At 63.8% G+C, this 68,021-nt stretch overlaps 6 protein-coding genes across 6 annotated transcripts in view; all 6 read right to left on the minus strand.

Moving 5' to 3' along the window:
- Window positions 1–2,778: 2,778 nt before the first annotated feature.
- Window positions 2,779–6,465, minus strand: LOC123935930 (testis-specific Y-encoded protein 1-like). Its single transcript, XM_045996779.1, has 6 exons — window positions 6,352–6,465; window positions 5,006–5,821; window positions 3,575–3,652; window positions 3,302–3,413; window positions 2,955–3,100; window positions 2,779–2,850 (listed from the first exon to the last, which is right to left on the minus strand). Exons 1-6 carry the CDS (start codon window positions 6,463–6,465, stop codon window positions 2,779–2,781), a joined length of 1,338 nt encoding a protein of 445 aa, XP_045852735.1.
- An 8,897-nt stretch (window positions 6,466–15,362) lies between these two features.
- LOC123935931 (testis-specific Y-encoded protein 1-like) lies at window positions 15,363–19,049 on the minus strand. Its single transcript, XM_045996780.1, has 6 exons — window positions 18,936–19,049; window positions 17,590–18,405; window positions 16,159–16,236; window positions 15,886–15,997; window positions 15,539–15,684; window positions 15,363–15,434 (listed from the first exon to the last, which is right to left on the minus strand). Exons 1-6 carry the CDS (start codon window positions 19,047–19,049, stop codon window positions 15,363–15,365), a joined length of 1,338 nt encoding a protein of 445 aa, XP_045852736.1.
- Window positions 19,050–27,971: 8,922 nt separating this feature from the next.
- Window positions 27,972–31,659, minus strand: LOC123935932 (testis-specific Y-encoded protein 1-like). Its single transcript, XM_045996781.1, has 6 exons — window positions 31,546–31,659; window positions 30,200–31,015; window positions 28,768–28,845; window positions 28,495–28,606; window positions 28,148–28,293; window positions 27,972–28,043 (listed from the first exon to the last, which is right to left on the minus strand). The coding sequence occupies exons 1-6, from the start codon at window positions 31,657–31,659 to the stop codon at window positions 27,972–27,974; spliced, it is 1,338 nt and encodes a 445-aa protein (XP_045852737.1).
- An 8,910-nt stretch (window positions 31,660–40,569) lies between these two features.
- On the minus strand, window positions 40,570–44,256 carry LOC123935934 (testis-specific Y-encoded protein 1-like). The gene is made up of 6 exons (XM_045996782.1): window positions 44,143–44,256; window positions 42,798–43,613; window positions 41,366–41,443; window positions 41,093–41,204; window positions 40,746–40,891; window positions 40,570–40,641 (listed from the first exon to the last, which is right to left on the minus strand). Exons 1-6 carry the CDS (start codon window positions 44,254–44,256, stop codon window positions 40,570–40,572), a joined length of 1,338 nt encoding a protein of 445 aa, XP_045852738.1.
- Window positions 44,257–53,165: 8,909 nt separating this feature from the next.
- On the minus strand, window positions 53,166–55,943 carry LOC123935935 (testis-specific Y-encoded protein 1-like). Its single transcript, XM_045996783.1, has 5 exons — window positions 55,392–55,943; window positions 53,962–54,039; window positions 53,689–53,800; window positions 53,342–53,487; window positions 53,166–53,237 (listed from the first exon to the last, which is right to left on the minus strand). Exons 1-5 carry the CDS (start codon window positions 55,941–55,943, stop codon window positions 53,166–53,168), a joined length of 960 nt encoding a protein of 319 aa, XP_045852739.1.
- Window positions 55,944–65,762: 9,819 nt separating this feature from the next.
- LOC123935936 (testis-specific Y-encoded protein 1-like) overlaps window positions 65,763–68,021 on the minus strand; it is a 3,686-nt gene continuing 1,427 nt past the window's right edge. Inside the window, exons 2-6 of the mRNA XM_045996784.1 lie at window positions 67,989–68,021; window positions 66,559–66,636; window positions 66,286–66,397; window positions 65,939–66,084; window positions 65,763–65,834 (exon numbers count right to left, since the gene is read on the minus strand). The exon at window positions 67,989–68,021 is cut by the window's right edge and continues 843 nt beyond it. Of these exons, the coding sequence (XP_045852740.1) occupies window positions 65,763–65,834; window positions 65,939–66,084; window positions 66,286–66,397; window positions 66,559–66,636; window positions 67,989–68,021 (441 nt within the window). The remainder of the gene's footprint in view (window positions 65,835–65,938; window positions 66,085–66,285; window positions 66,398–66,558; window positions 66,637–67,988) is intronic.

Consider the following 68,021-nt stretch of genomic DNA (forward strand, 5'->3'; position numbering starts at 1 on the left):
CCGGCACAGGCAAACACAGGTGGCCTCACCATCAACACCGTACACGTGTGTGCCCCCAAACACTAACACACATACCCGAGACCACATCCACGGCCTCGAGCCCACAGGCATACACAACGGACCGTGACCCATCTGAGCACGCACACACTCACACACACACGCACACAAGCCCTGCACGGGCACCCCTGCACACATCCTAGCTCTGTCACAGAGTCATGCACCCTCAGCCCCGCAACTGGACACGGAAGTGCACATGGAAACATGCACCCACAACACTCACGGCAGCGCTCCAGCACAACGGTGCACAAAGAAGGCCCCGGAGACACACAGACAGACAGACAGACACACACACACGCACGCACACGCACACACACACAGAGTCTCCAACACAGAGGCATGCAGGGGTGGCGACACCTACAGCACAGATACACACAGAACACCACAGTAAGCCCTGGGCCGGCAAGCCCACCACACCCAACAGCAATCTGTGGGCACACAAGGATATGCACACTACACCCTCACATGCAAGGTCTCTGGCCCACAGCCATACAGGTGTAGCCCTGCAGGGTCACACACCCAGCGGTGCCTGAAAATGCGTGCACACAACATACCCACGACTCACCTCACGCTGGCCTGCGGAATTCTGCGTGCACGCGTGCGCACGTGCCTGGGTGCTTCGAAGCACAGGCATACGCAACAAACACACGGTCTCTGCTCCCGGGCATGACAGCCGGCCACACCAAGACACAGTCCTGCTCATGTAAACACACACCCAAGAAACAGACACCTACACACACGGCGTCCAGCACACACACGTGCACGCTCCCCACAAACCCTCACATGCGTGCACTGAAGCCTACACACCCACGAGGCACGCACACGTGGCCACACTCAGAGGCACAAGTGTGCCCATGCCGACATGCACACGCAGCACACGAGAACACAGACGACCCCGATGTGCATGCAGCCACACGAGGCCTTGCCGCACACTCTCCCATGGGTGTGCAAACACACAGACACAAAAGCACACACTGTCTCCGGAATGCAGGCATACACACTTGCCACACACGCGCACACGAAACGCACACACGCAGCACCGAAGCACACATGCTGTCCTGCACACAGGGGAGCCAAAGAGGACGCACAAGTCCACACACGCAAGTGCGGGATCATACACACACACGGCCCGCCGCTCCGAGGAATGCTCAGGCGGCCACACGTGCTTGCACACGCACACACACACACACACACACACACACGCACGCGGACCCGCCCACCGCTGCTCCCTCACACACAGCACACCCACGATGTCACACAGCCCATGGCATGGAGCGCCCCTGCGTTCCCTCACACATCCGTGGAAAGTCCCCCGCGGTGGGTGGTGGTACCTGCCGGGGTGGGGGGGGGTGAGGTCCCCAGGGATCGCGAGTGACCACCTCCTGCTTGGTCCTCCCGGGACCCTTGGTTTTGGCGCGGGACGTGACGTGACCAGAAGCATGCATGACGTCGCATCTCAGCAATGCAGGGCACACTTCCAGGAGCAGAGCAACTTGGGAAAGCTCTCCAAGCGATGGGAATAGGATGGCACTTAGAGCGTTGGGGCCACGAGGGCCCCTCTTGGGAGGACCTTGCCCCTCCTGTGTGCCCTGCTCTGAAGAACAAGACTTCACCGAGAGAGCTCTGCCTCTTCCCATCCTCTGCCAGGTCCCGCCTAGGGAGGGGGGGTTTCTCTCCGCACGCCAAGCCCTGCCGGGCCCTGCCCCCATGCTCTACATCACCCCCACCCATGGGATCCAACAGGATCAGGGCTGGAGGATCCCAAGAGGCTGATTTCCTCGTGGCCACCTCCTGTGCCCCCGATACCAACCGACACATGGGCACAAAGTGCTCTGGAACTTGTTTATGGCCCTTCCCCCTGTCCCTGCAGCTATGGGCAGGATGCTCTCTAGAGCTGCCCTGCTGAACCTTTTCCCGGTCTCTATCGCGTGCAGGCAGAGCACCCCGTAGGCGCCATGTCTCTCAACGGGGGAGGCCTCATCAAATACTTCTGGGTGGTCAAACGGGGATGCTCTGTGGTGTCCACGTCCACCCATCTGCCATGCTCCGACACATAGACACACGCATCTCTCTCACACTAACACACACGGAGAAACAGGAGAAACCACACAAAAGTCTTAGCCCTTTGTGAAAATGGATGATGCCACTGATTGCCAAGGTGACGTTGAGAGCAGGCCTTGTCCTTGGGAGACGCCTGTTCCTCCTCCGCGAGGGCGCCACGACCTTCCTGCAGACGGCCTAGGACCTTTTCCGAGGACGTCCGTATGGCTGTGGGAGGACAGGCGGTGCTCAGGAACGTGGAGGGCAGTCAGGGAACCGTGGCCCAAGAGTGGGATGGGACAAGGAGCCCGACTCCCAAAAACAGGCAGGCCATCCCCAACGGAATGCGTGGCAGCAGGACCGAGCGAGGGGCCGCCAGCCGTGGGAGACAGTTCAGGAAAGTGGGGTGGAGAAGCCCTGCTTCGCCCGATGGACCAGGGATTTCCCGGCGGACGGCCTAGGGGGCGTGAAGCTGCCGGACTAGACACATCCTCCGCCCCGTGTGGGTGCTCTGAGTTCCCGCGGGCTCACTTCCCACCCTGCCACCTGCTCCGTGGGCCCAGGCTCCTCCGAGCCTCCAGTTTCTCCGCCACTCAACTGACTGTCCCCGGCACCCTCCACACACAGTTCAGGACCCAGCCCTCCGGGCTCCTCACCGACAGGCCCTCTGCTCCGCTCCGCTCATCCCCACAGGCTGCCTTCTTGCCTCGGGTAGTACTGCAAGGGATTGGGCCACAGGTCCTCGACGATGACCTGGTAGGGGACAAAAGGCCAGTTGAGCACGGGGCCCCCGGCCCGTTCCCCAGCAGCCGGGACTCCAGCATCACCGTTGCTGACCCAGGCTGCAGGGGCCTCACCTCGGCGATCCTGTCGGACCCCGGGCAGCGGGGGTCACACAACCAGTTGAAGAAGTTCAGGCTGCTGGTGTCTCGCCTGCGGCTGGCAGCTCCACGTTCATAATCCCAGAACCACTGGACTGGAGTGCACCGAGTGGCCCTATATCCTGCAGGGCGAGGAAACTTAAGGGAGGCTCTCCATGGCCTAGGACCCACGCCCGCTCTCGCCTCTCAACCTACAAGCTCTCCCGCTCCGGTGCCAAACCCCTCGCCCGCCGCATGTCCCCCGTCCTCCTCCCTTCCCGCTCCCGGGCCCGCGTGCCCGGCGGCCCTCCGCCAGCTCCCCCGAAGCTCAAGCCCACTCCTACCGGCAATGCTAAGGTGATACTCCTTAACGATCACATCGTTCCGGAAGTAGGGGTTGCTCCCAAAGTAAAACATCAACCTGCAGCGGTACTTGGGACGACCCAGTTCCTCCACCTGCCCCGGCAGAGACAGAGGAGGGGGAGGGGGAGGGGGACGTGTCCCCTGGCTGGCCTGAGTGACTGACTGACCGCGGCTCCGAGCAACTCGGCCGCACCCCCTCGGGCTCACACCCCACTCCCAAGGCACGGCCGCCGGCCTCAGTCTCCGGGGCGAACCTCTAAATCGGTCAAGTAGCTGAGCATGTCTGGGTCCTGGTCACCTTTCACGGCTGATATCTGGGGGTGATTCAGGATCTGCCTTGGGTCAAGGAGCCTCCAGGTCCAGTGGTCCGGAAAGAGAAGCAGGGGCGACCCGGCCCTTCCCGACGCAGAGCCAGGGACCCGATGCGGCGTGTGCGGAAACAGCAGGCACTGCCTCCCTCCCAACCTCCTCAGCGCGTGCCCCGTCATCACCCGTGCTCTGCGCTGGGGCGTCGCCGGCCTTCGAGGATCAACAGGGCTGAGGCTGACGGGGCCCCGCAGGGCAAGACCAAGAGCCTGCCTGCTCTCCCTTCCTACGTCCCTCTGGCCCGTGCCCGTGGTCGGCTGTGCCAGGAGGCAGTCAGTCACCTCCTTGGCTGTCTGGATGTGCTCGGTCCCCCTCTCACGGCCCTGTTGGCTTGGCTGCTCACCTGAAGCCCGGGGCCCTTGCGGGACCTCCTGTGCCACAAGGGGGCTCTTCCGCTCACTTGCAGCATGGCTGCACACCCAGGGTCCCAAGCAAGAGCCCGGCAGCGTCAGCGAGAGAGGGTCGGAGGACCCGGCGGGAAGGAGGGGAGAGAGGGACACCCAAGTCCCGACGAAGAGACACAGAGGGTGGGCAGGGAGCAGAGAGACAGAGAGACAGGGTGGGGGACATGGAGAGGCTGAGGCAGGAAGGGAGGAACCGTGTCTGTGAGCAGCTGGGCCGGGGGCCTCGGCCTGCCCAGGAGGGCCTGGGGAGGCCGAGTGCGTAGCACCCGCTGCACCGTGTCCCGGGTCCTGGGGTCCGCTGAAGCCTGGCAGCCTGCTGACTGACTCTCAGTGGGTGCAAGCGCACACAACCCTGGGTCTGCCGTCAACTCGGGAACGGGAACAATACGGGTTTCGAAGGACAGGGAATGAAGTGGGCAGCCTCTCCATCTGCCCCAGGTACCCCCCAAACCCTTTCCTTCCGACATCTGCTCTGAGACAAGTGTGACTGGGCTTCGCTAGGAATCGAGAGAGTTGACACGGGTTCCGGGACCGCAGAGGCGTGTTGGGGTGCTGCGGCCCCAAAGCACTGGCCCGCGGCTTCTGCTCAGGGAGGACAGCACAGGTCTCAGCCCTTGCCTTTCCCCCACAACGCCCACACCCCCCCCCCACCCCCGCCCCCACCCACCTGGCCGGGGACCACCCGCTGCTGGACCCTGGCCCGCTATGCTGCGCAGTACAAGGCTGGGGCCACTGCTGGGGGGTGGGCCCACTGCTGGGGGTGTCCCTACGGCTGGAGGTGGGTGGGGCCCATGGTTGCCGGAGCCGGGCCCATCCCCGCAGCTCTCCTGCCCCTGGCTGTGGCCCTGCTCCCTGCCGCCCTGCTCCCACTCTCCTCCACAGCTGCCAAAACCCAGCCAGCAGGAGGAAGGATACGGCGTGTGCCCAGAAGCCAGGGATGGCCTGGATGATGGCCCTTCTTCGCGCCAGGTGACAGCTCCGCTTCTGATGCACCCTGCGCTTCAGCCGCATGTAGGCCCTGGTGGCTTGGGCGTCCACGGAGCGGAGCGCTTCCTGAACCACCTCCAGCGCGGCCAGTGGGGCGCCGGCTGTGTCGGCCCGCGGCACCGGCTCCGCCTGCGGCAGCTCCTTGGGCTCCTCGACCGGCGGTGCTGGCGCCACCTCCTCGTCTTCCACCGCCAGCACCTCGTCTTCCACCGCCACCACCTCCACCACCGCCATGACGTCCTCCACCAGCAGCACCAACTCCTCCCCCGCGCCGGCCTCCTCTGTGCCCTGCTGGGCCTCAGCTTCCCGCACAGCCTCTGCCACCACCCCCGCAGCCTCTGGGGCCAGAAGCGCCCCCGCGTGCCCGCAGGAGCCGGTCTCCCTGAGGGCCGCCGCCTCCTCACCGCCCCCGTCTGGGACCAAGGTGCTCCCGGATTCTGGGGCAGCCCCGCCTTCCGCGGACCTCGACTCACTCTCCATGTGGCCGCGGCCCTGAGCCCAGGCAGCTGCGGAGGGAAGGCAATGGAGGCGGGGCCGGCAGGTGCAGCTCCCGCGCCCGGGAAGGGCGGTGGGCAGCAGCCGCCTATCAGAGTGCGCCGGCCTGAAGCCCGCGTGCGCAAAGCGCCCGGCGTGGCGGTGGGGGGCGGGGGCCGCCGGCGCCGGCGCAGGGGCGGGCGTGGGGGGGCCTGGGCGGCCACGCCTGCGGCCTGGGCTGGATGGAGACTCTGAGCCCCGCGCAGAACGCTGGGAGCTCCGGGTCCAACCAGTGATAGGCCAGGGGGCGTGGCCACCACCAGCCTTTCCCTTGCGCGCGCAAGAGCCAGCCAGGGAGCCCGCCAGTGGCCGTCCTCCACTGTGGCCTGCGCGCCTCGCGACCCCAAACGTTTTCTTCAGAGACACCGCTCAGGCCTTTCCCGCGAGTGCCCTGGCATCACAGACCCACGGTCCCTTTCTCACCCGTCCGCCTGGGACCCCTCGGCTGGCACCAGGAATTGAAACCCAGCGGCTGAATCCAGTGCCTGCGCGCCGCCCGAAAGCCTCCCGCGCACCTCTTAGCGCAAGTGGGGGAAAGCCCTGGGGTCAGCGGCTGGTGCTCCAAGGGCGGCCGCGTCGCTGTCACCTGGATTTCCCCTTGACCTGCCCGGGGGTGGGGGGGTGGGGGGGAAGCCGGGGCGCCCCCAAGGGGCTGGGCGCAGGGACCATCGGCCTCCCGACCCCAACCCCCGCCGCCCCACCCCTGCCCCAGCTGTCCTTAAGAGAAGGAAACTGCACACCGAGTACTTCCCCTGAAATTTCTTCGCAAGGGGGCCCAGGTGCCTGGCCACCAGGGTGCGTACAGAGCTGCTAGGCCGGCCCCAGTGAGCTCCGGGACTGGGCCCCGGCGGCATGCCAAGGGGCCAGACGCTTAGTCCAAAGAGAAACTGCCTCTTTCTCGGACCCAGCCACGGGTAAAACGCGCGCCCCGGCTACTTTGCTCTGCGCGACCCCTTTCCGTTTTCTGTCTGGCTCTCTTTTGCTCCTTGCGTCCTCTTCCGACGCCTGACTTTGATGCGGGGGCTCTCTGAGTCTTCCTTCCCACTCTGCTCCAACTTCTCCCTTAGTGTGTGTCCGTGGCTGAGTGGAGTGCCAGCCGGGGAGGGGATGGCCAAGTGAGCCTTGACGGCACATGTGCCCTTTCTCTGGTACTCACCAGGTCCTTGCCCTCCTGTGGGGTCGCTCCAGGGTGTGTGTGGGGGGGTGGGGAGGGGGTCAGCGGGCGGATAGGACGGGTGCCCCCGGAGGTGTGAGGAAGTCCCCGTGGGGGACGGCAAGGCTGCCAGCGTTGTCGCGGTTGCATCGTGGGAGGGCCTCATTGAAAAGGAATGGTGGGTTTGTCCTGGGGGAGTTTGAGCGGAAAGAAGCAGGAGGAGCTGCCTCGAGGTTACGGGCAGGGTGTTTGGTGGGCCCAAGTGTCTCTCTCGCAAACTCGCCCTGTCAGCGCACAGAGGGGCGCCTGCAGGGAGAAAGAGGCCTGTCCGTCCGAGGGGAGAAGGCAAATTTCCCGAGCCGGCCCCTGAAACAGTGCAGACGTTGGAGTTACTGGTGCAATGAATCCAAACTGACCTAGCACATGCAACCGTACCCAGAACACTCGCGGAGGGCCCTGTGGCAATACTGCACTACAAACAGCACAGCCTTGGAGATGGGGGAAGGCTGGGGTGGTGACAGGGAGAGGGGGGACGTGGGGAGACTAGGAGGAGACGCAGAGAAGCCCAGAAGGAGAAGCAGCAGCGAGGGGGAGCGAGGGGGAACGGGAAGGACGGGGAGAGGGGAGGAGAGGGACCGGGGCGGGAGGGACAGGCGCGGGCAGGGTTGGGGAGGCAGACTCGGGGACGGAGCGAGGAAGGGCGGAGGCCGGGCGGGAGGGACTGGTCGGCCCCCAGCTCAGTTCATACACTGCAAGGCCTCCAGGCCCAAAGGACACATTGCCTACGCGCAAGGGACCACCCCCGTGTGGGGAAGCCAAAGGTGGGCTGAGCACAGCTCCATCCCGTGGTGTCAACGAGGTCCGCAGTCATGTTTCCCGAAAGCATGGATCAGACAGCCGATGAGGAAGTCCGGGAGGAAGAGAGGGTGGAAACAGGCAGGCAGGGCGTACCCAGAACCCAGGCACTGCCATCGTGGACGCCAGGCGGCCCCGGTCAGTAAGGAGGCTGGCTTCACGGCCCTGGAGGAAGATGTGGGCGACAGCAGCACGGGCGGCCTTTTAAAAAGCTGGCCACGTCTACGCTGCGTGCAGGTGACTGGCCTTTGAGTCCCAAAGCCACAGAGCATTTGCAAGTGGGAGGAGTGAGGCAGATGAGTGACCTCATGACCGAGGCCGGGCCACTGAGATCCCTACCCCTCGCTGACCGGCAGTAGGTGCGGGGCTCTTCCCCTGTTCCCAAGGATGCGTCAGCGCATCCCTTACGGCCCTGGCAGCCAAGGACTCCTCGGGGCTCCCCTAGATTACTGAGGCAGCCCCATCCTCCTCTGACTCCAAGTTGAAAACCACGGGGTCCAGTTCACGGGCAGATTGTCTCAGCGATAGAAATGCATCCAAACACAAGTCGGGCCAACAGCCTGGCGCCTGTGGCAGGGCAGAGGCTCACCAGGGCCAAAGGCCATTATGCAGGCCCAGCTGTGCCTCTGTGGGCTCGGGCAGGGATGCGAGATCAGAGACGAGACGGCCCAGGCAGACCCAGACCAAGACACGCCACGCCACGCCACGCTCAGGAAGCACGACAGACACGGGCAAAGAGGGACGCGCACGATCCTCCCTGGGCCGAGACAAGCAGACGCGTACAGGAACAAGACAAGTCCGGAGCCGCCGGGGACAGAAGCACATGCTCCAGAGCCTTAGCGCCCGTGGTCTTGGCCATGCCTCGAAGCGGCACCCCCCCCGCCCCCCCCCAACCCCCCGCCCCAGAGAGTGCCGGGCAGCGGGGCAGAGTTGCCTGTGCGAGAGCAGCAATCTCCCCGGAGGGCTGCCGTTTTCCCATGCAGATTTCGGGGGATTTGTCAGCTCTTTGAAGGACCTTGAGAGTGAGGCCCCTGTGGATTCGCTGTGAAGGTGTTGCCAGCCAGGGATTTGATCGTGCCCTGTCCACCACGTCCGTGGGACTGATGGGCTGGTATCGGGAGACTCTCTGCCTCAGCCTGGGACAGGGCCCGATGATTCATGGTGAGTGGCTTTGATTCAGCTTCTGAGGCAAAAGTCAGCCCTGCAGAGCCTGCGAGACAGGATACCCCGGGGCTCCAGTCTAGGTGGTAAACCGGGAGGCTAGGGCGGTTTTGTCCTTAGCCGTCCTGGCTCTCTGTGTTAGGGGTGGGGACCCTGGCCCTGACTCCCTCACGCTGCATGCACTGCTAACGTGTGGGGCTCCCTGACGTCGGGCAGGATCCGCCCTCCACGGCCTCACCCTTCTCTCCCGGCACGGCCAGGCCGGGAGAGGGGCCAGGCCAGGCTTCCACGTCAGCCCAGTGCCCAGAGCCCAGGTGGCAGATGCTTGGCAGTGGGCGACCCTGTGCCCTCCTCTCGCCTAGGCCTCACCTCCTTGGCAACAGCCTACCCAGCGCCGCAGGCGTAGAGGAATACGCTGCGGTCCCTGAAATGGCCCAGCCTGAGGACCCCTTAAGACCATGCTCTCCACGGGAGCTGTCCCGCTCCCGCGGCTCAGTGAAGTACCAGCACGTATGGCACCTGCAGCTGCCGAGCACAAGCAGGGCCTGGTGGCAGCAATGCGGGAGCGAGCCAAGGATACTCGGGCATTTCCAGACCAAGATGCCCAGAAGATCGGCCTCCCCAACGCCGCTAGAGCGGCGAGCCTGCCCTGCTGGAGTCTCGGGCACCTCCACCCGCCCCGCAAAGGGCAGGGCTGGGCCATACAGATCATCCACTCCACAGCCGGACACGGAACAGGCGTTTCACACTGCACGGTGCAAGCAAGGGACAGGAAGCATCCGTGAAGTTTGGCCGCCAATCCCGCCTTTTGGAAGGAGCCGCTGCCGCAGGAAAGGTTCTCCTACCAAATGTTGGGAGGAGGGGTGGGCCTGCTGAAGGGCAGAAAGGATCCTCTGGAACCTCACCCTCGCGGCTGCTGCCCTTGGAGCCACTCTAGCTGGGGAAACGGAGCGCCTGCCTGCTGCGCAGACGCTCACCTCTCCCCCACTGTCCTGGCCGCAGACTGGAACCTCTGCGGGCGTCCCTAGGCAGAGGCGTCTCAGCCGAGTAGACACCCGCTCGGGGGCGGAGTGACCCAGGGCCTCACGTCACCACCTCCCAGCTGAGGCTCGTAGCAGGTACTCTGCACGCCGTAGGTCTATCCACGGGCCTACGCACAAAAGGCTGAAGCTCCGAAGAGGCACGGCGCCCAACACGGTCAAAGCAGCCTGCGCGCGCTCAGCCCTTCGGCAGGGGTTCATGCTCCCTGGGGTGTTGGTGAGGACGAGGTGTGCCTTTGAGGGCATTTCCCTTTGGGGGGCATAGAGGGCAGAGGGTAGAGCGTCAGCGGGTAGGGGGCCTTGGGCGCTTGCCTGCAGACCGTGGAGAAGGGGGCATGTGAGCCTCAGGGTCCGCGTGGGACGGACCGCACACGGGTGGGTGTCCTGGGTCTGGCTTCAGCAATACCCCGCCCTCTCCTCTGTTGCCCATCTGGGGGATCCCAAGCCAAGGACCTAGGGAAGCAGGGAACTGGGGATCATGGGGCAGCGTGGGTTGCTCCGTATGAGGGTGCCTCTGGACACGTGAGTGTGTGGCGGGTGTGTGCCTGGCAGGGGGAGTGTGTGCCTGTCAGGACGTGAGAGTGACCGAATCACGGTGTGTGTGTGTGTGTGTGTGTGTGTGTGTGTTTGGGCGTGGGGGGGTCGCCTGGTTTTGCGGCCGAGTGTATGTGTCAGTGCATGTGAGTGGCTACAGAGTCCGTGGCAGGGGGTGGGGTGCTTCACCCGATGGTGTGCCTCTGTGTGCGTGTGTATGCGCGCGCTTGTGCTGCGAGCGCACCTTTCCCGGCACTTTATACTCCCTCCAGCCTCCTGGGCCAGAAGGAGAGTGTCGTCGTTCCTACGTTCGCCCCTCCGCCGTCCCCACTCCAACAGTCCCCCCTCGGGGCCCGGTCCCCACTCCGTCACATTGGTTCGGAGGTGCAGAGGGTGACTGTGTCAGCAAGAGCCCGGCCCCTTGCTAGACCAGTAGCGAGCACGGGCTCTGGGGTTCGACGGACTAATGAATCTGCAGTCCCACCGTGCTGTGTGCAGTGGATGTGTCTGAGGACATCCACGGGGAGCACTCCGCAGAACTGTCCCCGCCATCCACCGAACCTGGACACGGGGCGTCTTTGGCCCTGGCTCGTCCTTCCCCCCTCTCCTTGACCTCTGTCATTACCGCAGGGAAGACAGCAGCCCCGTTAGCCGGCCTTTCGCTCATCTCCTCTCCCTGCCCAGCACCACCATCCCCAGGGGAAGGACCTCCGCCCGCTGGGATGCCGTCCCAGAGCTTGTGTGACTCGGCCCTCTGGGCCAGCATACGGGCCCATCCCCTCCTCGGCATGGGGATTCCCAGGCAGAATCGTAAGCACCGACCTCATGAGCCCATGAGCTCAGGCACCCCACCTGCCCCTTGCCGCGAAGAAGAGCACGCACGCACGTACCCACGGTAACGCCCAGGACCACGGGTGACATCGGCCTTCGACATTTCAGTGTTTTTCCCTGGGGGCCTCCATCGGACCCGTGTTTCGCCCCGGCACCAGACTTCAGGTTTTCCCTGCGACGAGGACCCAGGCTGATCACGTCGCTGCCCGTGAAGCTTCTCCTGCCTCTGCTCAACGGCGATGCTCCCGCATATGCATCTCAGCAGCCTGAACCTCCGTGGGTGGGACAGATACGCAGACACAGACACACGGTCACTGGGCACACATCAGGTGGCTACGCATTCCCACACACGCTCTCCGAAACAAAGGCATGGACATGGCCCAAGTGTACACTCGTGCACACACACACGCAGCAGAGGCAAACTCCGGGCACCCAGAGGTGCATGAGTCCACACACAATCACACTCACATGCTATTCTAACCACGGACAGACGCGAGACACCGACGTCCTCCTGCAAATCAGGCACATGCTACACCCACCCACACCTGATCTCTGAATCAAAGGCATGGAGATGGCAAATGGGCACACACGCACGCACGCACACAGAGGCTGACACCCTGGCGTGAATGGGGCCACACAGATCCACACACTATTCTTCTAAACACAGAGGAACTGCAACACACACGTGTCCGTGCCAACACATGCACGTGCCACACCCACGCACACGTCACCTCAGTTCCAATGGCATGGAGATCTCACACACACACGGCGCACACGCGTACATGCAAACACACCCCAGCACGCTCCATTCACACACACAGACACACACAGACACTCGTGCTCATGCAAACCCCCCGAATACACTAAAGACACACGTGTCTCTATTGAACTCCGGCCTGTACACCAGCCCCTGAATGGAGACACACTGGTGCTCTTGTCAACACACTCACACGCGCCACAGCACTCCCACAAGATGTCTGGCACAGGCATACACGTGTGGTCCCACGCCAAATAAAGATCCACACGTGTGACCAGGGTGACTCAGGTGACTCATACTCACACACACGACAGACCATATGCACGGCCTCTGGCCGACCGGCAGACACAACTGACCCCAACACACCTGAGCATGCACACTCACACACACACACACGTGCCCCGAAGGAGAGGGAAGAATGTAAGCAAAAGCCTGGTTCTGCATCCTAGGAAAAACACGCGTACACAGACACACACACACACACACACACACACACCCTCATGCGAACCCACTGTACACACTACATACACACTCGTGCAGTTGGACCTGGGGTATGCACACCGTTCCTTCCATGCAGCCCCATAAGTGCTCGCAAAAACACGCACGGAACACACCCAATTCACACAGGGTCCGGCACAGGCAAACACAGGTGGCCTCACCATCAACACCGTACACGTGTGTGCCCCCAAACACTAACACACATACCCGAGACCACATCCACGGCCTCGAGCCCACAGGCATACACAACGGACCGTGACCCATCTGAGCACGCACACACTCACACACACACGCACACAAGCCCTGCACGGGCACCCCTGCACACATCCTAGCTCTGTCACAGAGTCATGCACCCTCAGCCCCGCAACTGGACACGGAAGTGCACATGGAAACATGCACCCACAACACTCACGGCAGCGCTCCAGCACAACGGTGCACAAAGAAGGCCCCGGAGACACACAGACAGACAGACACACACACACACACGCACGCACACGCACACACACACAGAGTCTCCAACACAGACGCATGCAGGGGTGGCGACACCTACAGCACAGATACACACAGAACACCACAGTAAGCCCTGGGCCGGCAAGCCCACCACACCCAACAGCAATCTGTGGGCACACAAGGATATGCACACTACACCCTCACATGCAAGGTCTCTGGCCCACAGCCATACAGGTGTAGCCCTGCAGGGTCACACACCCAGCGGTGCCTGAAAATGCGTGCACACAACATACCCACGACTCACCTCACGCTGGCCTGCGGAATTCTGCGTGCACGCCTGCGCACGTGCGCACGTGCCTGGGTGCTTCGAAGCACAGGCATACGCAACAAACACACGGTCTCTGCTCCCGGGCATGACAGCCGGCCACACCAAGACACAGTCCTGCTCATGTAAACACACACCCAAGAAACAGACACCTACACACACGGCGTCCAGCACACACACGTGCACGCTCCCCACAAACCCTCACATGCGTGCACTGAAGCCTACACACCCACGAGGCACGCACACGTGGCCACACTCAGAGGCACAAGTGTGCCCATGCCGACATGCACACGCAGCACACGAGAACACAGACGACCCCGATGTGCATGCAGCCACACGAGGCCTTGCCGCACACTCTCCCATGGGTGTGCAAACACACAGACACAAAAGCACACACTGTCTCCGGAATGCAGGCATACACACTTGCCACACACGCGCACACGAAACGCACACACGCAGCACCGAAGCACACATGCTGTCCTGCACACAGGGGAGCCAAAGAGGACGCACAAGTCCACACACGCAAGTGCGGGATCATACACACACACGGCCCGCCGCTCCGAGGAATGCTCAGGCGGCCACACGTGCTTGCACACGCACACACACACACACACACACACACACACGCACGCGGACCCGCCCACCGCTGCTCCCTCACACACAGCACACCCACGATGTCACACAGCCCATGGCATGGAGCGCCCCTGCGTTCCCTCACACATCCGTGGGAAGTCCCCCGCGGTGGGTGGTGGTACCTGCCGGGGTGGGGGGGGGGGTGAGGTCCCCAGGGATCGCGAGTGACCGCCTCCTGCTTGGTCCTCCCGGGACCCTTGGTTTTGGCGCGGGACGTGACGTGACCAGAAGCATGCATGACGTCGCATCTCAGCAATGCAGGGCACACTTCCAGGAGCAGAGCAACTTGGGAAAGCTCTCCAAGCGATGGGAATAGGATGGCACTTAGAGCGTTGGGGCCACGAGGGCCCCTCTTGGGAGGACCTTGCCCCTCCTGTGTGCCCTGCTCTGAAGAACAAGACTTCACCGAGAGAGCTCTGCCTCTTCCCATCCTCTGCCAGGTCCCGCCTAGGGAGGGGGGGTTTCTCTCCGCACGCCAAGCCCTGCCGGGCCCTGCCCCCATGCTCTACATCACCCCCACCCATGGGATCCAACAGGATCGGGGCTGGAGGATCCCAAGAGGCTGATTTCCTCGTGGCCATCTCCTGTGCCCCCGATACCAACCGACACATGGGCACAAAGTGCTCTGGAACTTGTTTATGGCCCTTCCCCCTGTCCCTGCAGCTATGGGCAGGATGCTCTCTAGAGCTGCCCTGCTGAACCTTTTCCCGGTCTCTATCGCGTGCAGGCAGAGCACCCCGTAGGCGCCATGTCTCTCAACGGGGGAGGCCTCATCAAATACTTCTGGGTGGTCAAACGGGGATGCTCTGTGGTGTCCACGTCCACCCATCTGCCATGCTCCGACACATAGACACACGCATCTCTCTCACACTAACACACACGGAGAAACAGGAGAAACCACACAAAAGTCTTAGCCCTTTGTGAAAATGGATGATGCCACTGATTGCCAAGGTGACGTTGAGAGCAGGCCTTGTCCTTGGGAGACGCCTGTTCCTCCTCCGCGAGGGCGCCACGACCTTCCTGCAGACGGCCTAGGACCTTTTCCGAGGACGTCCGTATGGCTGTGGGAGGACAGGCGGTGCTCAGGAACGTGGAGGGCAGTCAGGGAACCGTGGCCCAAGAGTGGGATGGGACAAGGAGCCCGACTCCCAAAAACAGGCAGGCCATCCCCAACGGAATGCGTGGCAGCAGGACCGAGCGAGGGGCCGCCAGCCGTGGGAGACAGTTCAGGAAAGTGGGGTGGAGAAGCCCTGCTTCGCCCGATGGACCAGGGATTTCCCGGCGGACGGCCTAGGGGGCGTGAAGCTGCCGGACTAGACACATCCTCCGCCCCGTGTGGGTGCTCTGAGTTCCCGCGGGCTCACTTCCCACCCTGCCACCTGCTCCGTGGGCCCAGGCTCCTCCGAGCCTCCAGTTTCTCCGCCACTCAACTGACTGTCCCCGGCACCCTCCACACACAGTTCAGGACCCAGCCCTCCGGGCTCCTCACCGACAGGCCCTCCGCTCCGCTCCGCTCATCCCCACAGGCTGCCTTCCTGCCTCGGGTAGTACTGCAAGGGATTGGGCCACAGGTCCTCGACGATGACCTGGTAGGGGACAAAAGGCCAGTTGAGCACGGGGCCCCCGGCCCGTTCCCCAGCAGCCGGGACTCCAGCATCACCGTTGCTGACCCAGGCTGCAGGGGCCTCACCTCGGCGATCCTGTCGGACCCCGGGCAGCGGGGGTCACACAACCAGTTGAAGAAGTTCAGGCTGCTGGTGTCTCGCCTGCGGCTGGCAGCTCCACGTTCATAATCCCAGAACCACTGGACTGGAGTGCACCGAGTGGCCCTATATCCTGCAGGGCGAGGAAACTTAAGGGAGGCTCTCCATGGCCTAGGACCCACGCCCGCTCTCGCCTCTCAACCTACAAGCTCTCCCGCTCCGGTGCCAAACCCCTCGCCCGCCGCGAGTCCCCCGTCCTCCTCCCTTCCCGCTCCCGGGCCCGCGTGCCCGGCGGCCCTCCGCCAGCTCCCCCGAAGCTCAAGCCCACTCCTACCGGCAATGCTAAGGTGATACTCCTTAACGATCACATCGTTCCGGAAGTAGGGGTTGCTCCCAAAGTAAAACATCAACCTGCAGCGGTACTTGGGACGACCCAGTTCCTCCACCTGCCCCGGCAGAGACAGAGGAGGGGGAGGGGGAGGGGGACGTGTCCCCTGGCTGGCCTGAGTGACTGACTGACCGCGGCTCCGAGCAACTCGGCCGCACCCCCTCGGGCTCACACCCCACTCCCAAGGCACGGCCGCCGGCCTCAGTCTCCGGGGCGAACCTCTAAATCGGTCAAGTAGCTGAGCATGTCTGGGTCCTGGTCACCTTTCACGGCTGATATCTGGGGGTGATTCAGGATCTGCCTTGGGTCAAGGAGCCTCCAGGTCCAGTGGTCCGGAAAGAGAAGCAGGGGCGACCCGGCCCTTCCCGACGCAGAGCCAGGGACCCGATGCGGCGTGTGCGGAAACAGCAGGCACTGCCTCCCTCCCAACCTCCTCAGCGCGTGCCCCGTCATCACCCGTGCTCTGCGCTGGGGCGTCGCCGGCCTTCGAGGATCAACAGGGCTGAGGCTGACGGGGCCCCGCAGGGCAAGACCAAGAGCCTGCCTGCTCTCCCTTCCTACGTCCCTCTGGCCCGTGCCCGTGGTCGGCTGTGCCAGGAGGCAGTCAGTCACCTCCTTGGCTGTCTGGATGTGCTCGGTCCCCCTCTCACGGCCCTGTTGGCTTGGCTGCTCACCTGAAGCCCGGGGCCCTTGCGGGACCTCCTGTGCCACAAGGGGGCTCTTCCGCTCACTTGCAGCATGGCTGCACACCCAGGGTCCCAAGCAAGAGCCCGGCAGCGTCAGCGAGAGAGGGTCGGAGGACCCGGCGGGAAGGAGGGGAGAGAGGGACACCCAAGTCCCGACGAAGAGACACAGAGGGTGGGCAGGGAGCAGAGAGACAGAGAGACAGGGTGGGGGACATGGAGAGGCTGAGGCAGGAAGGGAGGAACCGTGTCTGTGAGCAGCTGGGCCGGGGGCCTCGGCCTGCCCAGGAGGGCCTGGGGAGGCCGAGTGCGTAGCACCCGCTGCACCGTGTCCCGGGTCCTGGGGTCCGCTGAAGCCTGGCAGCCTGCTGACTGACTCTCAGTGGGTGCAAGCGCACACAACCCTGGGTCTGCCGTCAACTCGGGAACGGGAACAATACGGGTTTCGAAGGACAGGGAATGAAGTGGGCAGCCTCTCCATCTGCCCCAGGTACCCCCCAAACCCTTTCCTTCCGACATCTGCTCTGAGACAAGTGTGACTGGGCTTCGCTAGGAATCGAGAGAGTTGACACGGGTTCCGGGACCGCAGAGGCGTGTTGGGGTGCTGCGGCCCCAAAGCACTGGCCCGCGGCTTCTGCTCAGGGAGGACAGCACAGGTCTCAGCCCTTGCCTTTCCCCCACAACGCCCACACCCCCCCCCCACCCCCGCCCCCACCCACCTGGCCGGGGACCACCCGCTGCTGGACCCTGGCCCGCTATGCTGCGCAGTACAAGGCTGGGGCCACTGCTGGGGGGTGGGCCCACTGCTGGGGGTGTCCCTACGGCTGGAGGTGGGTGGGGCCCATGGTTGCCGGAGCCGGGCCCATCCCCGCAGCTCTCCTGCCCCTGGCTGTGGCCCTGCTCCCTGCCGCCCTGCTCCCACTCTCCTCCACAGCTGCCAAAACCCAGCCAGCAGGAGGAAGGATACGGCGTGTGCCCAGAAGCCAGGGATGGCCTGGATGATGGCCCTTCTTCGCGCCAGGTGACAGCTCCGCTTCTGATGCACCCTGCGCTTCAGCCGCATGTAGGCCCTGGTGGCTTGGGCGTCCACGGAGCGGAGCGCTTCCTGAACCACCTCCAGCGCGGCCAGTGGGGCGCCGGCTGTGTCGGCCCGCGGCACCGGCTCCGCCTGCGGCAGCTCCTTGGGCTCCTCGACCGGCGGTGCTGGCGCCACCTCCTCGTCTTCCACCGCCAGCACCTCGTCTTCCACCGCCACCACCTCCACCACCGCCATGACGTCCTCCACCAGCAGCACCAACTCCTCCCCCGCGCCGGCCTCCTCTGTGCCCTGCTGGGCCTCAGCTTCCCGCACAGCCTCTGCCACCACCCCCGCAGCCTCTGGGGCCAGAAGCGCCCCCGCGTGCCCGCAGGAGCCGGTCTCCCTGAGGGCCGCCGCCTCCTCACCGCCCCCGTCTGGGACCAAGGTGCTCCCGGATTCTGGGGCAGCCCCGCCTTCCGCGGACCTCGACTCACTCTCCATGTGGCCGCGGCCCTGAGCCCAGGCAGCTGCGGAGGGAAGGCAATGGAGGCGGGGCCGGCAGGTGCAGCTCCCGCGCCCGGGAAGGGCGGTGGGCAGCAGCCGCCTATCAGAGTGCGCCGGCCTGAAGCCCGCGTGCGCAAAGCGCCCGGCGTGGCGGTGGGGGGCGGGGGCCGCCGGCGCCGGCACAGGGGCGGGCGTGGGGGGGCCTGGGCGGCCACGCCTGCGGCCTGGGCTGGATGGAGACTCTGAGCCCCGCGCAGAACGCTGGGAGCTCCGGGTCCAACCAGTGATAGGCCAGGGGGCGTGGCCACCACCAGCCTTTCCCTTGCGCGCGCAAGAGCCAGCCAGGGAGCCCGCCAGTGGCCGTCCTCCACTGTGGCCTGCGCGCCTCGCGACCCCAAACGTTTTCTTCAGAGACACCGCTCAGGCCTTTCCCGCGAGTGCCCTGGCATATCAGACCCACGGTCCCTTTCTCACCCGTCCGCCTGGGACCCCTCGGCTGGCACCAGGAATTGAAACCCAGCGGCTGAATCCAGTGCCTGCGCGCCGCCCGAAAGCCTCCCGCGCACCTCTTAGCGCAAGTGGGGGAAAGCCCTGGGGTCAGCGGCTGGTGCTCCAAGGGCGGCCGCGTCGCTGTCACCTGGATTTCCCCTTGACCTGCCCGGGGGTGGGGGGGTGGGGGGGAAGCCGGGGCGCCCCCAAGGGGCTGGGCGCAGGGACCATCGGCCTCCCGACCCCAACCCCCGCCGCCCCACCCCTGCCCCAGCTGTCCTTAAGAGAAGGAAACTGCACACCGAGTACTTCCCCTGAAATTTCTTCGCAAGGGGGCCCAGGTGCCTGGCCACCAGGGTGCGTACAGAGCTGCTAGGCCGGCCCCAGTGAGCTCCGGGACTGGGCCCCGGCGGCATGCCAAGGGGCCAGACGCTTAGTCCAAAGAGAAACTGCCTCTTTCTCGGACCCAGCCACGGGTAAAACGCGCGCCCCGGCTACTTTGCTCTGCGCGACCCCTTTCCGTTTTCTGTCTGGCTCTCTTTTGCTCCTTGCGTCCTCTTCCGACGCCTGACTTTGATGCGGGGGCTCTCTGAGTCTTCCTTCCCACTCTGCTCCAACTTCTCCCTTAGTGTGTGTCCGTGGCTGAGTGGAGTGCCAGCCGGGGAGGGGATGGCCAAGTGAGCCTTGACGGCACATGTGCCCTTTCTCTGGTACTCACCAGGTCCTTGCCCTCCTGTGGGGTCGCTCCAGGGTGTGTGTGGGGGGGTGGGGAGGGGGTCAGCGGGCGGATAGGACGGGTGCCCCCGGAGGTGTGAGGAAGTCCCCGTGGGGGACGGCAAGGCTGCCAGCGTTGTCGCGGTTGCATCGTGGGAGGGCCTCATTGAAAAGGAATGGTGGGTTTGTCCTGGGGGAGTTTGAGCGGAAAGAAGCAGGAGGAGCTGCCTCGAGGTTACGGGCAGGGTGTTTGGTGGGCCCAAGTGTCTCTCTCGCAAACTCGCCCTGTCAGCGCACAGAGGGGCGCCTGCAGGGAGAAAGAGGCCTGTCCGTCCGAGGGGAGAAGGCAAATTTCCCGAGCCGGCCCCTGAAACAGTGCAGACGTTGGAGTTACTGGTGCAATGAATCCAAACTGACCTAGCACATGCAACCGTACCCAGAACACTCGCGGAGGGCCCTGTGGCAATACTGCACTACAAACAGCACAGCCTTGGAGATGGGGGAAGGCTGGGGTGGTGACAGGGAGAGGGGGGACGTGGGGAGACTAGGAGGAGACGCAGAGAAGCCCAGAAGGAGAAGCAGCAGCGAGGGGGAGCGAGGGGGAACGGGAAGGACGGGGAGAGGGGAGGAGAGGGACCGGGGCGGGAGGGACAGGCGCGGGCAGGGTTGGGGAGGCAGACTCGGGGACGGAGCGAGGAAGGGCGGAGGCCGGGCGGGAGGGACTGGTCGGCCCCCAGCTCAGTTCATACACTGCAAGGCCTCCAGGCCCAAAGGACACATTGCCTACGCGCAAGGGACCACCCCCGTGTGGGGAAGCCAAAGGTGGGCTGAGCACAGCTCCATCCCGTGGTGTCAACGAGGTCCGCAGTCATGTTTCCCGAAAGCATGGATCAGACAGCCGATGAGGAAGTCCGGGAGGAAGAGAGGGTGGAAACAGGCAGGCAGGGCGTACCCAGAACCCAGGCACTGCCATCGTGGACGCCAGGCGGCCCCGGTCAGTAAGGAGGCTGGCTTCACGGCCCTGGAGGAAGATGTGGGCGACAGCAGCACGGGCGGCCTTTTAAAAAGCTGGCCACGTCTACGCTGCGTGCAGGTGACTGGCCTTTGAGTCCCAAAGCCACAGAGCATTTGCAAGTGGGAGGAGTGAGGCAGATGAGTGACCTCATGACCGAGGCCGGGCCACTAAGATCCCTACCCCTCGCTGACCGGCAGTAGGTGCGGGGCTCTTCCCCTGTTCCCAAGGATGCGTCAGCGCATCCCTTACGGCCCTGGCAGCCAAGGACTCCTCGGGGCTCCCCTAGATTACTGAGGCAGCCCCATCCTCCTCTGACTCCAAGTTGAAAACCACGGGGTCCAGTTCACGGGCAGATTGTCTCAGCGATAGAAATGCATCCAAACACAAGTCGGGCCAACAGCCTGGCGCCTGTGGCAGGGCAGAGGCTCACCAGGGCCAAAGGCCATTATGCAGGCCCAGCTGTGCCTCTGTGGGCTCGGGCAGGGATGCGAGATCAGAGACGTGACGGCCCAGGCAGACCCAGACCAAGACACGCCACGCCACGCCACGCTCAGGAAGCACGACAGACACGGGCAAAGAGGGACGCGCACGATCCTCCCTGGGCCGAGACAAGCAGACGCGTACAGGAACAAGACAAGTCCGGAGCCGCCGGGGACAGAAGCACATGCTCCAGAGCCTTAGCGCCCGTGGTCTTGGCCATGCCGCTTCGAGGAAGGAAGCGGCCGGGACACACCCCCACCCGCCGCCCCCCGCTCCCCCCCCCGCCCCCCCGCCCCAGAGAGTGCCGGGCAGCGGGGCAGAGTTGACTGTGCGAGAGCACCAATCTCCCCGGAGGGCTGCCGTGTTCCCATGCAGATTTCGGGGGATTTGTCAGCTCTTTGAAGGACCTTGAGAGTGAGGCCCCTGTGGATTCGCTGTGAAGGTGTTGCCAGCCAGGGATTTGATCGTGCCCTGTCCACCACGTCCGTGGGACTGATGGGCTGGTATCGGGAGACTCTCTGCCTCAGCCTGGGACAGGGCCCGATGATTCATGGTGAGTGGCTTTGATTCAGCTTCTGAGGCAAAAGTCAGCCCTGCAGAGCCTGCGAGACAGGATACCCCGGGGCTCCAGTCTAGGTGGTAAACCGGGAGGCTAGGGCGGTTTTGTCCTTAGCCGTCCTGGCTCTCTGTGTTAGGGGTGGGGACCCTGGCCCTGACTCCCTCACGCTGCATGCACTGCTAACGTGTGGGGCTCTCTGACGTCGGGCAGGATCCGCCCTCCACGGCCTCACCCTTCTCTCCCGGCACGGCCAGGCCGGGAGAGGGGCCAGGCCAGGCTTCCACGTCAGCCCAGTGCCCAGAGCCCAGGTGGCAGATGCTTGGCAGTGGGCGACCCTGTGCCCTCCTCTCGCCTAGGCCTCACCTCCTTGGCAACAGCCTACCCAGCGCCGCAGGCGTAGAGGAATACGCTGCGGTCCCTGAAATGGCCCAGCCTGAGGACCCCTTAAGACCATGCTCTCCACGGGAGCTGTCCCGCTCCCGCGGCTCAGTGAAGTACCAGCACGTATGGCACCTGCAGCTGCCGAGCACAAGCAGGGCCTGGTGGCAGCAATGCGGGAGCGAGCCAAGGATACTCGGGCATTTCCAGACCAAGATGCCCAGAAGATCGGCCTCCCCAACGCCGCTAGAGCGGCGAGCCTGCCCTGCTGGAGTCTCGGGCACCTCCACCCGCCCCGCAAGGGGCAGGGCTGGGCCATACAGATCATCCACTCCACAGCCGGACACGGAACAGGCGTTTCACACTGCACGGTGCAAGCAAGGGACAGGAAGCATCCGTGAAGTTTGGCCGCCAATCCCGCCTTTTGGAAGGAGCCGCTGCCGCAGGAAAGGTTCTCCTACCAAATGTTGGGAGGAGGGGTGGGCCTGCTGAAGGGCAGAAAGGATCCTCTGGAACCTCACCCTCGCGGCTGCTGCCCTTGGAGCCACTCTAGCTGGGGAAACGGAGCGCCTGCCTGCTGCGCAGACGCTCACCTCTCCCCCACTGTCCTGGCCGCAGACTGGAACCTCTGCGGGCGTCCCTAGGCAGAGGCGTCTCAGCCGAGTAGACACCCGCTCGGGGGCGGAGTGACCCAGGGCCTCACGTCACCACCTCCCAGCTGAGGCTCGTAGCAGGTACTCTGCACGCCGTAGGTCTATCCACGGGCCTACGCACAAAAGGCTGAAGCTCCGAAGAGGCACGGCGCCCAACACGGTCAAAGCAGCCTGCGCGCGCTCAGCCCTTCGGCAGGGGTTCATGCTCCCTGGGGTGTTGGTGAGGACGAGGTGTGCCTTTGAGGGCATTTCCCTTTGGGGGGCATAGAGGGCAGAGGGTAGAGCGTCAGCGGGTAGGGGGCCTTGGGCGCTTGCCTGCAGACCGTGGAGAAGGGGGCATGTGAGCCTCAGGGTCCGCGTGGGACGGACCGCACACGGGTGGGTGTCCTGGGTCTGGCTTCAGCAATACCCCGCCCTCTCCTCTGTTGCCCATCTGGGGGATCCCAAGCCAAGGACCTAGGGAAGCAGGGAACTGGGGATCATGGGGCAGCGTGGGTTGCTCCGTATGAGGGTGCCTCTGGACACGTGAGTGTGTGGCGGGTGTGTGCCTGGCAGGGGGAGTGTGTGCCTGTCAGGACGTGAGAGTGACCGAATCACGGTGTGTGTGTGTGTGTGTGTGTGTGTGTGTGTGTTTGGGCGTGGGGGGGTCGCCTGGTTTTGCGGCCGAGTGTATGTGTCAGTGCATGTGAGTGGCTACAGAGTCCGTGGCAGGGGGTGGGGTGCTTCACCCGATGGTGTGCCTCTGTGTGCGTGTGTATGCGCGGGCTTGTGCTGCGAGCGCACCTTTCCCGGCACTTTATACTCCCTCCAGCCTCCTGGGCCAGAAGGAGAGTGTCGTCGTTCCTACGTTCGCCCCTCCGCCGTCCCCACTCCAACAGTCCCCCCTCGGGGCCCGGTCCCCACTCCGTCACATTGGTTCGGAGGTGCAGAGGGTGACTGTGTCAGCAAGAGCCCGGCCCCTTGCTAGACCAGTAGCGAGCACGGGCTCTGGGGTTCGACGGACTAATGAATCTGCAGTCCCACCGTGCTGTGTGCAGTGGATGTGTCTGAGGACATCCACGGGGAGCACTCCGCAGAACTGTCCCCGCCATCCACCGAACCTGGACACGGGGCGTCTTTGGCCCTGGCTCGTCCTTCCCCCCTCTCCTTGACCTCTGTCATTACCGCAGGGAAGACAGCAGCCCCGTTAGCCGGCCTTTCGCTCATCTCCTCTCCCTGCCCAGCACCACCATCCCCAGGGGAAGGACCTCCGCCCGCTGGGATGCCGTCCCAGAGCTTGTGTGACTCGGCCCTCTGGGCCAGCATACGGGCCCATCCCCTCCTCGGCATGGGGATTCCCAGGCAGAATCGTAAGCACCGACCTCATGAGCCCATGAGCTCAGGCACCCCACCTGCCCCTTGCCGCGAAGAAGAGCTCGCACGCACGTACCCACGGTAACGCCCAGGACCACGGGTGACATCGGCCTTCGACATTTCAGTGTTTTTCCCTGGGGGCCTCCATCGGACCCGTGTTTCGCCCCGGCACCAGACTTCAGGTTTTCCCTGCGACGAGGACCCAGGCTGATCACGTCGCTGCCCGTGAAGCTTCTCCTGCCTCTGCTCAACGGCGATGCTCCCGCATATGCATCTCAGCAGCCTGAACCTCCGTGGGTGGGACAGATACGCAGACACAGACACACGGTCACTGGGCACACATCAGGTGGCTACGCATTCCCACACACGCTCTCCGAAACAAAGGCATGGACATGGCCCAAGTGTACACTCGTGCACACACACACGCAGCAGAGGCAAACTCCGGGCACCCAGAGGTGCATGAGTCCACACACAATCACACTCACATGCTATTCTAACCACGGACAGACGCGAGACACCGACGTCCTCCTGCAAATCAGGCACATGCTACACCCACCCACACCTGATCTCTGAATCAAAGGCATGGAGATGGCAAATGGGCACACACGCACGCACGCACACAGAGGCTGACACCCTGGCGTGAATGGGGCCACACAGATCCACACACTATTCTTCTAAACACAGAGGAACTGCAACACACACGTGTCCGTGCCAACACATGCACGTGCCACACCCACGCCCACGTCACCTCAGTTCCAATGGCATGGAGATCTCACACACACACGGCGCACACGCGTACATGCAAACACACCCCAGCACGCTCCATTCACACACACAGACACACACAGACACTCGTGCTCATGCAAACCCCCCGAATACACTAAAGACACACGTGTCTCTATTGAACTCCGGCCTGTACACCAGCCCCTGAATGGAGACACACTGGTGCTCTTGTCAACACACTCACACGCGCCACAGCACTCCCACAAGATGTCTGGCACAGGCATACACGTGTGGTCCCACGCCAAATAAAGATCCACACGTGTGACCAGGGTGACTCAGGTGACTCATACTCACACACACGACAGACCATATGCACGGCCTCTGGCCGACCGGCAGACACAACTGACCCCAACACACCTGAGCATGCACACTCACACACACACACACGTGCCCCGAAGGAGAGGGAAGAATGTAAGCAAAAGCCTGGTTCTGCATCCTAGGAAAAACACGCGTACACAGACACACACACACACACACACACACACACACACACCCTCATGCGAACCCACTGTACACACTACATACACACTCGTGCAGTTGGACCTGGGGTATGCACACCGTTCCTTCCATGCAGCCCCATAAGTGCTCGCAAAAACACGCACGGAACACACCCAATTCACACAGGGTCCGGCACAGGCAAACACAGGTGGCCTCACCATCAACACCGTACACGTGTGTGCCCCCAAACACTAACACACATACCCGAGACCACATCCACGGCCTCGAGCCCACAGGCATACACAACGGACCGTGACCCATCTGAGCACGCACACACTCACACACACACGCACACAAGCCCTGCACGGGCACCCCTGCACACATCCTAGCTCTGTCACAGAGTCATGCACCCTCAGCCCCGCAACTGGACACGGAAGTGCACATGGAAACATGCACCCACAACACTCACGGCAGCGCTCCAGCACAACGGTGCACAAAGAAGGCCCCGGAGACACACAGACAGACAGACAGACACACACACACGCACGCACACGCACACACACACAGAGTCTCCAACACAGAGGCATGCAGGGGTGGCGACACCTACAGCACAGATACACACAGAACACCACAGTAAGCCCTGGGCCGGCAAGCCCACCACACCCAACAGCAATCTGTGGGCACACAAGGATATGCACACTACACCCTCACATGCAAGGTCTCTGGCCCACAGCCATACAGGTGTAGCCCTGCAGGGTCACACACCCAGCGGTGCCTGAAAATGCGTGCACACAACATACCCACGACTCACCTCACGCTGGCCTGCGGAATTCTGCGTGCACGCGTGCGCACGTGCCTGGGTGCTTCGAAGCACAGGCATACGCAACAAACACACGGTCTCTGCTCCCGGGCATGACAGCCGGCCACACCAAGACACAGTCCTGCTCATGTAAACACACACCCAAGAAACAGACACCTACACACACGGCGTCCAGCACACACACGTGCACGCTCCCCACAAACCCTCACATGCGTGCACTGAAGCCTACACACCCACGAGGCACGCACACGTGGCCACACTCAGAGGCACAAGTGTGCCCATGCCGACATGCACACGCAGCACACGAGAACACAGACGACCCCGATGTGCATGCAGCCACACGAGGCCTTGCCGCACACTCTCCCATGGGTGTGCAAACACACAGACACAAAAGCACACACTGTCTCCGGAATGCAGGCATACACACTTGCCACACACGCGCACACGAAACGCACACACGCAGCACCGAAGCACACATGCTGTCCTGCACACAGGGGAGCCAAAGAGGACGCACAAGTCCACACACGCAAGTGCGGGATCATACACACACACGGCCCGCCGCTCCGAGGAATGCTCAGGCGGCCACACGTGCTTGCACACGCACACACACACACACACACACACACGCACGCGGACCCGCCCACCGCTGCTCCCTCACACACAGCACACCCACGATGTCACACAGCCCATGGCATGGAGCGCCCCTGCGTTCCCTCACACATCCGTGGAAAGTCCCCCGCGGTGGGTGGTGGTACCTGCCGGGGTGGGGGGGGGTGAGGTCCCCAGGGATCGCGAGTGACCGCCTCCTGCTTGGTCCTCCCGGGACCCTTGGTTTTGGCGCGGGACGTGACGTGACCAGAAGCATGCATGACGTCGCATCTCAGCAATGCAGGGCACACTTCCAGGAGCAGAGCAACTTGGGAAAGCTCTCCAAGCGATGGGAATAGGATGGCACTTAGAGCGTTGGGGCCACGAGGGCCCCTCTTGGGAGGACCTTGCCCCTCCTGTGTGCCCTGCTCTGAAGAACAAGACTTCACCGAGAGAGCTCTGCCTCTTCCCATCCTCTGCCAGGTCCCGCCTAGGGAGGGGGGGTTTCTCTCCGCACGCCAAGCCCTGCCGGGCCCTGCCCCCATGCTCTACATCACCCCCACCCATGGGATCCAACAGGATCGGGGCTGGAGGATCCCAAGAGGCTGATTTCCTCGTGGCCACCTCCTGTGCCCCCGATACCAACCGACACATGGGCACAAAGTGCTCTGGAACTTGTTTATGGCCCTTCCCCCTGTCCCTGCAGCTATGGGCAGGATGCTCTCTAGAGCTGCCCTGCTGAACCTTTTCCCGGTCTCTATCGCGTGCAGGCAGAGCACCCCGTAGGCGCCATGTCTCTCAACGGGGGAGGCCTCATCAAATACTTCTGGGTGGTCAAACGGGGATGCTCTGTGGTGTCCACGTCCACCCATCTGCCATGCTCCGACACATAGACACACGCATCTCTCTCACACTAACACACACGGAGAAACAGGAGAAACCACACAAAAGTCTTAGCCCTTTGTGAAAATGGATGATGCCACTGATTGCCAAGGTGACGTTGAGAGCAGGCCTTGTCCTTGGGAGACGCCTGTTCCTCCTCCGCGAGGGCGCCACGACCTTCCTGCAGACGGCCTAGGACCTTTTCCGAGGACGTCCGTATGGCTGTGGGAGGACAGGCGGTGCTCAGGAACGTGGAGGGCAGTCAGGGAACCGTGGCCCAAGAGTGGGATGGGACAAGGAGCCCGACTCCCAAAAACAGGCAGGCCATCCCCAACGGAATGCGTGGCAGCAGGACCGAGCGAGGGGCCGCCAGCCGTGGGAGACAGTTCAGGAAAGTGGGGTGGAGAAGCCCTGCTTCGCCCGATGGACCAGGGATTTCCCGGCGGACGGCCTAGGGGGCGTGAAGCTGCCGGACTAGACACATCCTCCGCCCCGTGTGGGTGCTCTGAGTTCCCGCGGGCTCACTTCCCACCCTGCCACCTGCTCCGTGGGCCCAGGCTCCTCCGAGCCTCCAGTTTCTCCGCCACTCAACTGACTGTCCCCGGCACCCTCCACACACAGTTCAGGACCCAGCCCTCCGGGCTCCTCACCGACAGGCCCTCCGCTCCGCTCCGCTCATCCCCACAGGCTGCCTTCCTGCCTCGGGTAGTACTGCAAGGGATTGGGCCACAGGTCCTCGACGATGACCTGGTAGGGGACAAAAGGCCAGTTGAGCACGGGGCCCCCGGCCCGTTCCCCAGCAGCCGGGACTCCAGCATCACCGTTGCTGACCCAGGCTGCAGGGGCCTCACCTCGGCGATCCTGTCGGACCCCGGGCAGCGGGGGTCACACAACCAGTTGAAGAAGTTCAGGCTGCTGGTGTCTCGCCTGCGGCTGGCAGCTCCACGTTCATAATCCCAGAACCACTGGACTGGAGTGCACCGAGTGGCCCTATATCCTGCAGGGCGAGGAAACTTAAGGGAGGCTCTCCATGGCCTAGGACCCACGCCCGCTCTCGCCTCTCAACCTACAAGCTCTCCCGCTCCGGTGCCAAACCCCTCGCCCGCCGCGAGTCCCCCGTCCTCCTCCCTTCCCGCTCCCGGGCCCGCGTGCCCGGCGGCCCTCCGCCAGCTCCCCCGAAGCTCAAGCCCACTCCTACCGGCAATGCTAAGGTGATACTCCTTAACGATCACATCGTTCCGGAAGTAGGGGTTGCTCCCAAAGTAAAACATCAACCTGCAGCGGTACTTGGGACGACCCAGTTCCTCCACCTGCCCCGGCAGAGACAGAGGAGGGGGAGGGGGAGGGGGACGTGTCCCCTGGCTGGCCTGAGTGACTGACTGACCGCGGCTCCGAGCAACTCGGCCGCACCCCCTCGGGCTCACACCCCACTCCCAAGGCACGGCCGCCGGCCTCAGTCTCCGGGGCGAACCTCTAAATCGGTCAAGTAGCTGAGCATGTCTGGGTCCTGGTCACCTTTCACGGCTGATATCTGGGGGTGATTCAGGATCTGCCTTGGGTCAAGGAGCCTCCAGGTCCAGTGGTCCGGAAAGAGAAGCAGGGGCGACCCGGCCCTTCCCGACGCAGAGCCAGGGACCCGATGCGGCGTGTGCGGAAACAGCAGGCACTGCCTCCCTCCCAACCTCCTCAGCGCGTGCCCCGTCATCACCCGTGCTCTGCGCTGGGGCGTCGCCGGCCTTCGAGGATCAACAGGGCTGAGGCTGACGGGGCCCCGCAGGGCAAGACCAAGAGCCTGCCTGCTCTCCCTTCCTACGTCCCTCTGGCCCGTGCCCGTGGTCGGCTGTGCCAGGAGGCAGTCAGTCACCTCCTTGGCTGTCTGGATGTGCTCGGTCCCCCCTCTCACGGCCCTGTTGGCTTGGCTGCTCACCTGAAGCCCGGGGCCCTTGCGGGACCTCCTGTGCCACAAGGGGGCTCTTCCGCTCACTTGCAGCATGGCTGCACACCCAGGGTCCCAAGCAAGAGCCCGGCAGCGTCAGCGAGAGAGGGTCGGAGGACCCGGCGGGAAGGAGGGGAGAGAGGGACACCCAAGTCCCGACGAAGAGACACAGAGGGTGGGCAGGGAGCAGAGAGACAGAGAGACAGGGTGGGGGACATGGAGAGGCTGAGGCAGGAAGGGAGGAACCGTGTCTGTGAGCAGCTGGGCCGGGGGCCTCGGCCTGCCCAGGAGGGCCTGGGGAGGCCGAGTGCGTAGCACCCGCTGCACCGTGTCCCGGGTCCTGGGGTCCGCTGAAGCCTGGCAGCCTGCTGACTGACTCTCAGTGGGTGCAAGCGCACACAACCCTGGGTCTGCCGTCAACTCGGGAACGGGAACAATACGGGTTTCGAAGGACAGGGAATGAAGTGGGCAGCCTCTCCATCTGCCCCAGGTACCCCCCAAACCCTTTCCTTCCGACATCTGCTCTGAGACAAGTGTGACTGGGCTTCGCTAGGAATCGAGAGAGTTGACACGGGTTCCGGGACCGCAGAGGCGTGTTGGGGTGCTGCGGCCCCAAAGCACTGGCCCGCGGCTTCTGCTCAGGGAGGACAGCACAGGTCTCAGCCCTTGCCTTTCCCCCACAACGCCCACACCCCCCCCCCACCCCCGCCCCCACCCACCTGGCCGGGGACCACCCGCTGCTGGACCCTGGCCCGCTATGCTGCGCAGTACAAGGCTGGGGCCACTGCTGGGGGGTGGGCCCACTGCTGGGGGTGTCCCTACGGCTGGAGGTGGGTGGGGCCCATGGTTGCCGGAGCCGGGCCCATCCCCGCAGCTCTCCTGCCCCTGGCTGTGGCCCTGCTCCCTGCCGCCCTGCTCCCACTCTCCTCCACAGCTGCCAAAACCCAGCCAGCAGGAGGAAGGATACGGCGTGTGCCCAGAAGCCAGGGATGGCCTGGATGATGGCCCTTCTTCGCGCCAGGTGACAGCTCCGCTTCTGATGCACCCTGCGCTTCAGCCGCATGTAGGCCCTGGTGGCTTGGGCGTCCACGGAGCGGAGCGCTTCCTGAACCACCTCCAGCGCGGCCAGTGGGGCGCCGGCTGTGTCGGCCCGCGGCACCGGCTCCGCCTGCGGCAGCTCCTTGGGCTCCTCGACCGGCGGTGCTGGCGCCACCTCCTCGTCTTCCACCGCCAGCACCTCGTCTTCCACCGCCACCACCTCCACCACCGCCATGACGTCCTCCACCAGCAGCACCAACTCCTCCCCCGCGCCGGCCTCCTCTGTGCCCTGCTGGGCCTCAGCTTCCCGCACAGCCTCTGCCACCACCCCCGCAGCCTCTGGGGCCAGAAGCGCCCCCGCGTGCCCGCAGGAGCCGGTCTCCCTGAGGGCCGCCGCCTCCTCACCGCCCCCGTCTGGGACCAAGGTGCTCCCGGATTCTGGGGCAGCCCCGCCTTCCGCGGACCTCGACTCACTCTCCATGTGGCCGCGGCCCTGAGCCCAGGCAGCTGCGGAGGGAAGGCAATGGAGGCGGGGCCGGCAGGTGCAGCTCCCGCGCCCGGGAAGGGCGGTGGGCAGCAGCCGCCTATCAGAGTGCGCCGGCCTGAAGCCCGCGTGCGCAAAGCGCCCGGCGTGGCGGTGGGGGGCGGGGGCCGCCGGCGCCGGCACAGGGGCGGGCGTGGGGGGGCCTGGGCGGCCACGCCTGCGGCCTGGGCTGGATGGAGACTCTGAGCCCCGCGCAGAACGCTGGGAGCTCCGGGTCCAACCAGTGATAGGCCAGGGGGCGTGGCCACCACCAGCCTTTCCCTTGCGCGCGCAAGAGCCAGCCAGGGAGCCCGCCAGTGGCCGTCCTCCACTGTGGCCTGCGCGCCTCGCGACCCCAAACGTTTTCTTCAGAGACACCGCTCAGGCCTTTCCCGCGAGTGCCCTGGCATCACAGACCCACGGTCCCTTTCTCACCCGTCCGCCTGGGACCCCTCGGCTGGCACCAGGAATTGAAACCCAGCGGCTGAATCCAGTGCCTGCGCGCCGCCCGAAAGCCTCCCGCGCACCTCTTAGCGCAAGTGGGGGAAAGCCCTGGGGTCAGCGGCTGGTGCTCCAAGGGCGGCCGCGTCGCTGTCACCTGGATTTCCCCTTGACCTGCCCGGGGGTGGGGGGGTGGGGGGGAAGCCGGGGCGCCCCCAAGGGGCTGGGCGCAGGGACCATCGGCCTCCCGACCCCAACCCCCGCCGCCCCACCCCTGCCCCAGCTGTCCTTAAGAGAAGGAAACTGCACACCGAGTACTTCCCCTGAAATTTCTTCGCAAGGGGGCCCAGGTGCCTGGCCACCAGGGTGCGTACAGAGCTGCTAGGCCGGCCCCAGTGAGCTCCGGGACTGGGCCCCGGCGGCATGCCAAGGGGCCAGACGCTTAGTCCAAAGAGAAACTGCCTCTTTCTCGGACCCAGCCACGGGTAAAACGCGCGCCCCGGCTACTTTGCTCTGCGCGACCCCTTTCCGTTTTCTGTCTGGCTCTCTTTTGCTCCTTGCGTCCTCTTCCGACGCCTGACTTTGATGCGGGGGCTCTCTGAGTCTTCCTTCCCACTCTGCTCCAACTTCTCCCTTAGTGTGTGTCCGTGGCTGAGTGGAGTGCCAGCCGGGGAGGGGATGGCCAAGTGAGCCTTGACGGCACATGTGCCCTTTCTCTGGTACTCACCAGGTCCTTGCCCTCCTGTGGGGTCGCTCCAGGGTGTGTGTGGGGGGGTGGGGAGGGGGTCAGCGGGCGGATAGGACGGGTGCCCCCGGAGGTGTGAGGAAGTCCCCGTGGGGGACGGCAAGGCTGCCAGCGTTGTCGCGGTTGCATCGTGGGAGGGCCTCATTGAAAAGGAATGGTGGGTTTGTCCTGGGGGAGTTTGAGCGGAAAGAAGCAGGAGGAGCTGCCTCGAGGTTACGGGCAGGGTGTTTGGTGGGCCCAAGTGTCTCTCTCGCAAACTCGCCCTGTCAGCGCACAGAGGGGCGCCTGCAGGGAGAAAGAGGCCTGTCCGTCCGAGGGGAGAAGGCAAATTTCCCGAGCCGGCCCCTGAAACAGTGCAGACGTTGGAGTTACTGGTGCAATGAATCCAAACTGACCTAGCACATGCAACCGTACCCAGAACACTCGCGGAGGGCCCTGTGGCAATACTGCACTACAAACAGCACAGCCTTGGAGATGGGGGAAGGCTGGGGTGGTGACAGGGAGAGGGGGGACGTGGGGAGACTAGGAGGAGACGCAGAGAAGCCCAGAAGGAGAAGCAGCAGCGAGGGGGAGCGAGGGGGAACGGGAAGGACGGGGAGAGGGGAGGAGAGGGACCGGGGCGGGAGGGACAGGCGCGGGCAGGGTTGGGGAGGCAGACTCGGGGACGGAGCGAGGAAGGGCGGAGGCCGGGCGGGAGGGACTGGTCGGCCCCCAGCTCAGTTCATACACTGCAAGGCCTCCAGGCCCAAAGGACACATTGCCTACGCGCAAGGGACCACCCCCGTGTGGGGAAGCCAAAGGTGGGCTGAGCACAGCTCCATCCCGTGGTGTCAACGAGGTCCGCAGTCATGTTTCCCGAAAGCATGGATCAGACAGCCGATGAGAAAGTCCGGGAGGAAGAGAGGGTGGAAACAGGCAGGCAGGGCGTACCCAGAACCCAGGCACTGCCATCGTGGACGCCAGGCGGCCCCGGTCAGTAAGGAGGCTGGCTTCACGGCCCTGGAGGAAGATGTGGGCGACAGCAGCACGGGCGGCCTTTTAAAAAGCTGGCCACGTCTACGCTGCGTGCAGGTGACTGGCCTTTGAGTCCCAAAGCCACAGAGCATTTGCAAGTGGGAGGAGTGAGGCAGATGAGTGACCTCATGACCGAGGCCGGGCCACTGAGATCCCTACCCCTCGCTGACCGGCAGTAGGTGCGGGGCTCTTCCCCTGTTCCCAAGGATGCGTCAGCGCATCCCTTACGGCCCTGGCAGCCAAGGACTCCTCGGGGCTCCCCTAGATTACTGAGGCAGCCCCATCCTCCTCTGACTCCAAGTTGAAAACCACGGGGTCCAGTTCACGGGCAGATTGTCTCAGCGATAGAAATGCATCCAAACACAAGTCGGGCCAACAGCCTGGCGCCTGTGGCAGGGCAGAGGCTCACCAGGGCCAAAGGCCATTATGCAGGCCCAGCTGTGCCTCTGTGGGCTCGGGCAGGGATGCGAGATCAGAGACGAGACGGCCCAGGCAGACCCAGACCAAGACACGCCACGCCACGCCACGCTCAGGAAGCACGACAGACACGGGCAAAGAGGGACGCGCACGATCCTCCCTGGGCCGAGACAAGCAGACGCGTACAGGAACAAGACAAGTCCGGAGCCGCCGGGGACAGAAGCACATGCTCCAGAGCCTTAGCGCCCGTGGTCTTGGCCATGCCGCTTCGAGGAAGGAAGCGGCCGGGACACACCCCCACCCGCCGCCCCCCGCTCCCCCCCCCGCCCCCCCGCCCCAGAGAGTGCCGGGCAGCGGGGCAGAGTTGACTGTGCGAGAGCACCAGTCTCCCCGGAGGGCTGCCGTGTTCCCATGCAGATTTCGGGGGATTTGTCAGCTCTTTGAAGGACCTTGAGAGTGAGGCCCCTGTGGATTCGCTGTGAAGGTGTTGCCAGCCAGGGATTTGATCGTGCCCTGTCCACCACGTCCGTGGGACTGATGGGCTGGTATCGGGAGACTCTCTGCCTCAGCCTGGGACAGGGCCCGATGATTCATGGTGAGTGGCTTTGATTCAGCTTCTGAGGCAAAAGTCAGCCCTGCAGAGCCTGCGAGACAGGATACCCCGGGGCTCCAGTCTAGGTGGTAAACCGGGAGGCTAGGGCGGTTTTGTCCTTAGCCGTCCTGGCTCTCTGTGTTAGGGGTGGGGACCCTGGCCCTGACTCCCTCACGCTGCATGCACTGCTAACGTGTGGGGCTCCCTGACGTCGGGCAGGATCCGCCCTCCACGGCCTCACCCTTCTCTCCCGGCACGGCCAGGCCGGGAGAGGGGCCAGGCCAGGCTTCCACGTCAGCCCAGTGCCCAGAGCCCAGGTGGCAGATGCTTGGCAGTGGGCGACCCTGTGCCCTCCTCTCGCCTAGGCCTCACCTCCTTGGCAACAGCCTACCCAGCGCCGCAGGCGTAGAGGAATACGCTGCGGTCCCTGAAATGGCCCAGCCTGAGGACCCCTTAAGACCATGCTCTCCACGGGAGCTGTCCCGCTCCCGCGGCTCAGTGAAGTACCAGCACGTATGGCACCTGCAGCTGCCGAGCACAAGCAGGGCCTGGTGGCAGCAATGCGGGAGCGAGCCAAGGATACTCGGGCATTTCCAGACCAAGATGCCCAGAAGATCGGCCTCCCCAACGCCGCTAGAGCGGCGAGCCTGCCCTGCTGGAGTCTCGGGCACCTCCACCCGCCCCGCAAGGGGCAGGGCTGGGCCATACAGATCATCCACTCCACAGCCGGACACGGAACAGGCGTTTCACACTGCACGGTGCAAGCAAGGGACAGGAAGCATCCGTGAAGTTTGGCCGCCAATCCCGCCTTTTGGAAGGAGCCGCTGCCGCAGGAAAGGTTCTCCTACCAAATGTTGGGAGGAGGGGTGGGCCTGCTGAAGGGCAGAAAGGATCCTCTGGAACCTCACCCTCGCGGCTGCTGCCCTTGGAGCCACTCTAGCTGGGGAAACGGAGCGCCTGCCTGCTGCGCAGACGCTCACCTCTCCCCCACTGTCCTGGCCGCAGACTGGAACCTCTGCGGGCGTCCCTAGGCAGAGGCGTCTCAGCCGAGTAGACACCCGCTCGGGGGCGGAGTGACCCAGGGCCTCACGTCACCACCTCCCAGCTGAGGCTCGTAGCAGGTACTCTGCACGCCGTAGGTCTATCCACGGGCCTACGCACAAAAGGCTGAAGCTCCGAAGAGGCACGGCGCCCAACACGGTCAAAGCAGCCTGCGCGCGCTCAGCCCTTCGGCAGGGGTTCATGCTCCCTGGGGTGTTGGTGAGGACGAGGTGTGCCTTTGAGGGCATTTCCCTTTGGGGGGCATAGAGGGCAGAGGGTAGAGCGTCAGCGGGTAGGGGGCCTTGGGCGCTTGCCTGCAGACCGTGGAGAAGGGGGCATGTGAGCCTCAGGGTCCGCGTGGGACGGACCGCACACGGGTGGGTGTCCTGGGTCTGGCTTCAGCAATACCCCGCCCTCTCCTCTGTTGCCCATCTGGGGGATCCCAAGCCAAGGACCTAGGGAAGCAGGGAACTGGGGATCATGGGGCAGCGTGGGTTGCTCCGTATGAGGGTGCCTCTGGACACGTGAGTGTGTGGCGGGTGTGTGCCTGGCAGGGGGAGTGTGTGCCTGTCAGGACGTGAGAGTGACCGAATCACGGTGTGTGTGTGTGTGTGTGTGTGTGTGTGTGTTTGGGCGTGGGGGGGTCGCCTGGTTTTGCGGCCGAGTGTATGTGTCAGTGCATGTGAGTGGCTACAGAGTCCGTGGCAGGGGGTGGGGTGCTTCACCCGATGGTGTGCCTCTGTGTGCGTGTGTATGCGCGCGCTTGTGCTGCGAGCGCACCTTTCCCGGCACTTTATACTCCCTCCAGCCTCCTGGGCCAGAAGGAGAGTGTCGTCGTTCCTACGTTCGCCCCTCCGCCGTCCCCACTCCAACAGTCCCCCCTCGGGGCCCGGTCCCCACTCCGTCACATTGGTTCGGAGGTGCAGAGGGTGACTGTGTCAGCAAGAGCCCGGCCCCTTGCTAGACCAGTAGCGAGCACGGGCTCTGGGGTTCGACGGACTAATGAATCTGCAGTCCCACCGTGCTGTGTGCAGTGGATGTGTCTGAGGACATCCACGGGGAGCACTCCGCAGAACTGTCCCCGCCATCCACCGAACCTGGACACGGGGCGTCTTTGGCCCTGGCTCGTCCTTCCCCCCTCTCCTTGACCTCTGTCATTACCGCAGGGAAGACAGCAGCCCCGTTAGCCGGCCTTTCGCTCATCTCCTCTCCCTGCCCAGCACCACCATCCCCAGGGGAAGGACCTCCGCCCGCTGGGATGCCGTCCCAGAGCTTGTGTGACTCGGCCCTCTGGGCCAGCATACGGGCCCATCCCCTCCTCGGCATGGGGATTCCCAGGCAGAATCGTAAGCACCGACCTCATGAGCCCATGAGCTCAGGCACCCCACCTGCCCCTTGCCGCGAAGAAGAGCTCGCACGCACGTACCCACGGTAACGCCCAGGACCACGGGTGACATCGGCCTTCGACATTTCAGTGTTTTTCCCTGGGGGCCTCCATCGGACCCGTGTTTCGCCCCGGCACCAGACTTCAGGTTTTCCCTGCGACGAGGACCCAGGCTGATCACGTCGCTGCCCGTGAAGCTTCTCCTGCCTCTGCTCAACGGCGATGCTCCCGCATATGCATCTCAGCAGCCTGAACCTCCGTGGGTGGGACAGATACGCAGACACAGACACACGGTCACTGGGCACACATCAGGTGGCTACGCATTCCCACACACGCTCTCCGAAACAAAGGCATGGACATGGCCCAAGTGTACACTCGTGCACACACACACGCAGCAGAGGCAAACTCCGGGCACCCAGAGGTGCATGAGTCCACACACAATCACACTCACATGCTATTCTAACCACGGACAGACGCGAGACACCGACGTCCTCCTGCAAATCAGGCACATGCTACACCCACCCACACCTGATCTCTGAATCAAAGGCATGGAGATGGCAAATGGGCACACACGCACGCACGCACACAGAGGCTGACACCCTGGCGTGAATGGGGCCACACAGATCCACACACTATTCTTCTAAACACAGAGGAACTGCAACACACACGTGTCCGTGCCAACACATGCACGTGCCACACCCACGCCCACGTCACCTCAGTTCCAATGGCATGGAGATCTCACACACACACGGCGCACACGCGTACATGCAAACACACCCCAGCACGCTCCATTCACACACACAGACACACACAGACACTCGTGCTCATGCAAACCCCCCGAATACACTAAAGACACACGTGTCTCTATTGAACTCCGGCCTGTACACCAGCCCCTGAATGGAGACACACTGGTGCTCTTGTCAACACACTCACACGCGCCACAGCACTCCCACAAGATGTCTGGCACAGGCATACACGTGTGGTCCCACGCCAAATAAAGATCCACACGTGTGACCAGGGTGACTCAGGTGACTCATACTCACACACACGACAGACCATATGCACGGCCTCTGGCCGACCGGCAGACACAACTGACCCCAACACACCTGAGCATGCACACTCACACACACACACACGTGCCCCGAAGGAGAGGGAAGAATGTAAGCAAAAGCCTGGTTCTGCATCCTAGGAAAAACACGCGTACACAGACACACACACACACACACACACACACACCCTCATGCGAACCCACTGTACACACTACATACACACTCGTGCAGTTGGACCTGGGGTATGCACACCGTTCCTTCCATGCAGCCCCATAAGTGCTCGCAAAAACACGCACGGAACACACCCAATTCACACAGGGTCCGGCACAGGCAAACACAGGTGGCCTCACCATCAACACCGTACACGTGTGTGCCCCCAAACACTAACACACATACCCGAGACCACATCCACGGCCTCGAGCCCACAGGCATACACAACGGACCGTGACCCATCTGAGCACGCACACACTCACACACACACGCACACAAGCCCTGCACGGGCACCCCTGCACACATCCTAGCTCTGTCACAGAGTCATGCACCCTCAGCCCCGCAACTGGACACGGAAGTGCACATGGAAACATGCACCCACAACACTCACGGCAGCGCTCCAGCACAACGGTGCACAAAGAAGGCCCCGGAGACACACAGACAGACAGACACACACACACGCACGCACACGCACACACACACAGAGTCTCCAACACAGAGGCATGCAGGGGTGGCGACACCTACAGCACAGATACACACAGAACACCACAGTAAGCCCTGGGCCGGCAAGCCCACCACACCCAACAGCAATCTGTGGGCACACAAGGATATGCACACTACACCCTCACATGCAAGGTCTCTGGCCCACAGCCATACAGGTGTAGCCCTGCAGGGTCACACACCCAGCGGTGCCTGAAAATGCGTGCACACAACATACCCACGACTCACCTCACGCTGGCCTGCGGAATTCTGCGTGCACGCGTGCGCACGTGCCTGGGTGCTTCGAAGCACAGGCATACGCAACAAACACACGGTCTCTGCTCCCGGGCATGACAGCCGGCCACACCAAGACACAGTCCTGCTCATGTAAACACACACCCAAGAAACAGACACCTACACACACGGCGTCCAGCACACACACGTGCACGCTCCCCACAAACCCTCACATGCGTGCACTGAAGCCTACACACCCACGAGGCACGCACACGTGGCCACACTCAGAGGCACAAGTGTGCCCATGCCGACATGCACACGCAGCACACGAGAACACAGACGACCCCGATGTGCATGCAGCCACACGAGGCCTTGCCGCACACTCTCCCATGGGTGTGCAAACACACAGACACAAAAGCACACACTGTCTCCGGAATGCAGGCATACACACTTGCCACACACGCGCACACGAAACGCACACACGCAGCACCGAAGCACACATGCTGTCCTGCACACAGGGGAGCCAAAGAGGACGCACAAGTCCACACACGCAAGTGCGGGATCATACACACACACGGCCCGCCGCTCCGAGGAATGCTCAGGCGGCCACACGTGCTTGCACACGCACACACACACACACACACACACACGCACGCGGACCCGCCCACCGCTGCTCCCTCACACACAGCACACCCACGATGTCACACAGCCCATGGCATGGAGCGCCCCTGCGTTCCCTCACACATCCGTGGAAAGTCCCCCGCGGTGGGTGGTGGTACCTGCCGGGGTGGGGGGGGGTGAGGTCCCCAGGGATCGCGAGTGACCGCCTCCTGCTTGGTCCTCCCGGGACCCTTGGTTTTGGCGCGGGACGTGACGTGACCAGAAGCATGCATGACGTCGCATCTCAGCAATGCAGGGCACACTTCCAGGAGCAGAGCAACTTGGGAAAGCTCTCCAAGCGATGGGAATAGGATGGCACTTAGAGCGTTGGGGCCACGAGGGCCCCTCTTGGGAGGACCTTGCCCCTCCTGTGTGCCCTGCTCTGAAGAACAAGACTTCACCGAGAGAGCTCTGCCTCTTCCCATCCTCTGCCAGGTCCCGCCTAGGGAGGGGGGGTTTCTCTCCGCACGCCAAGCCCTGCCGGGCCCTGCCCCCATGCTCTACATCACCCCCACCCATGGGATCCAACAGGATCGGGGCTGGAGGATCCCAAGAGGCTGATTTCCTCGTGGCCACCTCCTGTGCCCCCGATACCAACCGACACATGGGCACAAAGTGCTCTGGAACTTGTTTATGGCCCTTCCCCCTGTCCCTGCAGCTATGGGCAGGATGCTCTCTAGAGCTGCCCTGCTGAACCTTTTCCCGGTCTCTATCGCGTGCAGGCAGAGCACCCCGTAGGCGCCATGTCTCTCAACGGGGGAGGCCTCATCAAATACTTCTGGGTGGTCAAACGGGGATGCTCTGTGGTGTCCACGTCCACCCATCTGCCATGCTCCGACACATAGACACACGCATCTCTCTCACACTAACACACACGGAGAAACAGGAGAAACCACACAAAAGTCTTAGCCCTTTGTGAAAATGGATGATGCCACTGATTGCCAAGGTGACGTTGAGAGCAGGCCTTGTCCTTGGGAGACGCCTGTTCCTCCTCCGCGAGGGCGCCACGACCTTCCTGCAGACGGCCTAGGACCTTTTCCGAGGACGTCCGTATGGCTGTGGGAGGACAGGCGGTGCTCAGGAACGTGGAGGGCAGTCAGGGAACCGTGGCCCAAGAGTGGGATGGGACAAGGAGCCCGACTCCCAAAAACAGGCAGGCCATCCCCAACGGAATGCGTGGCAGCAGGACCGAGCGAGGGGCCGCCAGCCGTGGGAGACAGTTCAGGAAAGTGGGGTGGAGAAGCCCTGCTTCGCCCGATGGACCAGGGATTTCCCGGCGGACGGCCTAGGGGGCGTGAAGCTGCCGGACTAGACACATCCTCCGCCCCGTGTGGGTGCTCTGAGTTCCCGCGGGCTCACTTCCCACCCTGCCACCTGCTCCGTGGGCCCAGGCTCCTCCGAGCCTCCAGTTTCTCCGCCACTCAACTGACTGTCCCCGGCACCCTCCACACACAGTTCAGGACCCAGCCCTCCGGGCTCCTCACCGACAGGCCCTCCGCTCCGCTCCGCTCATCCCCACAGGCTGCCTTCCTGCCTCGGGTAGTACTGCAAGGGATTGGGCCACAGGTCCTCGACGATGACCTGGTAGGGGACAAAAGGCCAGTTGAGCACGGGGCCCCCGGCCCGTTCCCCAGCAGCCGGGACTCCAGCATCACCGTTGCTGACCCAGGCTGCAGGGGCCTCACCTCGGCGATCCTGTCGGACCCCGGGCAGCGGGGGTCACACAACCAGTTGAAGAAGTTCAGGCTGCTGGTGTCTCGCCTGCGGCTGGCAGCTCCACGTTCATAATCCCAGAACCACTGGACTGGAGTGCACCGAGTGGCCCTATATCCTGCAGGGCGAGGAAACTTAAGGGAGGCTCTCCATGGCCTAGGACCCACGCCCGCTCTCGCCTCTCAACCTACAAGCTCTCCCGCTCCGGTGCCAAACCCCTCGCCCGCCGCGAGTCCCCCGTCCTCCTCCCTTCCCGCTCCCGGGCCCGCGTGCCCGGCGGCCCTCCGCCAGCTCCCCCGAAGCTCAAGCCCACTCCTACCGGCAATGCTAAGGTGATACTCCTTAACGATCACATCGTTCCGGAAGTAGGGGTTGCTCCCAAAGTAAAACATCAACCTGCAGCGGTACTTGGGACGACCCAGTTCCTCCACCTGCCCCGGCAGAGACAGAGGAGGGGGAGGGGGAGGGGGACGTGTCCCCTGGCTGGCCTGAGTGACTGACTGACCGCGGCTCCGAGCAACTCGGCCGCACCCCCTCGGGCTCACACCCCACTCCCAAGGCACGGCCGCCGGCCTCAGTCTCCGGGGCGAACCTCTAAATCGGTCAAGTAGCTGAGCATGTCTGGGTCCTGGTCACCTTTCACGGCTGATATCTGGGGGTGATTCAGGATCTGCCTTGGGTCAAGGAGCCTCCAGGTCCAGTGGTCCGGAAAGAGAAGCAGGGGCGACCCGGCCCTTCCCGACGCAGAGCCAGGGACCCGATGCGGCGTGTGCGGAAACAGCAGGCACTGCCTCCCTCCCAACCTCCTCAGCGCGTGCCCCGTCATCACCCGTGCTCTGCGCTGGGGCGTCGCCGGCCTTCGAGGATCAACAGGGCTGAGGCTGACGGGGCCCCGCAGGGCAAGACCAAGAGCCTGCCTGCTCTCCCTTCCTACGTCCCTCTGGCCCGTGCCCGTGGTCGGCTGTGCCAGGAGGCAGTCAGTCACCTCCTTGGCTGTCTGGATGTGCTCGGTCCCCCTCTCACGGCCCTGTTGGCTTGGCTGCTCACCTGAAGCCCGGGGCCCTTGCGGGACCTCCTGTGCCACAAGGGGGCTCTTCCGCTCACTTGCAGCATGGCTGCACACCCAGGGTCCCAAGCAAGAGCCCGGCAGCGTCAGCGAGAGAGGGTCGGAGGACCCGGCGGGAAGGAGGGGAGAGAGGGACACCCAAGTCCCGACGAAGAGACACAGAGGGTGGGCAGGGAGCAGAGAGACAGAGAGACAGGGTGGGGGACATGGAGAGGCTGAGGCAGGAAGGGAGGAACCGTGTCTGTGAGCAGCTGGGCCGGGGGCCTCGGCCTGCCCAGGAGGGCCTGGGGAGGCCGAGTGCGTAGCACCCGCTGCACCGTGTCCCGGGTCCTGGGGTCCGCTGAAGCCTGGCAGCCTGCTGACTGACTCTCAGTGGGTGCAAGCGCACACAACCCTGGGTCTGCCGTCAACTCGGGAACGGGAACAATACGGGTTTCGAAGGACAGGGAATGAAGTGGGCAGCCTCTCCATCTGCCCCAGGTACCCCCCAAACCCTTTCCTTCCGACATCTGCTCTGAGACAAGTGTGACTGGGCTTCGCTAGGAATCGAGAGAGTTGACACGGGTTCCGGGACCGCAGAGGCGTGTTGGGGTGCTGCGGCCCCAAAGCACTGGCCCGCGGCTTCTGCTCAGGGAGGACAGCACAGGTCTCAGCCCTTGCCTTTCCCCCACAACGCCCACACCCCCCCCCCCACCCCCGCCCCCACCCACCTGGCCGGGGACCACCCGCTGCTGGACCCTGGCCCGCTATGCTGCGCAGTACAAGGCTGGGGCCACTGCTGGGGGGTGGGCCCACTGCTGGGGGTGTCCCTACGGCTGGAGGTGGGTGGGGCCCATGGTTGCCGGAGCCGGGCCCATCCCCGCAGCTCTCCTGCCCCTGGCTGTGGCCCTGCTCCCTGCCGCCCTGCTCCCACTCTCCTCCACAGCTGCCAAAACCCAGCCAGCAGGAGGAAGGATACGGCGTGTGCCCAGAAGCCAGGGATGGCCTGGATGATGGCCCTTCTTCGCGCCAGGTGACAGCTCCGCTTCTGATGCACCCTGCGCTTCAGCCGCATGTAGGCCCTGGTGGCTTGGGCGTCCACGGAGCGGAGCGCTTCCTGAACCACCTCCAGCGCGGCCAGTGGGGCGCCGGCTGTGTCGGCCCGCGGCACCGGCTCCGCCTGCGGCAGCTCCTTGGGCTCCTCGACCGGCGGTGCTGGCGCCACCTCCTCGTCTTCCACCGCCAGCACCTCGTCTTCCACCGCCACCACCTCCACCACCGCCATGACGTCCTCCACCAGCAGCACCAACTCCTCCCCCGCGCCGGCCTCCTCTGTGCCCTGCTGGGCCTCAGCTTCCCGCACAGCCTCTGCCACCACCCCCGCAGCCTCTGGGGCCAGAAGCGCCCCCGCGTGCCCGCAGGAGCCGGTCTCCCTGAGGGCCGCCGCCTCCTCACCGCCCCCGTCTGGGACCAAGGTGCTCCCGGATTCTGGGGCAGCCCCGCCTTCCGCGGACCTCGACTCACTCTCCATGTGGCCGCGGCCCTGAGCCCAGGCAGCTGCGGAGGGAAGGCAATGGAGGCGGGGCCGGCAGGTGCAGCTCCCGCGCCCGGGAAGGGCGGTGGGCAGCAGCCGCCTATCAGAGTGCGCCGGCCTGAAGCCCGCGAGCGCAAAGCGCCCGGCGTGGCGGTGGGGGGCGGGGGCCGCCGGCGCCGGCGCAGGGGCGGGCGTGGGGGGGCCTGGGCGGCCACGCCTGCGGCCTGGGCTGGATGGAGACTCTGAGCCCCGCGCAGAACGCTGGGAGCTCCGGGTCCAACCAGTGATAGGCCAGGGGGCGTGGCCACCACCAGCCTTTCCCTTGCGCGCGCAAGAGCCAGCCAGGGAGCCCGCCAGTGGCCGTCCTCCACTGTGGCCTGCGCGCCTCGCGACCCCAAACGTTTTCTTCAGAGACACCGCTCAGGCCTTTCCGCGAGTGCCCTGGCATCACAGACCCACGGTCCCTTTCTCACCCGTCCGCCTGGGACCCCTCGGCTGGCACCAGGAATTGAAACCCAGCGGCTGAATCCAGTGCCTGCGCGCCGCCCGAAAGCCTCCCGCGCACCTCTTAGCGCAAGTGGGGGAAAGCCCTGGGGTCAGCGGCTGGTGCTCCAAGGGCGGCCGCGTCGCTGTCACCTGGATTTCCCCTTGACCTGCCCGGGGGTGGGGGGGTGGGGGGGAAGCCGGGGCGCCCCCAAGGGGCTGGGCGCAGGGACCATCGGCCTCCCGACCCCAACCCCCGCCGCCCCACCCCTGCCCCAGCTGTCCTTAAGAGAAGGAAACTGCACACCGAGTACTTCCCCTGAAATTTCTTCGCAAGGGGGCCCAGGTGCCTGGCCACCAGGGTGCGTACAGAGCTGCTAGGCCGGCCCCAGTGAGCTCCGGGACTGGGCCCCGGCGGCATGCCAAGGGGCCAGACGCTTAGTCCAAAGAGAAACTGCCTCTTTCTCGGACCCAGCCACGGGTAAAACGCGCGCCCCGGCTACTTTGCTCTGCGCGACCCCTTTCCGTTTTCTGTCTGGCTCTCTTTTGCTCCTTGCGTCCTCTTCCGACGCCTGACTTTGATGCGGGGGCTCTCTGAGTCTTCCTTCCCACTCTGCTCCAACTTCTCCCTTAGTGTGTGTCCGTGGCTGAGTGGAGTGCCAGCCGGGGAGGGGATGGCCAAGTGAGCCTTGACGGCACATGTGCCCTTTCTCTGGTACTCACCAGGTCCTTGCCCTCCTGTGGGGTCGCTCCAGGGTGTGTGTGGGGGGGTGGGGAGGGGGTCAGCGGGCGGATAGGACGGGTGCCCCCGGAGGTGTGAGGAAGTCCCCGTGGGGGACGGCAAGGCTGCCAGCGTTGTCGCGGTTGCATCGTGGGAGGGCCTCATTGAAAAGGAATGGTGGGTTTGTCCTGGGGGAGTTTGAGCGGAAAGAAGCAGGAGGAGCTGCCTCGAGGTTACGGGCAGGGTGTTTGGTGGGCCCAAGTGTCTCTCTCGCAAACTCGCCCTGTCAGCGCACAGAGGGGCGCCTGCAGGGAGAAAGAGGCCTGTCCGTCCGAGGGGAGAAGGCAAATTTCCCGAGCCGGCCCCTGAAACAGTGCAGACGTTGGAGTTACTGGTGCAATGAATCCAAACTGACCTAGCACATGCAACCGTACCCAGAACACTCGCGGAGGGCCCTGTGGCAATACTGCACTACAAACAGCACAGCCTTGGAGATGGGGGAAGGCTGGGGTGGTGACAGGGAGAGGGGGGACGTGGGGAGACTAGGAGGAGACGCAGAGAAGCCCAGAAGGAGAAGCAGCAGCGAGGGGGAGCGAGGGGGAACGGGAAGGACGGGGAGAGGGGAGGAGAGGGACCGGGGCGGGAGGGACAGGCGCGGGCAGGGTTGGGGAGGCAGACTCGGGGACGGAGCGAGGAAGGGCGGAGGCCGGGCGGGAGGGACTGGTCGGCCCCCAGCTCAGTTCATACACTGCAAGGCCTCCAGGCCCAAAGGACACATTGCCTACGCGCAAGGGACCACCCCCGTGTGGGGAAGCCAAAGGTGGGCTGAGCACAGCTCCATCCCGTGGTGTCAACGAGGTCCGCAGTCATGTTTCCCGAAAGCATGGATCAGACAGCCGATGAGGAAGTCCGGGAGGAAGAGAGGGTGGAAACAGGCAGGCAGGGCGTACCCAGAACCCAGGCACTGCCATCGTGGACGCCAGGCGGCCCCGGTCAGTAAGGAGGCTGGCTTCACGGCCCTGGAGGAAGATGTGGGCGACAGCAGCACGGGCGGCCTTTTAAAAAGCTGGCCACGTCTACGCTGCGTGCAGGTGACTGGCCTTTGAGTCCCAAAGCCACAGAGCATTTGCAAGTGGGAGGAGTGAGGCAGATGAGTGACCTCATGACCGAGGCCGGGCCACTGAGATCCCTACCCCTCGCTGACCGGCAGTAGGTGCGGGGCTCTTCCCCTGTTCCCAAGGATGCGTCAGCGCATCCCTTACGGCCCTGGCAGCCAAGGACTCCTCGGGGCTCCCCTAGATTACTGAGGCAGCCCCATCCTCCTCTGACTCCAAGTTGAAAACCACGGGGTCCAGTTCACGGGCAGATTGTCTCAGCGATAGAAATGCATCCAAACACAAGTCGGGCCAACAGCCTGGCGCCTGTGGCAGGGCAGAGGCTCACCAGGGCCAAAGGCCATTATGCAGGCCCAGCTGTGCCTCTGTGGGCTCGGGCAGGGATGCGAGATCAGAGACGTGACGGCCCAGGCAGACCCAGACCAAGACACGCCACGCCACGCCACGCTCAGGAAGCACGACAGACACGGGCAAAGAGGGACGCGCACGATCCTCCCTGGGCCGAGACAAGCAGACGCGTACAGGAACAAGACAAGTCCGGAGCCGCCGGGGACAGAAGCACATGCTCCAGAGCCTTAGCGCCCGTGGTCTTGGCCATGCCGCTTCGAGGAAGGAAGCGGCCGGGACACACCCCCACCCGCCGCCCCCCGCTCCCCCCCCCCGCCCCCCCGCCCCAGAGAGTGCCGGGCAGCGGGGCAGAGTTGACTGTGCGAGAGCACCAGTCTCCCCGGAGGGCTGCCGTGTTCCCATGCAGATTTCGGGGGATTTGTCAGCTCTTTGAAGGACCTTGAGAGTGAGGCCCCTGTGGATTCGCTGTGAAGGTGTTGCCAGCCAGGGATTTGATCGTGCCCTGTCCACCACGTCCGTGGGACTGATGGGCTGGTATCGGGAGACTCTCTGCCTCAGCCTGGGACAGGGCCCGATGATTCATGGTGAGTGGCTTTGATTCAGCTTCTGAGGCAAAAGTCAGCCCTGCAGAGCCTGCGAGACAGGATACCCCGGGGCTCCAGTCTAGGTGGTAAACCGGGAGGCTAGGGCGGTTTTGTCCTTAGCCGTCCTGGCTCTCTGTGTTAGGGGTGGGGACCCTGGCCCTGACTCCCTCACGCTGCATGCACTGCTAACGTGTGGGGCTCCCTGACGTCGGGCAGGATCCGCCCTCCACGGCCTCACCCTTCTCTCCCGGCACGGCCAGGCCGGGAGAGGGGCCAGGCCAGGCTTCCACGTCAGCCCAGTGCCCAGAGCCCAGGTGGCAGATGCTTGGCAGTGGGCAACCCTGTGCCCTCCTCTCGCCTAGGCCTCACCTCCTTGGCAACAGCCTACCCAGCGCCGCAGGCGTAGAGGAATACGCTGCGGTCCCTGAAATGGCCCAGCCTGAGGACCCCTTAAGACCATGCTCTCCACGGGAGCTGTCCCGCTCCCGCGGCTCAGTGAAGTACCAGCACGTATGGCACCTGCAGCTGCCGAGCACAAGCAGGGCCTGGTGGCAGCAATGCGGGAGCGAGCCAAGGATACTCGGGCATTTCCAGACCAAGATGCCCAGAAGATCGGCCTCCCCAACGCCGCTAGAGCGGCGAGCCTGCCCTGCTGGAGTCTCGGGCACCTCCACCCGCCCCGCAAGGGGCAGGGCTGGGCCATACAGATCATCCACTCCACAGCCGGACACGGAACAGGCGTTTCACACTGCACGGTGCAAGCAAGGGACAGGAAGCATCCGTGAAGTTTGGCCGCCAATCCCGCCTTTTGGAAGGAGCCGCTGCCGCAGGAAAGGTTCTCCTACCAAATGTTGGGAGGAGGGGTGGGCCTGCTGAAGGGCAGAAAGGATCCTCTGGAACCTCACCCTCGCGGCTGCTGCCCTTGGAGCCACTCTAGCTGGGGAAACGGAGCGCCTGCCTGCTGCGCAGACGCTCACCTCTCCCCCACTGTCCTGGCCGCAGACTGGAACCTCTGCGGGCGTCCCTAGGCAGAGGCGTCTCAGCCGAGTAGACACCCGCTCGGGGGCGGAGTGACCCAGGGCCTCACGTCACCACCTCCCAGCTGAGGCTCGTAGCAGGTACTCTGCACGCCGTAGGTCTATCCACGGGCCTACGCACAAAAGGCTGAAGCTCCGAAGAGGCACGGCGCCCAACACGGTCAAAGCAGCCTGCGCGCGCTCAGCCCTTCGGCAGGGGTTCATGCTCCCTGGGGTGTTGGTGAGGACGAGGTGTGCCTTTGAGGGCATTTCCCTTTGGGGGGCATAGAGGGCAGAGGGTAGAGCGTCAGCGGGTAGGGGGCCTTGGGCGCTTGCCTGCAGACCGTGGAGAAGGGGGCATGTGAGCCTCAGGGTCCGCGTGGGACGGACCGCACACGGGTGGGTGTCCTGGGTCTGGCTTCAGCAATACCCCGCCCTCTCCTCTGTTGCCCATCTGGGGGATCCCAAGCCAAGGACCTAGGGAAGCAGGGAACTGGGGATCATGGGGCAGCGTGGGTTGCTCCGTATGAGGGTGCCTCTGGACACGTGAGTGTGTGGCGGGTGTGTGCCTGGCAGGGGGAGTGTGTGCCTGTCAGGACGTGAGAGTGACCGAATCACTGTGTGTGTGTGTGTGTGTGTGTGTGTGTGTGTGTTTGGGCGTGGGGGGGTCGCCTGGTTTTGCGGCCGAGTGTATGTGTCAGTGCATGTGAGTGGCTACAGAGTCCGTGGCAGGGGGTGGGGTGCTTCACCCGATGGTGTGGCTCTGTGTGCGTGTGTATGCGCGCGCTTGTGCTGCGAGCGCACCTTTCCCGGCACTTTATACTCCCTCCAGCCTCCTGGGCCAGAAGGAGAGTGTCGTCGTTCCTACGTTCGCCCCTCCGCCGTCCCCACTCCAACAGTCCCCCCTCGGGGCCCGGTCCCCACTCCGTCACATTGGTTCGGAGGTGCAGAGGGTGACTGTGTCAGCAAGAGCCCGGCCCCTTGCTAGACCAGTAGCGAGCACGGGCTCTGGGGTTCGACGGACTAATGAATCTGCAGTCCCACCGTGCTGTGTGCAGTGGATGTGTCTGAGGACATCCACGGGGAGCACTCCGCAGAACTGTCCCCGCCATCCACCGAACCTGGACACGGGGCGTCTTTGGCCCTGGCTCGTCCTTCCCCCCTCTCCTTGACCTCTGTCATTACCGCAGGGAAGACAGGAGCCCCGTTAGCCGGCCTTTCGCTCATCTCCTCTCCCTGCCCAGCACCACCATCCCCAGGGGAAGGACCTCCGCCCGCTGGGATGCCGTCCCAGAGCTTGTGTGACTCGGCCCTCTGGGCCAGCATACGGGCCCATCCCCTCCTCGGCATGGGGATTCCCAGGCAGAATCGTAAGCACCGACCTCATGAGCCCATGAGCTCAGGCACCCCACCTGCCCCTTGCCGCGAAGAAGAGCTCGCACGCACGTACCCACGGTAACGCCCAGGACCACGGGTGACATCGGCCTTCGACATTTCACTGTTTTTCCCTGGGGGCCTCCATCGGACCCGTGTTTCGCCCCGGCACCAGACTTCAGGTTTTCCCTGCGACGAGGACCCAGGCTGATCACGTCGCTGCCCGTGAAGCTTCTCCTGCCTCTGCTCAACGGCGATGCTCCCGCATATGCATCTCAGCAGCCTGAACCTCCGTGGGTGGGACAGATACGCAGACACAGACACACGGTCACTGGGCACACATCAGGTGGCTACGCATTCCCACACACGCTCTCCGAAACAAAGGCATGGACATGGCCCAAGTGTACACTCGTGCACACACACACGCAGCAGAGGCAAACTCCGGGCACCCAGAGGTGCATGAGTCCACACACAATCACACTCACATGCTATTCTAACCACGGACAGACGCGAGACACCGACGTCCTCCTGCAAATCAGGCACATGCTACACCCACCCACACCTGATCTCTGAATCAAAGGCATGGAGATGGCAAATGGGCACACACGCACGCACGCACACAGAGGCTGACACACTGGCGTGAATGGGGCCACACAGATCCACACACTATTCTTCTAAACACAGAGGAACTGCAACACACACGTGTCCGTGCCAACACATGCACGTGCCACACCCACGCACACGTCACCTCAGTTCCAATGGCATGGAGATCTCACACACACACGGCGCACACGCGTACATGCAAACACACCCCAGCACGCTCCATTCACACACACAGACACTCGTGCTCATGCAAACCCCCCGAATACACTAAAGACACACGTGTCTCTATTGAACTCCGGCCTGTACACCAGCCCCTGAATGGAGACACACTGGTGCTCTTGTCAACACACTCACACGCGCCACAGCACTCCCACAAGATGTCTGGCACAGGCATACACGTGTGGTCCCACGCCAAATAAAGATCCACACGTGTGACCAGGGTGACTCAGGTGACTCATACTCACACACACGACAGACCATATGCACGGCCTCTGGCCGACCGGCAGACACAACTGACCCCAACACACCTGAGCATGCACACTCACACACACACACACGTGCCCCGAAGGAGAGGGAAGAATGTAAGCAAAAGCCTGGTTCTGCATCCTAGGAAAAACACGCGTACACAGACACACACACACACACACACACACACACCCTCATGCGAACCCACTGTACACACTACATACACACTCGTGCAGTTGGACCTGGGGTATGCACACCGTTCCTTCCATGCAGCCCCATAAGTGCTCGCAAAAACACGCACGGAACACACCCAATTCACACAGGGTCCGGCACAGGCAAACACAGGTGGCCTCACCATCAACACCGTACACGTGTGTGCCCCCAAACACTAACACACATACCCGAGACCACATCCACGGCCTCGAGCCCACAGGCATACACAACGGACCGTGACCCATCTGAGCACGCACACACTCACACACACACGCACACAAGCCCTGCACGGGCACCCCTGCACACATCCTAGCTCTGTCACAGAGTCATGCACCCTCAGCCCCGCAACTGGACACGGAAGTGCACATGGAAACATGCACCCACAACACTCACGGCAGCGCTCCAGCACAACGGTGCACAAAGAAGGCCCCGGAGACACACAGACAGACAGACAGACACACACACACGCACGCACACGCACACACACACAGAGTCTCCAACACAGAGGCATGCAGGGGTGGCGACACCTACAGCACAGATACACACAGAACACCACAGTAAGCCCTGGGCCGGCAAGCCCACCACACCCAACAGTAATCTGTGGGCACACAAGGATATGCACACTACACCCTCACATGCAAGGTCTCTGGCCCACAGCCATACAGGTGTAGCCCTGCAGGGTCACACACCCAGCGGTGCCTGAAAATGCGTGCACACAACATACCCACGACTCACCTCACGCTGGCCTGCGGAATTCTGCGTGCACGCGTGCGCACGCGCCTGGGTGCTTCGAAGCACAGGCATACGCAACAAACACACGGTCTCTGCTCCCGGGCATGACAGCCGGCCACACCAAGACACAGTCCTGCTCATGTAAACACACACCCAAGAAACAGACACCTACACACACGGCGTCCAGCACACACACGTGCACGCTCCCCACAAACCCTCACATGCGTGCACTGAAGCCTACACACCCACGAGGCACGCACACGTGGCCACACTCAGAGGCACAAGTGTGCCCATGCCGACATGCACACGCAGCACACGAGAACACAGACGACCCCGATGTGCATGCAGCCACACGAGGCCTTGCCGCACACTCTCCCATGGGTGTGCAAACACACAGACACAAAAGCACACACTGTCTCCGGAATGCAGGCATACACACTTGCCACACACGCGCACACGAAACGCACACACGCAGCACCGAAGCACACATGCTGTCCTGCACACAGGGGAGCCAAAGAGGACGCACAAGTCCACACACGCAAGTGCGGGATCATACACACACACGGCCCGCCGCTCCGAGGAATGCTCAGGCGGCCACACGTGCTTGCACACGCACACACACACACACACACACACACACGCACGCGGACCCGCCCACCGCTGCTCCCTCACACACAGCACACCCACGATGTCACACAGCCCATGGCATGGAGCGCCCCTGCGTTCCCTCACACATCCGTGGGAAGTCCCCCGCGGTGGGTGGTGGTACCTGCCGGGGTGGGGGGGGGTGAGGTCCCCAGGGATCGCGAGTGACCGCCTCCTGCTTGGTCCTCCCGGGACCCTTGGTTTTGGCGCGGGACGTGACGTGACCAGAAGCATGCATGACGTCGCATCTCAGCAATGCAGGGCACACTTCCAGGAGCAGAGCAACTTGGGAAAGCTCTCCAAGCGATGGGAATAGGATGGCACTTAGAGCGTTGGGGCCACGAGGGCCCCTCTTGGGAGGACCTTGCCCCTCCTGTGTGCCCTGCTCTGAAGAACAAGACTTCACCGAGAGAGCTCTGCCTCTTCCCATCCTCTGCCAGGTCCCGCCTAGGGAGGGGGGGTTTCTCTCCGCACGCCAAGCCCTGCCGGGCCCTGCCCCCATGCTCTACATCACCCCCACCCATGGGATCCAACAGGATCGGGGCTGGAGGATCCCAAGAGGCTGATTTCCTCATGGCCACCTCCTGTGCCCCCGATACCAACCGACACATGGGCACAAAGTGCTCTGGAACTTGTTTATGGCCCTTCCCCCTGTCCCTGCAGCTATGGGCAGGATGCTCTCTAGAGCTGCCCTGCTGAACCTTTTCCCGGTCTCTATCGCGTGCAGGCAGAGCACCCCGTAGGCGCCATGTCTCTCAACGGGGGAGGCCTCATCAAATACTTCTGGGTGGTCAAACGGGGATGCTCTGTGGTGTCCACGTCCACCCATCTGCCATGCTCCGACACATAGACACACGCATCTCTCTCACACTAACACACACGGAGAAACAGGAGAAACCACACAAAAGTCTTAGCCCTTTGTGAAAATGGATGATGCCACTGATTGCCAAGGTGACGTTGAGAGCAGGCCTTGTCCTTGGGAGACGCCTGTTCCTCCTCCGCGAGGGCGCCACGACCTTCCTGCAGACGGCCTAGGACCTTTTCCGAGGACGTCCGTATGGCTGTGGGAGGACAGGCGGTGCTCAGGAACGTGGAGGGCAGTCAGGGAACCGTGGCCCAAGAGTGGGATGGGACAAGGAGCCCGACTCCCAAAAACAGGCAGGCCATCCCCAACGGAATGCGTGGCAGCAGGACCGAGCGAGGGGCCGCCAGCCGTGGGAGACAGTTCAGGAAAGTGGGGTGGAGAAGCCCTGCTTCGCCCGATGGACCAGGGATTTCCCGGCGGACGGCCTAGGGGGCGTGAAGCTGCCGGACTAGACACATCCTCCGCCCCGTGTGGGTGCTCTGAGTTCCCGCGGGCTCACTTCCCACCCTGCCACCTGCTCCGTGGGCCCAGGCTCCTCCGAGCCTCCAGTTTCTCCGCCACTCAACTGACTGTCCCCGGCACCCTCCACACACAGTTCAGGACCCAGCCCTCCGGGCTCCTCACCGACAGGCCCTCCGCTCCGCTCCGCTCATCCCCACAGGCTGCCTTCCTGCCTCGGGTAGTACTGCAAGGGATTGGGCCACAGGTCCTCGACGATGACCTGGTAGGGGACAAAAGGCCAGTTGAGCACGGGGCCCCCGGCCCGTTCCCCAGCAGCCGGGACTCCAGCATCACCGTTGCTGACCCAGGCTGCAGGGGCCTCACCTCGGCGATCCTGTCGGATCCCGGGCAGCGGGGGTCACACAACCAGTTGAAGAAGTTCAGGCTGCTGGTGTCTCGCCTGCGGCTGGCAGCTCCACGTTCATAATCCCAGAACCACTGGACTGGAGTGCACCGAGTGGCCCTATATCCTGCAGGGCGAGGAAACTTAAGGGAGGCTCTCCATGGCCTAGGACCCACGCCCGCTCTCGCCTCTCAACCTACAAGCTCTCCCGCTCCGGTGCCAAACCCCTCGCCCGCCGCGAGTCCCCCGTCCTCCTCCCTTCCCGCTCCCGGGCCCGCGTGCCCGGCGGCCCTCCGCCAGCTCCCCCGAAGCTCAAGCCCACTCCTACCGGCAATGCTAAGGTGATACTCCTTAACGATCACATCGTTCCGGAAGTAGGGGTTGCTCCCAAAGTAAAACATCAACCTGCAGCGGTACTTGGGACGACCCAGTTCCTCCACCTGCCCCGGCAGAGACAGAGGAGGGGGAGGGGGAGGGGGACGTGTCCCCTGGCTGGCCTGAGTGACTGACTGACCGCGGCTCCGAGCAACTCGGCCGCACCCCCTCGGGCTCACACCCCACTCCCAAGGCACGGCCGCCGGCCTCAGTCTCCGGGGCGAACCTCTAAATCGGTCAAGTAGCTGAGCATGTCTGGGTCCTGGTCACCTTTCACGGCTGATATCTGGGGGTGATTCAGGATCTGCCTTGGGTCAAGGAGCCTCCAGGTCCAGTGGTCCGGAAAGAGAAGCAGGGGCGACCCGGCCCTTCCCGACGCAGAGCCAGGGACCCGATGCGGCGTGTGCGGAAACAGCAGGCACTGCCTCCCTCCCAACCTCCTCAGCGCGTGCCCCGTCATCACCCGTGCTCTGCGCTGGGGCGTCGCCGGCCTTCGAGGATCAACAGGGCTGAGGCTGACGGGGCCCCGCAGGGCAAGACCAAGAGCCTGCCTGCTCTCCCTTCCTACGTCCCTCTGGCCCGTGCCCGTGGTCGGCTGTGCCAGGAGGCAGTCAGTCACCTCCTTGGCTGTCTGGATGTGCTCGGTCCCCCTCTCACGGCCCTGTTGGCTTGGCTGCTCACCTGAAGCCCGGGGCCCTTGCGGGACCTCCTGTGCCACAAGGGGGCTCTTCCGCTCACTTGCAGCATGGCTGCACACCCAGGGTCCCAAGCAAGAGCCCGGCAGCGTCAGCGAGAGAGGGTCGGAGGACCCGGCGGGAAGGAGGGGAGAGAGGGACACCCAAGTCCCGACGAAGAGACACAGAGGGTGGGCAGGGAGCAGAGAGACAGAGAGACAGGGTGGGGGACATGGAGAGGCTGAGGCAGGAAGGGAGGAACCGTGTCTGTGAGCAGCTGGGCCGGGGGCCTCGGCCTGCCCAGGAGGGCCTGGGGAGGCCGAGTGCGTAGCACCCGCTGCACCGTGTCCCGGGTCCTGGGGTCCGCTGAAGCCTGGCAGCCTGCTGACTGACTCTCAGTGGGTGCAAGCGCACACAACCCTGGGTCTGCCGTCAACTCGGGAACGGGAACAATACGGGTTTCGAAGGACAGGGAATGAAGTGGGCAGCCTCTCCATCTGCCCCAGGTACCCCCCAAACCCTTTCCTTCCGACATCTGCTCTGAGACAAGTGTGACTGGGCTTCGCTAGGAATCGAGAGAGTTGACACGGGTTCCGGGACCGCAGAGGCGTGTTGGGGTGCTGCGGCCCCAAAGCACTGGCCCGCGGCTTCTGCTCAGGGAGGACAGCACAGGTCTCAGCCCTTGCCTTTCCCCCACAACGCCCACACCCCCCCCCACCCCCGCCCCCACCCACCTGGCCGGGGACCACCCGCTGCTGGACCCTGGCCCGCTATGCTGCGCAGTACAAGGCTGGGGCCACTGCTGGGGGGTGGGCCCACTGCTGGGGGTGTCCCTACGGCTGGACGTGGGTGGGGCCCATGGTTGCCGGAGCCGGGCCCATCCCCGCAGCTCTCCTGCCCCTGGCTGTGGCCCTGCTCCCTGCCGCCCTGCTCCCACTCTCCTCCACAGCTGCCAAAACCCAGCCAGCAGGAGGAAGGATACGGCGTGTGCCCAGAAGCCAGGGATGGCCTGGATGATGGCCCTTCTTCGCGCCAGGTGACAGCTCCGCTTCTGATGCACCCTGCGCTTCAGCCGCATGTAGGCCCTGGTGGCTTGGGCGTCCACGGAGCGGAGCGCTTCCTGAACCACCTCCAGCGCGGCCAGTGGGGCGCCGGCTGTGTCGGCCCGCGGCACCGGCTCCGCCTGCGGCAGCTCCTTGGGCTCCTCGACCGGCGGTGCTGGCGCCACCTCCTCGTCTTCCACCGCCAGCACCTCGTCTTCCACCGCCTCCACCTCCACCACCGCCATGACGTCCTCCACCAGCAGCACCAACTCCTCCCCCGCGCCGGCCTCCTCTGTGCCCTGCTGGGCCTCAGCTTCCCGCACAGCCTCTGCCACCACCCCCGCAGCCTCTGGGGCCAGAAGCGCCCCCGCGTGCCCGCAGGAGCCGGTCTCCCTGAGGGCCGCCGCCTCCTCACCGCCCCCGTCTGGGACCAAGGTGCTCCCGGATTCTGGGGCAGCCCCGCCTTCCGCGGACCTCGACTCACTCTCCATGTGGCCGCGGCCCTGAGCCCAGGCAGCTGCGGAGGGAAGGCAATGGAGGCGGGGCCGGCAGGTGCAGCTCCCGCGCCCGGGAAGGGCGGTGGGCAGCAGCCGCCTATCAGAGTGCGCCGGCCTGAAGCCCGCGTGCGCAAAGCGCCCGGCGTGGCGGTGGGGGGCGGGGGCCGCCGGCGCCGGCGCAGGGGCGGGCGTGGGGGGGGCCTGGGCGGCCACGCCTGCGGCCTGGGCTGGATGGAGACTCTGAGCCCCGCGCAGAACGCTGGGAGCTCCGGGTCCAACCAGTGATAGGCCAGGGGGCGTGGCCACCACCAGCCTTTCCCTTGCGCGCGCAAGAGCCAGCCAGGGAGCCCGCCAGTGGCCGTCCTCCACTGTGGCCTGCGCGCCTCGCGACCCCAAACGTTTTCTTCAGAGACACCGCTCAGGCCTTTCCCGCGAGTGCCCTGGCATCACAGACCCACGGTCCCTTTCTCACCCGTCCACCTGGGACCCCCTCGGCTGGCACCAGGAATTGAAACCCAGCGGCTGAATCCAGTGCCTGCGCGCCGCCCGAAAGCCTCCCGCGCACCTCTTAGCGCAAGTGGGGGAAAGCCCTGGGGTCAGCGGCTGGTGCTCCAAGGGCGGCCGCGTCGCTGTCACCTGGATTTCCCCTTGACCTGCCCGGGGGTGGGGGGGTGGGGGGGAAGCCGGGGCGCCCCCAAGGGGCTGGGCGCAGGGACCATCGGCCTCCCGACCCCAACCCCCGCCGCCCCACCCCTGCCCCAGCTGTCCTTAAGAGAAGGAAACTGCACACCGAGTACTTCCCCTGAAATTTCTTCGCAAGGGGGCCCAGGTGCCTGGCCACCAGGGTGCGTACAGAGCTGCTAGGCCGGCCCCAGTGAGCTCCGGGACTGGGCCCCGGCGGCATGCCAAGGGGCCAGACGCTTAGTCCAAAGAGAAACTGCCTCTTTCTCGGACCCAGCCACGGGTAAAACGCGCGCCCCGGCTACTTTGCTCTGCGCGACCCCTTTCCGTTTTCTGTCTGGCTCTCTTTTGCTCCTTGCGTCCTCTTCCGACGCCTGACTTTGATGCGGGGGCTCTCTCAGTCTTCCTTCCCACTCTGCTCCAACTTCTCCCTTAGTGTGTGTCCGTGGCTGAGTGGAGTGCCAGCCGGGGAGGGGATGGCCAAGTGAGCCTTGACGGCACATGTGCCCTTTCTCTGGTACTCACCAGGTCCTTGCCCTCCTGTGGGGTCGCTCCAGGGTGTGTGTGGGGGGGTGGGGAGGGGGTCAGCGGGCGGATAGGACGGGTGCCCCCGGAGGTGTGAGGAAGTCCCCGTGGGGGACGGCAAGGCTGCCAGCGTTGTCGCGGTTGCATCGTGGGAGGGCCTCATTGAAAAGGAATGGTGGGTTTGTCCTGGGGGAGTTTGAGCGGAAAGAAGCAGGAGGAGCTGCCTCGAGGTTACGGGCAGGGTGTTTGGTGGGCCCAAGTGTCTCTCTCGCAAACTCGCCCTGTCAGCGCACAGAGGGGCGCCTGCAGGGAGAAAGAGGCCTGTCCGTCCGAGGGGAGAAGGCAAATTTCCCGAGCCGGCCCCTGAAACAGTGCAGACGTTGGAGTTACTGGTGCAATGAATCCAAACTGACCTAGCACATGCAACCGTACCCAGAACACTCGCGGAGGGCCCTGTGGCAATACTGCACTACAAACAGCACAGCCTTGGAGATGGGGGAAGGCTGGGGTGGTGACAGGGAGAGGGGGGACGTGGGGAGACTAGGAGGAGACGCAGAGAAGCCCAGAAGGAGAAGCAGCAGCGAGGGGGAGCGAGGGGGAACGGGAAGGACGGGGAGAGGGGAGGAGAGGGACCGGGGCGGGAGGGACAGGCGCGGGCAGGGTTGGGGAGGCAGACTCGGGGACGGAGCGAGGAAGGGCGGAGGCCGGGCGGGAGGGACTGGTCGGCCCCCAGCTCAGTTCATACACTGCAAGGCCTCCAGGCCCAAAGGACACATTGCCTACGCGCAAGGGACCACCCCCGTGTGGGGAAGCCAAAGGTGGGCTGAGCACAGCTCCATCCCGTGGTGTCAACGAGGTCCGCAGTCATGTTTCCCGAAAGCATGGATCAGACAGCCGATGAGGAAGTCCGGGAGGAAGAGAGGGTGGAAACAGGCAGGCAGGGCGTACCCAGAACCCAGGCACTGCCATCGTGGACGCCAGGCGGCCCCGGTCAGTAAGGAGGCTGGCTTCACGGCCCTGGAGGAAGATGTGGGCGACAGCAGCACGGGCGGCCTTTTAAAAAGCTGGCCACGTCTACGCTGCGTGCAGGTGACTGGCCTTTGAGTCCCAAAGCCACAGAGCATTTGCAAGTGGGAGGAGTGAGGCAGATGAGTGACCTCATGACCGAGGCCGGGCCACTGAGATCCCTACCCCTCGCTGACCGGCAGTAGGTGCGGGGCTCTTCCCCTGTTCCCAAGGATGCGTCAGCGCATCCCTTACGGCCCTGGCAGCCAAGGACTCCTCGGGGCTCCCCTAGATTACTGAGGCAGCCCCATCCTCCTCTGACTCCAAGTTGAAAACCACGGGGTCCAGTTCACGGGCAGATTGTCTCAGCGATAGAAATGCATCCAAACACAAGTCGGGCCAACAGCCTGGCGCCTGTGGCAGGGCAGAGGCTCACCAGGGCCAAAGGCCATTATGCAGGCCCAGCTGTGCCTCTGTGGGCTCGGGCAGGGATGCGAGATCAGAGACGTGACGGCCCAGGCAGACCCAGACCAAGACACGCCACGCCACGCCACGCTCAGGAAGCACGACAGACACGGGCAAAGAGGGACGCGCACGATCCTCCCTGGGCCGAGACAAGCAGACGCGTACAGGAACAAGACAAGTCCGGAGCCGCCGGGGACAGAAGCACATGCTCCAGAGCCTTAGCGCCCGTGGTCTTGGCCATGCCGCTTCGAGGAAGGAAGCGGCCGGGACACACCCCCACCCGCCGCCCCCCGCTCCCCCCCCCCCCGCCCCAGAGAGTGCCGGGCAGCGGGGCAGAGTTGACTGTGCGAGAGCACCAGTCTCCCCGGAGGGCTGCCGTGTTCCCATGCAGATTTCGGGGGATTTGTCAGCTCTTTGAAGGACCTTGAGAGTGAGGCCCCTGTGGATTCGCTGTGAAGGTGTTGCCAGCCAGGGATTTGATCGTGCCCTGTCCACCACGTCCGTGGGACTGATGGGCTGGTATCGGGAGACTCTCTGCCTCAGCCTGGGACAGGGCCCGATGATTCATGGTGAGTGGCTTTGATTCAGCTTCTGAGGCAAAAGTCAGCCCTGCAGAGCCTGCGAGACAGGATACCCCGGGGCTCCAGTCTAGGTGGTAAACCGGGAGGCTAGGGCGGTTTTGTCCTTAGCCGTCCTGGCTCTCTGTGTTAGGGGTGGGGACCCTGGCCCTGACTCCCTCACGCTGCATGCACTGCTAACGTGTGGGGCTCCCTGACGTCGGGCAGGATCCGCCCTCCACGGCCTCACCCTTCTCTCCCGGCACGGCCAGGCCGGGAGAGGGGCCAGGCCAGGCTTCCACGTCAGCCCAGTGCCCAGAGCCCAGGTGGCAGATGCTTGGCAGTGGGCGACCCTGTGCCCTCCTCTCGCCTAGGCCTCACCTCCTTGGCAACAGCCTACCCAGCGCCGCAGGCGTAGAGGAATACGCTGCGGTCCCTGAAATGGCCCAGCCTGAGGACCCCTTAAGACCATGCTCTCCACGGGAGCTGTCCCGCTCCCGCGGCTCAGTGAAGTACCAGCACGTATGGCACCTGCAGCTGCCGAGCACAAGCAGGGCCTGGTGGCAGCAATGCGGGAGCGAGCCAAGGATACTCGGGCATTTCCAGACCAAGATGCCCAGAAGATCGGCCTCCCCAACGCCGCTAGAGCGGCGAGCCTGCCCTGCTGGAGTCTCGGGCACCTCCACCCGCCCCGCAAGGGGCAGGGCTGGGCCATACAGATCATCCACTCCACAGCCGGACACGGAACAGGCGTTTCACACTGCACGGTGCAAGCAAGGGACAGGAAGCATCCGTGAAGTTTGGCCGCCAATCCCGCCTTTTGGAAGGAGCCGCTGCCGCAGGAAAGGTTCTCCTACCAAATGTTGGGAGGAGGGGTGGGCCTGCTGAAGGGCAGAAAGGATCCTCTGGAACCTCACCCTCGCGGCTGCTGCCCTTGGAGCCACTCTAGCTGGGGAAACGGAGCGCCTGCCTGCTGCGCAGACGCTCACCTCTCCCCCACTGTCCTGGCCGCAGACTGGAACCTCTGCGGGCGTCCCTAGGCAGAGGCGTCTCAGCCGAGTAGACACCCGCTCGGGGGCGGAGTGACCCAGGGCCTCACGTCACCACCTCCCAGCTGAGGCTCGTAGCAGGTACTCTGCACGCCGTAGGTCTATCCACGGGCCTACGCACAAAAGGCTGAAGCTCCGAAGAGGCACGGCGCCCAACACGGTCAAAGCAGCCTGCGCGCGCTCAGCCCTTCGGCAGGGGTTCATGCTCCCTGGGGTGTTGGTGAGGACGAGGTGTGCCTTTGAGGGCATTTCCCTTTGGGGGGCATAGAGGGCAGAGGGTAGAGCGTCAGCGGGTAGGGGGCCTTGGGCGCTTGCCTGCAGACCGTGGAGAAGGGGGCATGTGAGCCTCAGGGTCCGCGTGGGACGGACCGCACACGGGTGGGTGTCCTGGGTCTGGCTTCAGCAATACCCCGCCCTCTCCTCTGTTGCCCATCTGGGGGATCCCAAGCCAAGGACCTAGGGAAGCAGGGAACTGGGGATCATGGGGCAGCGTGGGTTGCTCCGTATGAGGGTGCCTCTGGACACGTGAGTGTGTGGCGGGTGTGTGCCTGGCAGGGGGAGTGTGTGCCTGTCAGGACGTGAGAGTGACCGAATCACTGTGTGTGTGTGTGTGTGTGTGTGTGTGTGTGTGTTTGGGCGTGGGGGGGTCGCCTGGTTTTGCGGCCGAGTGTATGTGTCAGTGCATGTGAGTGGCTACAGAGTCCGTGGCAGGGGGTGGGGTGCTTCACCCGATGGTGTGGCTCTGTGTGCGTGTGTATGCGCGCGCTTGTGCTGCGAGCGCACCTTTCCCGGCACTTTATACTCCCTCCAGCCTCCTGGGCCAGAAGGAGAGTGTCGTCGTTCCTACGTTCGCCCCTCCGCCGTCCCCACTCCAACAGTCCCCCCTCGGGGCCCGGTCCCCACTCCGTCACATTGGTTCGGAGGTGCAGAGGGTGACTGTGTCAGCAAGAGCCCGGCCCCTTGCTAGACCAGTAGCGAGCACGGGCTCTGGGGTTCGACGGACTAATGAATCTGCAGTCCCACCGTGCTGTGTGCAGTGGATGTGTCTGAGGACATCCACGGGGAGCACTCCGCAGAACTGTCCCCGCCATCCACCGAACCTGGACACGGGGCGTCTTTGGCCCTGGCTCGTCCTTCCCCCCTCTCCTTGACCTCTGTCATTACCGCAGGGAAGACAGCAGCCCCGTTAGCCGGCCTTTCGCTCATCTCCTCTCCCTGCCCAGCACCACCATCCCCAGGGGAAGGACCTCCGCCCGCTGGGATGCCGTCCCAGAGCTTGTGTGACTCGGCCCTCTGGGCCAGCATACGGGCCCATCCCCTCCTCGGCATGGGGATTCCCAGGCAGAATCGTAAGCACCGACCTCATGAGCCCATGAGCTCAGGCACCCCACCTGCCCCTTGCCGCGAAGAAGAGCACGCACGCACGTACCCACGGTAACGCCCAGGACCACGGGTGACATCGGCCTTCGACATTTCAGTGTTTTTCCCTGGGGGCCTCCATCGGACCCGTGTTTCGCCCCGGCACCAGACTTCAGGTTTTCCCTGCGACGAGGACCCAGGCTGATCACGTCGCTGCCCGTGAAGCTTCTCCTGCCTCTGCTCAACGGCGATGCTCCCGCATATGCATCTCAGCAGCCTGAACCTCCGTGGGTGGGACAGATACGCAGACACAGACACACGGTCACTGGGCACACATCAGGTGGCTACGCATTCCCACACACGCTCTCCGAAACAAAGGCATGGACATGGCCCAAGTGTACACTCGTGCACACACACACGCAGCAGAGGCAAACTCCGGGCACCCAGAGGTGCATGAGTCCACACACAATCACACTCACATGCTATTCTAACCACGGACAGACGCGAGACACCGACGTCCTCCTGCAAATCAGGCACATGCTACACCCACCCACACCTGATCTCTGAATCAAAGGCATGGAGATGGCAAATGGGCACACACGCACGCACGCACACAGAGGCTGACACCCTGGCGTGAATGGGGCCACACAGATCCACACACTATTCTTCTAAACACAGAGGAACTGCAACACACACGTGTCCGTGCCAACACATGCACGTGCCACACCCACGCCCACGTCACCTCAGTTCCAATGGCATGGAGATCTCACACACACACGGCGCACACGCGTACATGCAAACACACCCCAGCACGCTCCATTCACACACACAGACACACACAGACACTCGTGCTCATGCAAACCCCCCGAATACACTAAAGACACACGTGTCTCTATTGAACTCCGGCCTGTACACCAGCCCCTGAATGGAGACACACTGGTGCTCTTGTCAACACACTCACACGCGCCACAGCACTCCCACAAGATGTCTGGCACAGGCATACACGTGTGGTCCCACGCCAAATAAAGATCCACACGTGTGACCAGGGTGACTCAGGTGACTCATACTCACACACACGACAGACCATATGCACGGCCTCTGGCCGACCGGCAGACACAACTGACCCCAACACACCTGAGCATGCACACTCACACACACACACACGTGCCCCGAAGGAGAGGGAAGAATGTAAGCAAAAGCCTGGTTCTGCATCCTAGGAAAAACACGCGTACACAGACACACACACACACACACACACACACACCCTCATGCGAACCCACTGTACACACTACATACACACTCGTGCAGTTGGACCTGGGGTATGCACACCGTTCCTTCCATGCAGCCCCATAAGTGCTCGCAAAAACACGCACGGAACACACCCAATTCACACAGGGTCCGGCACAGGCAAACACAGGTGGCCTCACCATCAACACCGTACACGTGTGTGCCCCCAAACACTAACACACATACCCGAGACCACATCCACGGCCTCGAGCCCACAGGCATACACAACGGACCGTGACCCATCTGAGCACGCACACACTCACACACACACGCACACAAGCCCTGCACGGGCACCCCTGCACACATCCTAGCTCTGTCACAGAGTCATGCACCCTCAGCCCCGCAACTGGACACGGAAGTGCACATGGAAACATGCACCCACAACACTCACGGCAGCGCTCCAGCACAACGGTGCACAAAGAAGGCCCCGGAGACACACAGACAGACAGACAGACACACACACACGCACGCACACGCACACACACACAGAGTCTCCAACACAGAGGCATGCAGGGGTGGCGACACCTACAGCACAGATACACACAGAACACCACAGTAAGCCCTGGGCCGGCAAGCCCACCACACCCAACAGCAATCTGTGGGCACACAAGGATATGCACACTACACCCTCACATGCAAGGTCTCTGGCCCACAGCCATACAGGTGTAGCCCTGCAGGGTCACACACCCAGCGGTGCCTGAAAATGCGTGCACACAACATACCCACGACTCACCTCACGCTGGCCTGCGGAATTCTGCGTGCACGCGTGCGCACGTGCCTGGGTGCTTCGAAGCACAGGCATACGCAACAAACACACGGTCTCTGCTCCCGGGCATGACAGCCGGCCACACCAAGACACAGTCCTGCTCATGTAAACACACACCCAAGAAACAGACACCTACACACACGGCGTCCAGCACACACACGTGCACGCTCCCCACAAACCCTCACATGCGTGCACTGAAGCCTACACACCCACGAGGCACGCACACGTGGCCACACTCAGAGGCACAAGTGTGCCCATGCCGACATGCACACGCAGCACACGAGAACACAGACAACCCCGATGTGCATGCAGCCACACGAGGCCTTGCCGCACACTCTCCCATGGGTGTGCAAACACACAGACACAAAAGCACACACTGTCTCCGGAATGCAGGCATACACACTTGCCACACACGCGCACACGAAACGCACACACGCAGCACCGAAGCACACATGCTGTCCTGCACACAGGGGAGCCAAAGAGGACGCACAAGTCCACACACGCAAGTGCGGGATCATACACACACACGGCCCGCCGCTCCGAGGAATGCTCAGGCGGCCACACGTGCTTGCACACGCACACACACACACACACACACACGCACGCGGACCCGCCCACCGCTGCTCCCTCACACACAGCACACCCACGATGTCACACAGCCCATGGCATGGAGCGCCCCTGCGTTCCCTCACACATCCGTGGAAAGTCCCCCGCGGTGGGTGGTGGTACCTGCCGGGGTGGGGGGGGGTGAGGTCCCCAGGGATCGCGAGTGACCGCCTCCTGCTTGGTCCTCCCGGGACCCTTGGTTTTGGCGCGGGACGTGACGTGACCAGAAGCATGCATGACGTCGCATCTCAGCAATGCAGGGCACACTTCCAGGAGCAGAGCAACTTGGGAAAGCTCTCCAAGCGATGGGAATAGGATGGCACTTAGAGCGTTGGGGCCACGAGGGCCCCTCTTGGGAGGACCTTGCCCCTCCTGTGTGCCCTGCTCTGAAGAACAAGACTTCACCGAGAGAGCTCTGCCTCTTCCCATCCTCTGCCAGGTCCCGCCTAGGGAGGGGGGGTTTCTCTCCGCACGCCAAGCCCTGCCGGGCTCTGCCCCCATGCTCTACATCACCCCCACCCATGGGATCCAACAGGATCGGGGCTGGAGGATCCCAAGAGGCTGATTTCCTCGTGGCCACCTCCTGTGCCCCCGATACCAACCGACACATGGGCACAAAGTGCTCTGGAACTTGTTTATGGCCCTTCCCCCTGTCCCTGCAGCTATGGGCAGGATGCTCTCTAGAGCTGCCCTGCTGAACCTTTTCCCGGTCTCTATCGCGTGCAGGCAGAGCACCCCGTAGGCGCCATGTCTCTCAACGGGGGAGGCCTCATCAAATACTTCTGGGTGGTCAAACGGGGATGCTCTGTGGTGTCCACGTCCACCCATCTGCCATGCTCCGACACATAGACACACGCATCTCTCTCACACTAACACACACGGAGAAACAGGAGAAACCACACAAAAGTCTTAGCCCTTTGTGAAAATGGATGATGCCACTGATTGCCAAGGTGACGTTGAGAGCAGGCCTTGTCCTTGGGAGACGCCTGTTCCTCCTCCGCGAGGGCGCCACGACCTTCCTGCAGACGGCCTAGGACCTTTTCCGAGGACGTCCGTATGGCTGTGGGAGGACAGGCGGTGCTCAGGAGCGTGGAGGGCAGTCAGGGAACCGTGGCCCAAGAGTGGGATGGGACAAGGAGCCCGACTCCCAAAAACAGGCAGGCCATCCCCAACGGAATGCGTGGCAGCAGGACCGAGCGAGGGGCCGCCAGCCGTGGGAGACAGTTCAGGAAAGTGGGGTGGAGAAGCCCTGCTTCGCCCGATGGACCAGGGATTTCCCGGCGGACGGCCTAGGGGGCGTGAAGCTGCCGGACTAGACACATCCTCCGCCCCGTGTGGGTGCTCTGAGTTCCCGCGGGCTCACTTCCCACCCTGCCACCTGCTCCGTGGGCCCAGGCTCCTCCGAGCCTCCAGTTTCTCCGCCACTCAACTGACTGTCCCCGGCACCCTCCACACACAGTTCAGGACCCAGCCCTCCGGGCTCCTCACCGACAGGCCCTCCGCTCCGCTCCGCTCATCCCCACAGGCTGCCTTCCTGCCTCGGGTAGTACTGCAAGGGATTGGGCCACAGGTCCTCGACGATGACCTGGTAGGGGACAAAAGGCCAGTTGAGCACGGGGCCCCCGGCCCGTTCCCCAGCAGCCGGGACTCCAGCATCACCGTTGCTGACCCAGGCTGCAGGGGCCTCACCTCGGCGATCCTGTCGGACCCCGGGCAGCGGGGGTCACACAACCAGTTGAAGAAGTTCAGGCTGCTGGTGTCTCGCCTGCGGCTGGCAGCTCCACGTTCATAATCCCAGAACCACTGGACTGGAGTGCACCGAGTGGCCCTATATCCTGCAGGGCGAGGAAACTTAAGGGAGGCTCTCCATGGCCTAGGACCCACGCCCGCTCTCGCCTCTCAACCTACAAGCTCTCCCGCTCCGGTGCCAAACCCCTCGCCCGCCGCGAGTCCCCCGTCCTCCTCCCTTCCCGCTCCCGGGCCCGCGTGCCCGGCGGCCCTCCGCCAGCTCCCCCGAAGCTCAAGCCCACTCCTACCGGCAATGCTAAGGTGATACTCCTTAACGATCACATCGTTCCGGAAGTAGGGGTTGCTCCCAAAGTAAAACATCAACCTGCAGCGGTACTTGGGACGACCCAGTTCCTCCACCTGCCCCGGCAGAGACAGAGGAGGGGGAGGGGGAGGGGGACGTGTCCCCTGGCTGGCCTGAGTGACTGACTGACCGCGGCTCCGAGCAACTCGGCCGCACCCCCTCGGGCTCACACCCCACTCCCAAGGCACGGCCGCCAGCCTCAGTCTCCGGGGCGAACCTCTAAATCGGTCAAGTAGCTGAGCATGTCTGGGTCCTGGTCACCTTTCACGGCTGATATCTGGGGGTGATTCAGGATCTGCCTTGGGTCAAGGAGCCTCCAGGTCCAGTGGTCCGGAAAGAGAAGCAGGGGCGACCCGGCCCTTCCCGACGCAGAGCCAGGGACCCGATGCGGCGTGTGCGGAAACAGCAGGCACTGCCTCCCTCCCAACCTCCTCAGCGCGTGCCCCGTCATCACCCGTGCTCTGCGCTGGGGCGTCGCCGGCCTTCGAGGATCAACAGGGCTGAGGCTGACGGGGCCCCGCAGGGCAAGACCAAGAGCCTGCCTGCTCTCCCTTCCTACGTCCCTCTGGCCCGTGCCCGTGGTCGGCTGTGCCAGGAGGCAGTCAGTCACCTCCTTGGCTGTCTGGATGTGCTCGGTCCCCCTCTCACGGCCCTGTTGGCTTGGCTGCTCACCTGAAGCCCGGGGCCCTTGCGGGACCTCCTGTGCCACAAGGGGGCTCTTCCGCTCACTTGCAGCATGGCTGCACACCCAGGGTCCCAAGCAAGAGCCCGGCAGCGTCAGCGAGAGAGGGTCGGAGGACCCGGCGGGAAGGAGGGGAGAGAGGGACACCCAAGTCCCGACGAAGAGACACAGAGGGTGGGCAGGGAGCAGAAAGACAGAGAGACAGGGTGGGGGACATGGAGAGGCTGAGGCAGGAAGGGAGGAACCGTGTCTGTGAGCAGCTGGGCCGGGGGCCTCGGCCTGCCCAGGAGGGCCTGGGGAGGCCGAGTGCGTAGCACCCGCTGCACCGTGTCGCGGGTCCTGGGGTCCGCTGAAGCCTGGCAGCCTGCTGACTGACTCTCAGTGGGTGCAAGCGCACACAACCCTGGGTCTGCCGTCAACTCGGGAACGGGAACAATACGGGTTTCGAAGGACAGGGAATGAAGTGGGCAGCCTCTCCATCTGCCCCAGGTACCCCCCAAACCCTTTCCTTCCGACATCTGCTCTGAGACAAGTGTGACTGGGCTTCGCTAGGAATCGAGAGAGTTGACACGGGTTCCGGGACCGCAGAGGCGTGTTGGGGTGCTGCGGCCCCAAAGCACTGGCCCGCGGCTTCTGCTCAGGGAGGACAGCACAGGTCTCAGCCCTTGCCTTTCCCCCACAACGCCCACACCCCCCCCCACCCCCGCCCCCACCCACCTGGCCGGGGACCACCCGCTGCTGGACCCTGGCCCGCTATGCTGCGCAGTACAAGGCTGGGGCCACTGCTGGGGGGTGGGCCCACTGCTGGGGGTGTCCCTACGGCTGGAGGTGGGTGGGGCCCATGGTTGCCGGAGCCGGGCCCATCCCCGCAGCTCTCCTGCCCCTGGCTGTGGCCCTGCTCCCTGCCGCCCTGCTCCCACTCTCCTCCACAGCTGCCAAAACCCAGCCAGCAGGAGGAAGGATACGGCGTGTGCCCAGAAGCCAGGGATGGCCTGGAT

The sequence above is a fragment of the Meles meles genome, chromosome Y, assembly GCF_922984935.1.
Source record: "Meles meles chromosome Y, mMelMel3.1 paternal haplotype, whole genome shotgun sequence".
NCBI lineage: Eukaryota > Metazoa > Chordata > Mammalia > Carnivora > Mustelidae > Meles > Meles meles.

Coding starts and splice junctions, on each gene's coding strand:
- LOC123935931 (XM_045996780.1), bottom strand. CDS start 19,049: ATGCCGCCGGGGCCCAGTCCCGGAGCTCACTGGGGCCGGCCTAGCAGC. Junction 16,237..17,589: donor CTGGCTTCTGGGCACACGCC/GTATCCTTCCTC, acceptor GACCCAAGGCAG/ATCCTGAATCACCCCCAGAT. Junction 15,435..15,538: donor GGTCCGACAGGATCGCCGAG/GTGAGGCCCCTG, acceptor GTCCCCTACCAG/GTCATCGTCGAGGACCTGTG.
- LOC123935932 (XM_045996781.1), bottom strand. CDS start 31,659: ATGCCGCCGGGGCCCAGTCCCGGAGCTCACTGGGGCCGGCCTAGCAGC. Junction 28,294..28,494: donor GTATCACCTTAGCATTGCCG/GTAGGAGTGGGC, acceptor CTCGCCCTGCAG/GATATAGGGCCACTCGGTGC. Junction 28,044..28,147: donor GGTCCGACAGGATCGCCGAG/GTGAGGCCCCTG, acceptor GTCCCCTACCAG/GTCATCGTCGAGGACCTGTG.
- LOC123935930 (XM_045996779.1), bottom strand. CDS start 6,465: ATGCCGCCGGGGCCCAGTCCCGGAGCTCACTGGGGCCGGCCTAGCAGC. Junction 3,653..5,005: donor CTGGCTTCTGGGCACACGCC/GTATCCTTCCTC, acceptor GACCCAAGGCAG/ATCCTGAATCACCCCCAGAT. Junction 3,101..3,301: donor GTATCACCTTAGCATTGCCG/GTAGGAGTGGGC, acceptor CTCGCCCTGCAG/GATATAGGGCCACTCGGTGC.
- LOC123935934 (XM_045996782.1), bottom strand. CDS start 44,256: ATGCCGCCGGGGCCCAGTCCCGGAGCTCACTGGGGCCGGCCTAGCAGC. Junction 43,614..44,142: donor AATTTCAGGGGAAGTACTCG/GTGTGCAGTTTC, acceptor CGGAGCTCCCAG/CGTTCTGCGCGGGGCTCAGA. Junction 40,642..40,745: donor GGTCCGACAGGATCGCCGAG/GTGAGGCCCCTG, acceptor GTCCCCTACCAG/GTCATCGTCGAGGACCTGTG.
- LOC123935935 (XM_045996783.1), bottom strand. CDS start 55,943: ATGGAGAGTGAGTCGAGGTCCGCGGAAGGCGGGGCTGCCCCAGAATCC. Junction 53,488..53,688: donor GTATCACCTTAGCATTGCCG/GTAGGAGTGGGC, acceptor CTCGCCCTGCAG/GATATAGGGCCACTCGGTGC. Junction 53,238..53,341: donor GATCCGACAGGATCGCCGAG/GTGAGGCCCCTG, acceptor GTCCCCTACCAG/GTCATCGTCGAGGACCTGTG.